The sequence below is a fragment of the Ovis aries genome, chromosome 12 (genome assembly GCF_016772045.2).
Source record: "Ovis aries strain OAR_USU_Benz2616 breed Rambouillet chromosome 12, ARS-UI_Ramb_v3.0, whole genome shotgun sequence".
Lineage (NCBI taxonomy): Eukaryota > Metazoa > Chordata > Mammalia > Artiodactyla > Bovidae > Ovis > Ovis aries.
Genome location: NC_056065.1, coordinates 15,568,795 through 15,640,883, shown reverse-complemented (window position 1 = coordinate 15,640,883; position 72,089 = coordinate 15,568,795). Strand labels below are relative to the sequence as shown.

The window sequence follows — 72,089 nt, the reverse complement described above, 5'->3', positions numbered from 1 at the left end:
GGCAATGTTCTGAAAATGAAAGTTTGCTTCATTTTGGATGCTGACAGCTGAAGGCTAGGGAAGGTGCAGACACCTATCCAAAGGTTGAGCTCCTCCCCACCCCACACAAGTGGGCAAGAGCTTCTATAGATGGAGGGGGCTACATGCAGAAACAGCACAGTCAGCTCTGACAGTCATCTTGAAGTTGATCTTGTGGAGATCTGATCAGTGTCATCTTGTCTTGTTTTAGGTACAGTTCAGAGTCAGTTTGCTCTCACTTCTTTGAGACCAGTTCTTGGAATTGTGTGAAATGGAGCAAATTGTGTCATAGTTTAGACTTGGTCATCATACAGTTAGCTTCTTCTACCTGGTGGTGGTCTCAGTTTCTATAAGACAGCTCACAGGATATGGCACAGAATATTATCTATAGCCCCTGAGAAGGAACTAAAAGAAATGCAAAAAAGCAAAATGGCTGTCTGAGGAGGCTTTACAAATAGCTGTGAAAGGAAGAGAAGTGAAAAGCAAAGGAGGGAAAGAGATATAAGCATCTGAATGCAGAGTTCCAAAGAATAGTAAGGAGAAATAAGAAAGCCTTCCTCAGTGATCAATGCAAAGAAATACAGGAAAACAACAGAATGGGAAAGACTAAAGATATCTTCAGAAAATCAGAGATACCAAGGAAACATTTCATGCAAAGATGGGCACGATAAAGGAGAGAAATGGTATGGACCTAACAGAAGCAGAAGATATTAAGAAGACGTAGCAAGAATACACAGAAGAACTGTACAAAAAAGATCTTCATGACCCAGATAATCACGATGGTGTGATCACTCACCTAGAGCCAGACATCCTGGAATGTAAAGTCAAGTGGGCCTTAGAAAGCATCGTTAAGAACAAAGCTAGCAGAGGTGATGGAATTCCAGTTGAGCTATTTCAAATCCTGAAAGATGATGCTGTGAAAGTGCTGCACTCAATATGCCAGCACATTTGGAAAACTCAGCAGTAGCCACAGGACTGGAAAAGGGCAGTTTTCATTCCAATCCCAAAGAAAAGCAATGCCAAAGAATGCTCAAACTACCACACAATTGCACTCATCTCACACACTAGTAAAGTAATGCTCAAAATTCTCCAAGCCAGGCTTCAGCAATACATGAACCATGAACTTCCAGATGTTCAAGCTGGTTTTAGGAAAGGCAGAGGAACCAGAGAGCAAATTGCCAACATCTGCTGGATCATGGAAAAAGCAAGAGAGTTCCAGAAAAACATCTATTTCTGCTTTATTGACTATGTCAAAGCCTTTGACTGTGTGGATCACAATAAACTTGTGGAAAATTCTGAAAGAGATGGGAATACCAGACCACCTAACCTGCCTCTTGAGAAACCTATATGCAGGTCAGGAAGGAACAGTTAGAACTGGACATAGAACAACAGACTGGTTCCAAATAGGAAAAGGCGTACATCAAGGCTGTATATTGTCACCCTGCTTATTTAACTTATATTCAGAGTACATCATGAGAAACACTGGGCTGGAAGAAGCACAAGCTGAAATCAAGATTGCCTGGAGAAATATCAGTAACCTCAGATATGCAGATGACACCACCCTTATGGCAGAAAGTGAAGAGGAGCTAAAAAGCCTCTTGATGAAAGTGAAAGAGGAGAGTGAAAAAGTTGGCTTAAAGCTCAACACTCAGAAAACTAAGATCCTGGCATCCGATCCTCTCACTTAATGGGAAATAGATGGGGAAAACAGTGGAAACAATGGCTGACTTTATTTTGGGGGGCTCCAAAATCACTGCAGATGGTGACTGCAGCCATGAAATTAAAAGATGTTTACTCCTTGGAAGGAAAGTTATGACCAACCTAGATAGCATATTCAAAAGCAGAGACATTACTTTGCCAACAAAGGTCCGTCTAGTCAAGGCTATGGTTTTTCCTGTGGTCGTGTATGGATGTGAGAGTTGGACTGTGAAGAAGGCTGAGTGCCGCAGAATTGATGCTTTTGAACTGTGGTGTTGGAGAAGACTTGAAAGTCCCTTGGACTGCAAGGAGATCCAGCCAGTCCGTTCTAAAGGAGATCATCCCTGGGTGTTCTTTGGAGGGACTGATGTTGAAGCTGAAACTCCAATACTTTGGCCACCTCATGTGAAGAGCTGACTCATTTGAAAAGACTGTGATGCTGGGAAAGATTGAGGGCAGGAGGAAAAAGGAATGACAGGATGAGATGGTTAGATGGCATCACTGACTCGATGGACATGAGTTTGTGTAAACTCCAGGAATTGGTGATGGACAGGGCGGCCTAGCGTGGTGCAATTCATGAGGTCACAGAGTCACATACGACTGAGTGACTGAACTGAAGTGAACTGAATTTGCTTATTGTCTAAAGTATGATTGTTTTGTCCTGTTTAATTGCTTCTCTTCGTTTCTGCATTTTATCACTTCCCTGAATAATCTTGTTTTTTGGCTAAAGTTTTTCCACAGGCAAAAGGCAGACAGAGGACATAACAGGGTGAGCAAGGACCATAGAGTCCTGCTCCATTTCAATATCACCATATACTCAATTACCAAATCTGTAACATGGAAGCTGTTTCTTATCTGTCTGTTCTTTACTCATCATGTGTAGTTAATATTCTTAATAAGGACTAAGTTTGAGAACATAGACTCTGGAACTATCAAAATTCAAATCACAGTTTTGCCATTAGCTCTATGGCTCTGGGATATTTATTTAGAATCCCTGTGCCTTAGTTCCCACATTTTAAGTTTGCTAGTTTCAGTAATGATATTGTCTCTCTAAATTCATTCTTAGCCATTATCACCCTGAATTAGCTAGGTTTCCACTGTTTCCATTTAAATATTAAAATTTCTAAATTTCTTTTTTACTTTTATTGAGGTAACATTGGTTTAAAGCATAATATATTTCATATTTGCAACATTATATTTTGACTTCTGTATAGTTTTACTTCTGCAGCCTTTCAGCATGCTCACCATCAGATACACAAGGCAACCCTATTGTTTTACTTCACTCTATTACCTCATTGTAAAATTAATCTTTGTAAAACACCATGCTGATTATATTTGTTTTTCCCTTAAAATGTCAGAAGAGAGGGTCAAAAATCATGAAATCATATATAGGCAAATTTATATTCTGCATTCATAGAGAGAATTTCCTCTCATCAAACAGTTGTGATGGTGGTCAAACCTAGAGTAGATCCAGGATGTAAATCTAGGACTTCCGAATCCACAGCCAAGATTTGTAAAATTTGCTTCATTTATTAAGTCTAATGTGCTTTTGTGTGTGTGTGAAGTTGCTTCAATCATGTCCAGCTCTTTGTGACCCTATGAACTGCAGCCCACAGAATTCTGTCCATGGAATTCTCCAAGCAAGAACTCCATGCCATTCTCCATGGCAAGTGAACTAGGTTGCCACGTCCTCCTCCAAGGTATCTTCCCATTCCAGGGATTGAACCCATGTCTCTTATGTCTCCTGCATTGGCAGGAGTGCCAATGGCTAGCTAGTGCCACCTGGGAAGTCCCATAATGTCCCTTTATACAGCATTTACAATCTCTTTTTCTGAGAAATTTAAAGAATTTAAAGTAAAGAGCTTTACTGTTTAGTAATAAACTTAAAATATTTGCTGACAACGTACTTCCCTTTATCCCCCTGTAGTAGATTAGTTATTTATAGTAAATCATGCATAATATATATATATTTTTTAATCCTGAGCTACAGTAATAGTCAAAGCTATGGTTTTTCCAGTAGTCATGTATGGATGTCAGAGTTGGACTACAACGAAAACTGAGCGCCGAAGAATTGATGCTTTTGAACTGTGGTGTTGGAGAAGACATTTGAGAGTCCCTTGGACTGTAAGGAGATCCAACCAGTCCATCCTAAAGGAAATCAGTCCTGAATATTCATTGAAAGGACTGATGCTGAAGCTGACACTCCAATACTCTGGCCACCTGATTTGAAGAGCTGACTCATTTGAAAAGAGCCTGATGCTAGGAAAGATTGAAGGCAGGAGGAGAAGGGGACAACAGAGGATGAGATGGTTGGAAGGCATCACTGACTCAGTGGACACCAGTTTGAGTAAACTCCAGGAGTTGGCTATGGACAGGGAGGCCTGGTGTGCTGCAATCCATGGGGTCACAAAGAGTCAGACACAACTGAATGACTGAACTGAACTGAACAGAACATTAATCCATATAGACCTGTAGAATCAATATGCCCTAAGATGAAACTGGACTTCCCTGGTGGCTCAGGTGGTAAAGAATCTGCCTGCAATGCAGGACACCTGGATTCGATCCCTGGGTTGGGAAGATCGTCTGGAGAAGGGAATGGCAACCCACTCCAGTATTCTTGCCTGGATAAATCCCATGGAAAGAAGAGCCTGGAGGGCAGCACGGTACAGCACAAGATGAAACTACAGTTTATCCTAGGACATACAACATGTTTTTATGCACTGATGTTTTATGTTCAATCCACAGAGTATGTTTTGCTTTTAGTTTTATATCAGCCTGAGGCTTAGTGTTTGTGCCTTTTCAAAATTTTGCCTCTACCTTTTAAAAAAATAATTATTTTAATTATATTGGATTGAAAGTGGAATGAAGCACTTGAATCACTTGATTATTTGAAATAAAACTGATGTGATTAAATTGGACTTCTTAAACTAATAGTAACTTTTAAATAAACAACTGGAAGACACAGTGTATTCGTTTTCCTTCTATGATATTGGGAATGATACCTGAAAGCATCTTTTTTGAGTGTCCATTGAGACACAGCATGAAATTTTTAAAATGAGAAATAAGTAAGCCATAAAAATTCTTTGGAACTCAATTTTATAATTGCTTTTACTTCACTATAGTTCACGTAGCTTCCTGTTTTTTTCAGACAATAGATAGATGAGAACTGTGTATGTTATTTATAATTGGAATTGAGATGAATTTACCTCCTACTGTTCATTGTCAGTATTGTATCCAAAAGCAGTGGGAGGAAATCTACCTTCTACTAATATTCAATTTGCAAACATTCGTATCCTTATATCAGCAGGAAACTCGCTCCACAAATTACAGAAACAGATGCATATCACCAGGCAAGAAGAGGTTTACTCCTTTAAGATGCTGTGAGAAGCTGGTATTTTATCAACTAAGCACATCATCTTCACCTCAACATAAAAATGCATTTCATTAAGTATAATCTTTCTGGAAATTTTAGCAAACGAATTGTATCAGACCTGAAAATCTATAATCTCTGAGTGAGCTTAAAATTAGATAATGAAAAAAAAATGCAATGATAGATAATGAAGAAAATCTTACACCTGAAAAATTTGATCTTAGAAAGACATTCACAGGTGATATAGATAGCATTATTATTTCCAGCTTGCTTATTCATGCAATTATTCAATATAAGAATTTGGGAAAGTACTAAAGTTAAATATGCTACAGATATTGATTCTATCATTAATGACACAAAAATTTTAAGTTGAAGGATGATATATATAGAATATTTTGAGGAGTAAGTAATATTATTTGGAGGAACTTTGAGTTCCCTGATCATAAAAGACAGTAGCTTATATATATATTCTTGATTTTTTTTTTTTTAAGAATGTACAGTTTTGTTTTACTTTATATTGGTGTCTTCTACTTTTAGAAGCTACCTATTTGGACAGAGAGCTTGACAAGGAAATAAGGCAATTTTGAATTCTAGACTCGTGCCTATCACTGACTCACCTTTGTGCATTTTATTTTTCTCATATTTTGGATTAATTCTTCAGGCATTAATATCTATACTACTTTCCACTTTCAATTTTAGTGAGCCAGCCATTAATGAATGCTCTGAGCTGGTATTGCATTTCTACTTTTTGACAAAATAGTCATTGAATTTTCAAGAATCAGTAAACTATAAAATTTTCTGTGAACTTAAAAATTTTGCCAAACTTTCTATATTATATAAAATGTAGCAATCATTTGTCTTCTAATTAGCCATAGACTGAAATTTAAATTTATGTTGTCCAAGAAAATATCTTATTCCAGCCCTAGAATGTATAAACTTGATGCTAATTTTCATGAGTTAATTCAATATTATACAAATTTTCTTACTTTTTTCCAAGTAAAATGTAACCAATGAAGTGTTGTAACTGTCACACTTTTTCATTTTCTTCTTGCTAAATGTGCTTGTTAATTCATTAATTTTAAACTTTTCCATTTTAATAGATTTGTGAGCAAATTCTGGAGAACTATTTTCACCAAAGTTGTTGGCCATAAAAAAAAAAAAATTAATTGACATTTCAATGAATGACTTCAGTGAAATTCATTTGCAAAAATGCTGCAAGTGATGAGAACTTTTATGCAGTATAAAAATTTAAATGTTTTATCATGGGAATGATATAAAGTAAGTTAGGATTCTTTAGTTGGAACTGCAGATTATGAGAAGTAACACTTATCTTGATTTTTTCTGATCTTCTCACTCCCCATAGAAATGCTGGACAATTTCTGCTAGATTTTTGAGGGATCTACTCAGGTTTAGCAATGACAAATGACACAAACTTATAACATTAAAAAAGAATATTCTGGAAGAGTTTGAGTAGGTTAGGTGTTAGCTCTTCTCAAAACTTTTGGTAGAATTCAGCTGTGAAGCCGTCTGAACCTGGGCTTTTGTTTGCTGGAAGATTTCTGATTACAGTTTCAATTTCTGTGCTTGTGATGGGTCTGTTAAGATTTTCTATTTCTTCCTGGTTCAGTTTTGGAAAGTTGTACTTTTCTAAGAATTTGTCCATTTCTTCCACATTGTCCATTTTATTGGCATATAATTGCTGATAGTAGTCTCTTATGATCCTATGTATTTCTGTGTTGTCTGTTGTGATCTCTCCATTTTCATGAATCGCCAGTCTATGTCTGATGCAGGATACAGCATGCTTGGGGCTGGTGCACGAGGATGACCCAGAGGGATGTTGTGGGGAGATAGGTGGGAGGGGGATTCATGTTTGGGATAGCATGTACACCCGTGGTGGATTCATGTCAATGTATGGCAAAACCAATACAGTATTGTAAAGTAAAGTAAGTAAAAATAAAAATTTAAAAAAAAATAAATGAAAAGACAGCCTTCTGAATGGGAGAAAATAATAGCAAATGAAGCAACTGACAAAGAACTAATCTCAAAAATATACAAGCAACTTATGCAGCTCTACTCCAGAAAAATAAACGACCCAATCAAAAAATGGGCCAAAGAACTAAATAGACATTTCTCCAAAGACGACGTACGGATGGCTAACAAACACATGAGAAGATGCTCAACATCACTCATTATTAGAGAAATGCAAATCAAAACCACAATGAGGTACCACTTCACACCAGTCAGAATGGCTGCGATCCAAAAATCTGCAAGCAATAAATGCTGGAGAGGGTGTGGAGAAAAGGGAACCCTCCTACACTGTTGGTGGGAATGCAAACTAGTACAGCCACTATGGAGAACAGTGTGGAGATTCCTTAAAAAATTGCAAATAGAACTGCCTTATGACCCAGCAATCCCACTTCTGGGCATACACACCGAGGAAACCAGAATTGAAAGAGACACATGTACCCCAATGTTCATCGCAGCACTGTTTATAATAGCCAGGACATGGAAACAACCTAGATGTCCATCAGCAGATGAATGGATAAGAAAGCTGTGGTACATATACACAATGGAGTATTACTCAGCCGTTAAAAAGAATTCATTTGAATCAGTTCTGATGAGATGGATGAAACTGGAGCCAATTATACAGAGTGAAGTAAGTCAGAAAGAAAAACACCAATACAGTATACTAACACATATATATGGAATTTAGGAAGATGGCAATGACGACCCTGTATCCAAGTCAGGAAAAAAGACACAGATGTGTATAACGGACTTTTGGTCTCAGAGGGAGAGGGAGAGGGTGGGATGATTTGGGAGAATGGGAATTCTAACATGTATACTATCATGTAAGAATTGAATCGCCAGTCCATGTCTGACGTACGGTGCAGCATGCTTGGGGTTGGTGCATGGGGATGACCCAGAGAGATGTTGTGGGGAGGGAGGTGGGAGGGGGGGTCATGTTTGGGAACGCATGTAAGAATTAAAGATTTTAAAATTAAATAAATAAATAAATAAAAATTAAAAAAAATAAATAAAAAAGAATAAAAAGCAATATGCATTTTTGCTAGTAGTTCAGCTCTACTCACATTAATTTCATGATACTTGTGAAATCAGTAAAAACTAAAATAAGATGTTAGAAGTTGAATTTGAAGTAAGAAGAAGATGAAAGAACTTTTTAAAATCATATTTAAGTACTTATATGGATCCTCTTCACATTTTTCCAGAAATATCCTTTATTTAATATTCACCCTGTGATATTTATCTTAATGCTGTATAATATATATAAAATATATGAGAAAACCATATATTTATATATTTATTTTTCACATTTGCTCATGATATCATAAATTAACAAACATTATTTTTAACATGAACTAATCATTTCTCAAAACACTCAATATAATACTGTGTCCTCAATATACTAATAAATAAAGCTGAAGAACTAGCAAAAGGCCTCAATTTCATTCCATTCTCTTTGGAATATACAGGTGTACTCTGTTCTTCAGACATTTTGTGACAGAGAAACACATAAAATCAGAATTGAAGTGTTTTCTTGAAGAAGACAATTCTAATTTGATATGAATTAGTTCATTGAAGATGTAGGATATCAAAACTAATATTAAGAAGCAAAGATTATCATGGGGATAAAAGAAAAGTCTAGAAAAGCCAATTTCAGAGTTTTCACAAAAATAACTCAAGAATTCTAAGTAAAACAATAAGAAAAAAAACAAAAGTTCATTGAATTTTAATTTAACTTAGCCAATTTGTTTCATGTATGCAATGATTAATGTCAGAAAATTGTTATACATAATGTGATAATTTAATGTTAAATATGTTATGTTGTTCATAGCATACAAAATCAAGGTATGGTGAAATAGCTATCACTGTCTGAAATAGATTATGGTAATAAAGGAACTGAAAAATTTTAAAAAGACAATCATATGTATACATATAACCCATTAAGGAACCTAGAGAATAAAAAAATTGTAAATGCTAAAAAAAAAAAAAAATTGTAAATGAAAGTGCTTAAAACTTTAGGGGAATATAAAGCCTTTTACTAATATTCAAAAGAAATAGACCAGTTAGACCTAATTGATATCTATAGGACCTTTCACCCCAAAACAATGAATTTCACCTTTTTCTCAAGTGCTCATGGAACCTTCTCCAGGATAGATCACATCCTGGGCCATAAATCTATGCTTGATAAATTCAAAAAAATCGAAATCACTCCAAGCATCTTTTCTGACCATAATGCACTAAGATTAGATCTTAATTACAGGAGAAAAACTATTAAAAACTCCAACATATGGAGACTGAACAACACGCTTCTGAATAACCAACAAATCACAGAAGAAATAAAAAAAGAAATCAAAATATGCATAGAAATGAATGAAAATGAAAACACAACAACCCAAAACCTGTGGGACACTATATGAGCAGTGCTAAGAGGAAAGTTCTTAGCAATACAGGCATACCTCAAGAAACAAGAAAAAAGTCAAATAAGTAACTTAATTCTACACCTAAAGCAAATAAAAAAGGAAGAAATGGAGAACCCCAGAGTTAGTAGAAGGAAAGAAATCTTAAAAATTAGGGCAGAAATAAATGCAAAAGAAACAAAAGAGACCATAGCAAAAATCAACAAAGCCAAAAGCTGGTTCTTTGAAAGGATAAATAAAATTGACAAACCATTAGCCAGACTCATCAAGAAACAAAGAGAAAAATCAAATCAATAAAATTAGAAATGAAAATGGAGAGATCATAACAGACAACACAGAAATACAAAGGATCATAAGAGACTACTATCAGCAATTATATGCCAATAAAAAGGACAATGTGGAAGAAATGGACAAATTCTTAGATAAGTACAACTTTCAAAACTGAACCAGGAAGAAATAGGAAATCTTAACAGACACATCACAAGCACGGAAATTGAAACTGTAATCAGAAATCTTCCAGCAAACAAAAGCCCAGGTTCAGACGGCTTCACAGCTGAATTCTACCAAAAATTTAGAGAAGAGCTAACACCTATCCTACTCAAACTCTTCCAGAAAATTGCAGAGGAAGGTAAACTTCCAAACTCATTCTATGAGGCCACCATCACCCTAATACCAAAACCTGACAAAGATGCCACAAAAAAAGAAAACTACAGGCCAACATCACTGATGAACACAGATGCAAAAATCCTCAACAAAATTCTAGCAATCAGAATCCAACAACACATTAAAAAGATCATACACCATGACCAAGTGGGCTTTATCCCAGGGATGCAAGGATTCTTCAATATCCACAAATCAATCAATGTAATTCACCACATTAACAAATTGAAAAATAAAAACCATATGATTATCTCCATAAATGCAGAGAAGGCCTTTGACAAAATTCAACATCCATTTATGATAAAAATTCTCCAGAAAGCAGGAATAGAAGGAACATACCTCAACATAATAAAAGCTGTATATGACAAACCCACAGCAAACATTATCCTCAATGGTGAAAATTTGAAAGCATTTCCCCTAAAGTCAAGAACAAGACAAGGGTGCCCACTTTCACCGCTACTGTTCAATATAGTTCTGGAAGTTTTGGCCACAGCAATCAGAGCAGAAAAAGAAATAAAAGGAATCCAAATTGGAAAAGAAGAAGTACAACTCTCACTGTTTGCAGATGACATGATCCTCTACATAGAAAATCCTAAAGACTCTACCAGAAAATTACTAGAGCTAATCAATGAATATAGTAACGTTGCAGGATATAAAATCAACACTCAGAAATCCCTTGCATTCCTATACACTAATAATGAGAAAGTAGAAAAAGAAATTAAGGAAACAATTCCATTCACCATTGCAACGAAAAGAATAAAATACTTAGGAATATATCTCCCTAAAGAAACTAAAGACCTATATATCAAAAACTGTAAAACACTGATGAAAGAAATCAAAAAGGACACTAATAGATGGAGAAATATACCATGTTCATGGATCGGAAGAATCAATATAGTGAAAATTAGTATACTACCCAAAGCAATCTACAGATTCAATGCAATCCCTGTCAAGCTACCAATGGTATTTTTCACAGAACTAGAACAAATAATTTCAAGATTTGTATGGAAATACCAAAAACCTCGAATAGCCAAAGCAATCTTGAGAAAGAAGAATGGAACTGGAGGAATCAACTTTCCTGACTTCAGGCTCTTCTACAAAGCCACAGTCATCAAGACAGTATGGTACTGGCACAAAGACAGACATATAGATCAATGGAACAAAATAGAAAGCCCAGAGATAAATCCACACACCTATGGACATCTTATCTTCGACAAAGGAGGCAAGAATATACAATGGTGTAAAGACAATCTCTTTAACAAGTGGTGCTGGGAAAACTGGTCAACCACTTGTAAAAGAATGAAACTAGATCACTTTCTAACACCACACACAAAAATAAACTCAAAATGGATTGAAGATCTAAATGTAAGACCAGAAACTATAAAACTCCTAGAGGAGAACATAGGCAAAACAATCTCTGACATAAATCACAGCAGGATCCTCTATGATCCACCTCCCAGAATACTGGAAATAAAAGCAAAAATAAACAAATGGGATCTAATTAAAATTAAAAGCTTCTGCACAACAAAGGAAACTATAAGCAAGGTGAAAAGACAGCCTTCTGAATGGGAGAAAATAATAGCAAATGAAGCAACTGACAAACAACTAATCTCAAAAATATACAAGCGACTTCTGCAGCTCAACTCCAGAAAAATAAACGACCGAATCAAAAAATGGGCCAAAGAACTAAATAGGCATTTCTCCAAAGAAGACATCCGGATGGTTAAAAAACACATGAAAAGATGCTCAGCATCACTCATTATCAGAGAAATGCAAATCAAGAACACAATGAGGTATCATTTCACACCAGTCAGAATGGCTGCGATCCAAAGTCTGCAAGCAATAAATGCTGGAGAGGATGTGGAGAAAAGGGAACCCTCTTACACTGTTGCTGGGAATGCAAACTAGTACAGCCTCTATGGAAAAACGTGTGGAGATTCCTTAAAAGATTGCAAATAGAACTGCCTTATGACCCAGCAATCCCACTGCTGGGCATACACACTGAGGAAACCAGAATTGAAGAGACACATGTGCCCCAATGTTCATTGCAGCACTGTTTATAATAGCCAGGACATGGAAACAACCTAGATGTCCATCAGTAGATGAATGGATAAGAAAGTGTGGTACATATACACAATGGAGTATTACTCAGCCATTAAAAAGAATACATTTGAATCAGTTCTAATGAGATGGATGAAACTGGAGCCAATTATACAGAGTGAATTAAGCCAGAAAGAAAAACACCAATACAGTATACTGACACATATATATGGAATTTAGAAAGATGGTAATGATGACCCTGTATGTGAGACAGCAAAAGAGACACAGATATATAGAATGGACTTTTGGACTCTGAGGCAGAGGGAGAGGGTGGGATGATTTGGGAGAATGGCATTGAAACATGTATACTATCATGTGAGAAACGAAGTGCCAGTCTATGTTCAATACAGAATACAGGATGCTTGGGGCTGGTGCATGGGGATGATCCAGAGGGATGATATGGGGTGGGAGGTGGGAGGGAGTTTCAGGATTGGAAGCTCGTGTACACCCATGGTGGATTCATGTCAATGTATGGCAAAACCAATACAGTATTGTTAAGTAAAATAAAGTAAAAATAAAATTAAAAAAGAAAGAAATATTGAAATATTTTGTACATTTAAGAAACAATTCCACATGAAATTAAAATTACAGTAATAAGCAGATGACATTCCAAGAAACAATGTGTGAACCAATGACAAAGATAGATAGTTATTATCCAAAATATATGATATTTTTCACAAATAAAAAGGATACAAATAATATTTTCCATATCATATTTCAGATGACTTGAAAATAATTAGAAAAATTTAGGAAAGTTAAGATACCTAGTTAATATAAGTATGAATAGACTCAACATTACTAGTAATCAGGGAAATGCAAAAAAGTATGGAAAGAGAGAGGAAATGAAGCAAATGCCTTTATTAGGATCCATAAATGGATAAAAATGGAGTGATTTGGTATTCACAGGCTAAGGTCAGATTATTTATATCAAAAGAACACTAATCATCTATTGTGTATATAGTAGTGTGTATGTGTCAATCCCATTGTCCCAATTTACCCCTCTAGCCCTTTCCCTCTTGGTAACCATACATTTCTTATTTCTACATCTGTAACCCTATTTCTGTTTTGTAAATAAGTTCATTTGTACTTTTTCTTTTTAGATAACACATATAAGCGATATCATTGATATTTATATTTCTTTGACTTACTTTACTCAGTTTGTTAATCTCTAGGTCAGTACATCCATGTCACTGGAAATGGTATTATTTAAGTCATTTTTTACAGTTTAGGAGTATTTGCAGTGTATTTATGTCTTCGTTATCCAGTTTTTCTATGTCCTGGCTATTGTAAATAGTGCTGTAATGAACATGAAGATGCATGTATCTTTTGAAATTGTGGCTTTTCTCTCAAACGTATGCCCAGGAATGAGATCCATGGATCATATTTGCTAAGGATCCTCATGGAAAAACAGACTGGTTCCAACTAGGAAAAGGAGTACATCAAGGCTGTATATTGTCACCCTGCTATTTAACTTATATGCAGAGTATATCATGAGAAATGCTGGGCTGGAAGTAGCACAAGCTGGAATCAAGATTGCTGGGAGAAATGTCAATAACCTCAGATATGCAGATGACACCACCCTTATGGCAGAAAGTGAAGAGGAATTAAAAAGCCTCTTGATGAAAGTGAAAGAGGAGAGTGAAAAGGTTGGCTTAAAGCTCAACATTCAGAAAACGAAGATCATGGCATCTGGTCCCATCACTTCATGGGAAATAGCTGGGGAAACAGTGGAAACAGTGTCACACTTTATTTTTGGGGGCTCCAGAATCACTGTAGATGGGTGACTGCAGCCATGAAATTAAAAGATGCTTACTCCTTGGAAGAAAAGTTATGACCAAACTAGATAGCATATTCAAAAGCAGAGACATTACTTTGACGACCAAGGTCCATCTAGTTAAGGCTATGGTTTTTCCAGTAGTCATGTATGGATGTGAGAGTTGGACTGTGAAGGTTGAGCGCTGAAGAATTGATGCTTTTGAACTGTGGTGTTGGAGAAGACTCTTGAGAGTCCCTTGGACTGCAAGGAGATCCAACCAGTCCATTCTAAAGGAGATCAGTCCTGGGTGTTCATTGGAAGGACTGATGCTAAAGCTGAAACTCCAGTACTTTGGCCACCTCATGAGAAGAGTTGACTCATTGGAAAAGACTCTGATGCTGGGAGGGATTGGGGGCGGAGGAGAAGGGGACGACAGAGGATGAGATGGCTGGATGGCATCACAGACACTCGATGGACGTGAGTCTGAATGAACTCCTGGAGTTAGTGATGGACAGGGAGGTCTGGCGTGTGGCAATTCATGGGGTTGCAAAGAGTCAGACATGACTGAGCAACTGAACTGAAGGATCCTCATACTGTCCTCTACAGTGCCTGTACCAATTCCCACAAACAGTGTGGAGGGTTCCCCTTTCTTCCCACCCTCTTCAGTATTTACGGTCTGTAGATTATTTTGATGAGGGCTATTCTGAACTGCATGAGGTGATACCTCACTGCAGTTTTGATTTGTGTTCTCTAATAATCAGTGATATCAAACATCTTTTCACAGTGAACTCCCTAAATACTCTGTAATGAACTATATTGGGAAAAAATCTAAAAAAAGAGTGAACACCCATACAATGTATTATTGATTCACTCTGCTGTATGGCAGAAACTAACACAACATTGTATATCAAATATACTCTAATACAAATTAATTAAAAATAAAAAAATTAAAGGGAAAAAAATTATTTGGGGGGAAATTGACATCTTAAAATGATTATTCCAACCAATAAATGCAATTTACTTTTCCAAAAAAGTAAATCAAAAGAGCAGGGTCTTATCTACAAGAAGAGTCAGGGGGAGGCAGGGAAAACTGTTGATGAAAAGGGCTATTGGCAAACTCTTGCCAGAAGCTTACACTTGCTGTGATTCTGCAGGCTGCTATCTAGGGCAGGCACTTCCCTGAGGAGCTGGTGTCAGTTTAAGGTCACTGCAGTCTGCTTGTCCCAACATTATGTATGCTGATGCAGCAATTCCAAGAGTAGCTTAATAGCTAACCTCTTCACAGCTTGGATAGTACATTACAGCTAATTTCAGTCATATATAAACAAATATTTTTATTTGGCAAGATATTAAATATCTTGGAGAGATATTAAATTAGGCTGAGAGATATTACCATACACTTTCTGTTGAGATAATGAAGTTAATGGATAAGGAATGAAAATTCAATTCAGATAGAGAAGGGAAAGTAGAGTATTATGAAATTATGCACACAGGACAGAGTCACTAGCCACAATGGTGTTCATTGGAAAGGTGATAATGATAAGTAGGGAATATAACTTTAGGAATAAGAGAAATGTTATTAGGGTAGCTAATTTTCAAAAATTTCCATTTTATCTTAATTTAATAAGCTCTGTAACATCTAGAATTTTGCAAATTTCATTTAATTAATGATATTTCATAGACTCAGATGACTATAAATTATTTTCACAACTCTATTGTTATTAGTGAGTGATGAGACTGTATATTATAATCCAAGACAGCTAAATCGATCAATACATTTCCTGCTACAGGATACCTTTATATATACAATTTTAACCATAGATCAGCAAAATAAACTGAGTGTAAATACTGGTTTCTACTTAGAAATCAGAGCATGAAAGCAGCACATCACTGAAAGCATACATGAAGATCAGATTTTAAGGTCAAATTCCACACAGAAATTAGGGTCAATAAGAAAGCTCCTGATGATATATTAAAATATGAATATATATTCATATATAAATATGTGTATCCAAATATATGGACTATGAATACATACAGATATGTACTTAATGCTAAGGCATTATTTTCATAATAAATCATGAGAAATGATAATGAAATCACTTTACATGAACATAGTATTTTTATGTTGCATATATTTATAAAGCCATTTCATGTAGAATATTCCTTCCCAGTAGACTAACCAAAAATTTAACAATTGCTTTTTATTATGCTGGATTTAAGCCAAATTTAGCTAACAATAGTAAGAAAAAATGTGGGCTACATAGCACACAAAAGTATGAAATATGTCAATTAAAGTGAAATTATAGGCTACATAGTACACAGAATCATAGGATATATATATACACACATGTATATATATTCTTTTCTTACTTGAGGTAAAAGTTAAAGGAAGTTTGGGACAATTGTAAAGCTTATGTCCAATCCCCTTTTATTCTCATAATATTGGTAGACATCATGAATTTAATTTTTATTGTTCCCTTTGGTACTTCATTGCAGACATGAATACATTATCAACTTTGGACAAAGTACCATCGGTAGCATGACTTAATTCACTCTATAAATCTTTCTCACTGTCCTCATTTCTTTGTCTACTATCAGCTTTGTGAAGGAATCAAAAGTTTCACATATTTTGTTTTGCTTTTAGGTTCATTAACTTCATTAACAGTCTCACCATGTTTATATTGCATTCATCTTCTGAAGAGATAGGCCAGTTCTTAGGACTTTTTCACATTTTGGATTTTTTAATTGATCTTGTTATTTTTTATTTATTAAATACTTATTTATTATTTATTTGGCTGTATTGGATCTTAGTGGCAGCCTGAAGACCTTCATTATTTTTGTTGCAGCACATGGATCTTCAGTTGCAGCATGCGAACTCTTAGTTGTGGCTTGTGGGATCTAGTTCCTCACCAGGGATTAAACCCAGGCCCGCTACTTTGGGAACACTGAGTCTTAACCACTGAACCACCAGGGAAGTCCCTATCTGATTGTTTTTAGGAAGCTGTTTATATTCAGGTTGGATATCCTTGGTAAGTTCCTGTGTAGGTGAGATACTGTATTATATATATTACATCACATCAGGCATTGGGACACACAGGATGTTTCAGCCCCAGTCATTAATGATACTTGGTTAAGGCAGTTACTGCCAAATCATTTTCGAATACATAGAGTCCTCTCTCTCTCTCCTCACTGATTCCAAATATTGCTATTAATCCATAAAATGATATTTTAACATCTAACAAATTTTCTATTTGTCAATAATCCTTTACTATATAATGGCTTTAACATTTATTAATGACTCGATTCTATAATTACATAGAAATTGCACAATCTTGCAATCTTTTAATTTCATTATCTTTTTTCTATTAGCTGGTTGCTATTCTTCTCATAGAAGAGTTTTTCTTTATTAACTGGAGAGGAACTAAATATCCAACAGAAAAAAGAGGGTAAATGCTAGACTATTGTTCTTTACATTTGCTTAAATTTGCTAATGGCTTCTTTATATAACAGAGACATAGTTTTTAGATTTGAAATACAAAATTGACCAAAAGTTTCTTTATTTTTCCTTGTCAGAATATGTTTTACATTGTGTGGTTTCACAAATTTATGGAAAATTATTTGATAATCTCTCCCATGGCAACCACATGAGAAATTACTGTTTAGTCTTATCAGCTGAACCCAGGTAACCCCACAGAATCTTCCTCAGCAGAGGAGTCACAGAAGCCCTTGGATCAACCAGAATTGGTACATCAAACAGAACTGGTATAACAATAGTGATCCACTGCTCCTACAATATAAAAGCAGAGCCTTAGTATCAGAAGGTTTTTGTTGTGATCACCATTGTGTTACCAGTTGTATGACTTGGAGTATGTCACATAAAAATGTGCTAGGGTTAATTTCATATTTGTGTATTAAAATGATGAAATTACATACCTCATAGGGATGCTGGTAAAAATGCAAGGTATATGTGCACGATTCTCAGTTTCATGCTGAGACTCTAAAGGAAAGTTGCTTTAAACACAGTTTGGGAGTATTGACTAAGTGTTTCCTTGGTGGCACAGCAGTAAAGAATCAGCTTGTAATGCAAGAGACTTGGGTTCAATCCCAGGGTTGAGAAGATTTAATGGAATAGGAAATGGCAATCAACTCTAGTATGGTTGAGTGTATACATACCCTGGGCTTCCCTGGTGGCTCAGATGGTAAAGAATCTACCTTCAGTGCAGGAGACCTGGGTCAGGACAATCCAATGGAGAAGGAATGGTCACCCACTCCAGCACTCTTGTCTGGAGAATGCCTTGGACAGAGAGTCTGGTGGGTTACAGACCATGAGGCTGCAGAGTTGGACATGACTGAGGGACTAACACACACACACATGCATACATACTCTAAGACACTGTGATTAAACTGTGGGGTATGTCATTATCAGAAATGCAAATATAGTCACATCAGTCAGTCAGTTCAGTCACACAGTCATGTCTGACTCTTTGAGACTCCATGGAATGCAGCACACCAGGCCTCTCTGTCCATCACCAACCCCCAGAGCTTACTCAATCTCATGTTCATTAAGTCAGTGATGCCACACAACCATCTCATTCTCTGTTGTCCCCTTCTCCCACCTTCAATCTTTCCCAGCATCAGTATCTTTTCCAAGGGTCAGTTATTTGCATCAGGTGGCCAAAGTATTGGAGTTTCAGCTTAAGCATCAGTCCTTCCATGGAATATTCAGAACTGATTTCCTATAGGATGGACTGGTTGGATCTCCTTGCAGTCCAAGGGACTCTCAAGAGTCTTCTCCAACACCACAGTTCAAAAGCATCAATTCTTCAGTGCTCAGCTTTCTTCACAGTCCAACTCTCACATCCTTACATGACCACTGGAAAAACCATAGCCTTGACTAGACAGACCTTTGTGGGTAAAGTAATGTCTCTGCTTTTGAATATGCTATCTAAGTTGGTCATAACTTTTTCTCCAAGGAGCAAGTGTCTTTTAATTTCATGGCTGAAAACAGTCTCCATCTCCAGTAATTTTGGACCCTCCAAAAAGAAAGTCTCTCATTGTTTCCATTGTTTCCCCATCTATTTGCCAAAGAGTGATGGGACCAGATGCCATGCTCTTAGTTTTCTGAATGTTGAGTTTGAATCCAACTTTTTCACTCTCCTCTTTCACTTTCAACAAGAGACTCTTTTGTTCTTCTTCTCCTTCTGCCATAAGGGTGGTGTCATCTTCATATCTGAGGTTAGTGATATTTCTCCTGGCAATCTTGACTCCAGCTTGTGCTTCATCCAGCCTGGCATTTCACATAATGTATTCTGCATTTAAGTTAAATAAGCAGGGTGACAATATACAGCCTTGACATACTCATTTTCCTGTTTGGAACCAGTCTGTTGTTCCATGTCCAGTTCTAACTGTTGCTTCCTGACCTGCATACAGGTTTCTCAAGAGGCAGGGCAGGTGATCTGGTATTTTCATCTCTTTCAGAATTTTCCACAGTTTATTGTGATCCACATAGTCAAAGGCTTGGCATAGTCAATAAAGCAGAAGTAGATGTTTTTCTGGAACTCTCTTGCTTTTTCAATGATCCATCAGATGTTGACAATTTAATCTCTGGTTTCTCTGCCTTTTCTAAATCCAGCTTGAACATCTGCAAGTTCACCATTCACATACTGTTGAAGCCTGGCTTGGAGAATTTTGAGCATTATTTTGGAGCGTGTGAGATGAGTGCAATTGTGTGATAGTTTGAGCATTCTTTGACGTTATTTTTCTTTGGGATTGGAATGAAAATTGACCTTTTCCAGTCCTGTGGCCACTGCTGAGTTTTCAAAATTTGCTGGCATATTGCATGCAGAACTTTAACAGCATTATTTTTTAACATTGGAGGATATGGCTGGGGCTGGAACATGGGAGATGGAGTGCTGCTGTTTGTGCATCAGAGTATGAATCCATACTGCCAATCTCAGGTTGCTGGGGGCACTCTGTGCTCCCATAAATTTCCCACAGGAGCGTTTAGCTAGGCATATACCTGTAAGGATGAGGAAAATGTGAGAAGACTTGACAGCAACAAGATTTTGGAAGACACCAAGAGGAAAAAAAAAAAAAAAAAGGATGTCTACAAGATGATGGAGTAGAAGAACATGCACTCATCTTCCGTGAGAACTCCAAAATTACAACTCATTGTTGAACAACTATTGACAGGAGAATGTAGGATCACCCACACAAAAAAATGCTGCACATTCAAGGGCAAAGGAGAAGCCTCAATAAGATGGTAGGTGGGGCAAAATCACATTTAGAATCAAACCACATACCCACCAGAGATGTTCTGAGGACTCTTACACACTTTGTGTATACCAGGACCCAGAGACCTCACAGAGACGGAGCCAGAACTGTGTTTGAGTGTCTCCTCTGGAGGTACTGATCTGTAGTGGCCTGCTGCAGTGGCAGGTCCTCTGAGTGCAGCAGACCTGGGTATGGCATAAACCCTCTTGGAGGAGGTTGCCATAAACCCCACCATAGAGCCACCAGAACTTACACAGGACCGGGGAAACACTCTTGGAGGACACAAACAAAACCTTGTGTGCACCAGGACCCAAGAGAAAGGAGCAGTGACCCCACAAGAGACTGACCCAGATTTGCCCACTAGTGTCTAGGAGTCTCCAGTGAAGGTGTGGGTTGGCAGTGGCCTCCTGCAGGGTCAGGGGCACTAAGGGCAGCAGTGGGTGCCTGGGACAGTTTGAAGGAGGTCACCATTATCCTCATTACCTCCACATATATTCACAGTAATATATGTACAAGAACATTGATAATAGCACTATTCATGACACTCAAAAACTGTAATTAAACAAATGTCAAGAATACTAGAATAAAAAATTAGATCATGATATATTCAATAGTCATCTTTTAGGATTTTAGATAGCTCCACTTAAAATAGTGGAAACAGTGACATTTTCTTCTCTTGGGGTCCAAAATCACTGTGTGCAGTGACTGCAGCCATGAAATTAAAAGAAGCTTGCTCCTTGGAAGGAAAGCTATGACAAACCTAGACAGCATATTAAAAACAGTAACATAACTTTGCCAGCAAAGCACCATAAAATTGATTCTATTGATCTGTGTTGCCAGAGAAGACTCTTAAGAGTCTCTTGAATAGCAAGAAGATCAAACCAGTCCATCCTAAAAGAAATCAACCCTGAATATTCATTGAAAGGAATGATTCTGGAGTTCCAATATTTTGACTATATGATGCAAAGTGCTGACTCATTGGAAAAGACTGTGATGCTGGGGAAGATTGAAAGTAAAAGAAGGGGTTGGCAGAGAATAAGACAGTTGAATGGCATCATCCTCAACACAATGGACATGAGTTTGAGCAAACACCAGGAGATAGCAACACCAAGAGTACTTCCATCCATGGAGTCACAGAATCAGACACAACTTTGAATGAGCAAAAACACAATATTCACTAATAGAATATTATTATTATATAAAACAAAAATAAGCTGCACATAATTTTACGACAAGCTAACAAATAGATTAGAGAAAAAAGGCCAAGACACAGAAGAATATATACTATGTGACCCCTTTCATACAAATTTTAAAAACAGTGATGATTTATCTGTGATGTTAGAAGGTTTCCCTTTGGGAACCAGTGACTAGAAGGAATCTTTGAGTTAGAATTATGCTTAGAGTTACTCTGCTTCTTAAAATTAACCATAGGTCTGTTCACTTTTTTAAAAAATTGTTGAGCTCTACAAACATTGTATTTTTTGTGATTATATTGTAATTTTTTAATGTTAAAAACTTTATTTAAAACATCTAATAGTGTTTCACGCAGAAGATATTGGGTAAATGTTTTTTTCCTTTCTTATTTTCTTATAAATAACGAGGCTTTGCATGACAAACTGAGAAAATCTCTTCAGCCAAAACTTTCCCACTTTCTAGGAACACAACTGGTTTCACATTCCTCTACTGTTGTGTTTAAAAAGCAAAACATAATTTATTGATATACTCTATTCTAGAAGGACTGTCTACGAATACATCTTGTGAATAATGTTCAAGTATAGACCACTCTCTTTACAACATAGAAATGATATTTCAAAGTCCAAGAGGAATTACATAGAAATTATTCTTTCTATTACCAACTAGAAATGAGATATCCAACCTGTAACAGATTGCTTTGGAAATTTCTAATGATGTTGTATTGTCAAGTTTTAAGAAATATGTTGTGTTTTCAGCTTTTAAAATGTTTAAATTGCAATGGTCCATCTCAGCATTACATGGTTAAAATCAAGAATGATATAGAAAAATTACCTGTATTTATTTTCAGTAAAATTTTTAAATTTTATTTGCCAATTTATGTAACATAGAGGAATTTACATAAAAGATGCATGTAAATCATTTAACTCATCCCAAAAAATGCATATGCATACACTGAATAACTGATTTCCTCCATTTTTGTACATATATATGATGAAAACATTTAGAATAAAAACTTGGACTTTAGTAAATCTAAATAATAAAGTTATAAGTGCTCACATATTTAATGTATACATATGTTTTGCATTATTCAAAGAAATCAAAATCTGTTGATATTTTAATTCCAGTTCAGGTTGACCTACATAATATCAACATAATTTGGTTTAAAAATGGCTTTTAAAAAATTCTGGCAAAACAAATAAACATTACTGTTTTCACTGAACTGATTTAGTATTGAATTGAATTAATTTTTAAAAAGATCTGCAATGACTATAGGCAATATGCAAAATTATATTTTATGGCAACAGGTTTATTTAAGTTTTTAAGTAACTAGTGATGATAGATGGAGAAGGAAATGGCGGCCCACTCCAGTGTTCTTGCCTAGAGAATCCCAGGGACGGGAGGGCCTGGTGGGCTGCCGTCTGTGAGGTCACGCAGAGTCGGACACGACTGAAGTGACGCAGCAGCAGCAGCAGCAGCGATGATAGAAGTTATGATAAGGAAAAATATAGGAGTTTGAAAATATCCACTTGTATTATCTCAATTAGGATATGTGTATGGATAAATAATTTTATCACATAAATATATAATATATTGTATAAATTAATAAATTAAAAGACCCACATTGCAATGCAGAAAGTACAGGCAGATGTTTTACCAATTTAAAAAATATATAATCATTTATTTTTGGCTGTGTTTTGTCTTTGTTGCTATGTGCAAGCTTTTCTCTAGTAGCGGTGAGCGGGGACTCCACTCTGTTTGTGGTGTGAGGGCCTCTCATTGCTTTGGCTTCCTTTGTTGCAGAGCATAGCCTAGAGAGTTTGGGTGTCAGTAGTGGACGCGCATAGACTCAGCAGTCGTGGTTCCTAAGCTCTAGAGCACAGGCTTGGTAGTTGTGGTGCATGGGCTTAATTGCCCAGCAGTATGTGGGATATTCCTGGACCAGGGATTGAACCTGTGTCTCCTGCATTGACAGGTGCATTCTTTACCACTGAGCCACAGTGGGGGTGCCCCATAATACCACATTTTATAGGATACAATAAATCAATTGGTGCAAACTTACATTAAATAACAATTGAAAAGTGACATCTCTTGGAGTTATATATTTTGTTTTACAAGGCATTAGCAATTTTAATTACAAATATTTGATGTTGACCCAATTTTACACTAATCCCCATGATATTTAGCTTATGAATTGGCAGTGTGTATCCTTTTATGCTGTTTTAATGTCACATGCGATTTAACCATGTGTAAAACTTGGTCCCTCTTGGCACCATAAATTAGACTATTAGTGAGAAAAATGTTCTTAATTCCTTCAGAATTTCTGCTCTCCCATGTTTGCCAATCAAAAATGCTCAATTTTAAATATTTATCAATGTGAAAACCATACGTTATAAATGATCTCTGAGAGAGACTAGATAAAATGTTAAGTAGTAAAATATTTAATGGTAATAAATGAGAAGTGGTAACAGCTGTCCTTCAAACTAAGATACAATATTCCTGGACCCTCTTAATTTTCATGAATCAGCAAGGAAAAAAAAAATAAAACATAGTATTCATTATAGAGTTACTCAGTTCCACTAGGGGCCCTTCCTCCTTTCTTTTCTTTGCCCTCTTTGTTTTCTTTTTCATCTCAATCTTCTTATGTTTCTTCATCTTCCTATGTTTCTTCTATTTCTTCTATTTCTACTTCTTTTCTTTTCCTCCTCATCCTCTTTATTATTTTTCCCCTTTTTTCCAAGTAATGGCATTAACAAACAGCAAGAGTAAAACAAAACTAACTTAAAAATGAACTATGTTTATAAATGCATTATTGTATATCTTAATAACAATTCATGTATTAAAGTATTTTGTAGGTGTTTCTAAATTAGTTGAATAATTATTAATCAAATAACTGCTTTTGTAAGATATATAATTCTGTTATAATGTTGCAAGTAGCTAAAAAACAGAAATGAAGATTCAAGTAAAGTGAACATCACATAAAATATAAACAACACAAAGCTGTTTTATTTAAAAAATTAAAGGAATCATTATATAAAACCTAATGCTATTGATATACAATAATGAACATTATGAGATTACTCTTCTGCTTTTGTTAATATTATTTGAAAGTCTTCAATTCACATAACTAATTTCAGAATTAGCTTTAATGGTAGTATTAATATTTTATATGCAATACCGGGTGTGTTCTCAGTTGTGTCCAACTCTTTAGGACTCCATGGACTTTGGCCTGCCAGGTCCTCTATTCATGGGATTTCCTAGACAAGAATACTGAAGTGGGTTGCCATTTCCTACCCAGAGGATCCTCCTAACCCAGGGATCAAACCTGTGTTTCTTGCATCTCCTGCATTGGTAAGTGGAATTTTTACCACTAGTGCCACCTGGGAAAACCATTTTATATATGATAAATCATAAATATGATTCAGTTAGACTTAAATGATGTTCATTGCAGAAGATAAATCAAAGAAATGCTCCTTAAATTTTTGAGACATATAGTCCTCTAAAATTTGTTGAAAAATTGAATTTTGTCTAGGAAATGAAAATGCATTCATTGTACGTGCAGGTTATATTTTATCTGCCATACCTAACACTGTTAAAAATGAATCTTTCTTGACTGAATTGTTGCCTCATATCTACTTTTGACCTCTGTAGGAAGTATGTTGTTTTGGGTACTGATTCCTTGCTGACCACAAGTTACTAAAATGTAGTCAATTAATTCAGCTCCATTCAGTTGCTCAGGCGTGTCTGACTCTTTGCCACACCATAGACAGCAGTATACCAGGCATCCTTGTCCATCACCAAATCTGGAGCTTGCTCAAACTCATGTCCATTAATACAGCCCATGGAATTCTCCTGGCCAGAATATGGAGTGGGTAGCCTTTTCCTTCCCAGGAGATCTTCCCAACCCAGGGATTGAACCCCTGTCTCCACATTGTAGATGGATTCTTTACCATCTGAGTCACAAGGGAAGCCCAAGAATACTGGAGTGGGTAGCCTATCCCTTCTCCAGCGCATCTTCCCAACTCAGAAATTGAACTAAGGTCTTCTGCATTGCTGGTGGATTATTTATCAATTGAGCTATCAGGGAAGCCCATTAATTAATTAGTTTATGCCAAATTATTAAACATTAATTTAATAAACAAGATTATATATATATTTACTATACTCTACTATGCTACATATTTATCACTGAGTTTAATTTGATTTATAAGTGTTTAAATTCAATTAATTTGTCTCTTTCCACTGTAATGATATAATGGCCTATTACCAGGCCTTGAGTATCTGAGTTGTATCTGATATTGCATGAGAATATCTTTTAAGCATATATGCAAAAAAAGAAAAAAAGTATTGATATGATTAGAAAAAAAACAAACAAAAAAAACAAAGATACTCTACAGCTAAAAAGCTAATATATTGTCAGAGGATAACAAAAGTATTGAACAACATAACAAAATTTTAAAAAGAGATTTTCTTTAAAATATATATGATAAACTAAAGAAATCCTCCCAACTAGATGGGATCATCAGTTCAGTTCAGTCGCTCAGTCGTGTCCGACTCTTTGCGACCCCATGAATCACAGCAAGCCAGGCCTCCCTGTCCATCACCATCTCACGGGGTTCACTCAGACTCACGTCCATTGAGTTTGTGATGCCATCCAGCCATCTCATCCTCGGTGGTCCCCTTCTCCTCCTGCCCCCAATCCCTCCCAACATCAGAGTCTTTTCCAATGAGTCAACTCTTCGCATGAGGTGGCCAAAGTACTGGAGCTTCAGCTTTAGCCTCATTCCTTCCAAGGAAATCCCAGGGTTGGTCTCCTTCAGAATGGACTGGTTGGATCTCCTTGCAGTCCAAGGGACTCTCGAGAGTCTTCTCCAACACCACAATTCAAAACCATCAATTTTTCGGCGCTCAGCCTTCTTCACAGTCCATAGAATTTATTAAAGAACCGTTAGAAATGGAAAGTGAGAAAAGGGCACAAATTAAAATTTAAATTTTCACAAAACTTGTAGATAAATATTTAACCTCACTTATCATAAAAAATAAAGGTAACTGATCTCCTTTTGCCTATGTAAGTTTTTAAAAGATAAAAATTTAAGGGAAAAGAAAGGGTTTAGGATTAGAACTATCACAGATTTTCAGTGGCTGTGAAAAATGATACAAACGCTCTAGAAAATTTTTTAATTCAGCAAAGAACTATATTAGTTTAAGCTGCTTTAAAAAAAGAGGCATATTTTGGTTCAGAGAACTAAAAAGAGATACAAAATTCTATGACTATAACAAAATAGAAATACATATTTTTTCACATAGTTTGAACACAGGCAATGGTATGGCAGGTTCAGTTCAGTTCAGGTCAGTCGCTCAGTCGTGTCTGACTCTTTGCGACCCCATGAATTGCAGCACGCCAGGCCTCCTTGCCCATCACCAACTCCCGGAGTTCAATCAGATTCACGTCCATTGAGTCGGTGATGCCATCCAGCCATCTCATCCTCTGTCGTCCCCTTCTCTTCTGCCCCCAATCCCTCCCAGCATCAGGGTCTTTTCCAATGAGTCAACTCTTTGCATGAGGTGGCCAAAGTATTGGAGTTTCAGCTTCAGCATCAGTCCTTCCAATGAACACTCAGGACTGATCTCCTTTAGGATGGACTGGTTGGATCTCCAGTGGAAAAACCATAGCCTTGACTAGACGGACCTTTGTTGGCAAAGTAATATCTCTGCTTTTCAATATGCTGCCTAGGTTGGTCATAACTTTCCTTTCAAGGAGTAAGTGTCGGCAGGTGGTCACTTCCAATTCATGAGACTATGCAGTGATTGATGTTCTTTCCTTTTTTATATCTTTGCCACCATCTCCAAGAGTATTATTGTTATCACACTGAATAACATGGTTTACCACTACATCTGTACAACAAGAAGAGGAAAAGAGATTGCATGCCTACTGTGCTAAGGCCAAGATCTAGTCAAAGTCATTATAATTTCCAACTATATCCAATTGCTACAAACTTAGACACAAATATAGGTATCTGAAGGTAGCATGGGTCAAATATTTCTCTAAGTAGCTTACTAGTTAGCACAACAACTTTAGAATTAGTGATAGTTTCTTGCTTTCAAGCAATTGTGTGTGAAAGTTACCACATCCAAAGGCCTTTTCTGGTCATAGTTCTTAAACTTATGGATTTTTCTCCTATATTTAATGTTGCCTATGTTCTGCTCAAGGAGAAGGCAATGGAAACCCACTTCAGTACTCTTGCCTGGAAAATCCCATGGATAGAGGAGCCCGGTAGGCTGCAGTCCATGGGGTCGCTAAGAGTCAGACACGACTGAGCGACTTCACTTTCACCTTTCACTTTCATGCATTGGAGAAGGAAATGGCAACCCACTCCAGTGCTCTTGCCTGGAGAATACCCGGGATGGGGGAGCCTGGTGAGCTTCCATCCATGGGGTCGCACAGAGCTGGATACGACTGAAGTGACTTAGCGGCAGCAGCATGTTCTGCTCAATTTTCTCTGTCATTGTCAATTAAATAATAATTAATTCCATGCCATCTGAACACTTATTTTGATCCATGCAGCTGGGCTGACAACCATTGTATACATAAATAAAAATAATGCAATGCATTTCAAGATTCTGGGTGATAGTTCTCCTACTTTTGGTTTCAACAAATGTCCTGCTTTTAGCAGTAGGCAAACAATTGTGTTTTTCTTATAATGAATTTTCAAATTCTGTGTTTTCACAAAATTGTTATTTTATGTTGCAGTCAGAACTTTTTTTTAAAGCAGAAGTCTATTTCTTTCCAATTATGTCTGCAAACTGGCATTCTGACTGCTTCCTATAGAGTTACAGTCTCCGTAGACTGCAATTTGCTTTCCAAGTTATCACAGGTGGCAATTACATCAACTTTATTCAATGATGTAAGAAAGATCATAAGTCATCAAGTCTGTGTTCATTATTTCCTTGCTATCCAATGCCAAATAGCAAGCTACTGACATATATTTTAAGTTTTGTTTTAGCAACACTCCAATTTCACAATTCCATTAATACTTTGCGTATTATATAGGTGAAAGGCTAAGCTGGTATAACAAAGATACCACAAAATAGAGTTATTTACATAATAAAGATTTAATTATGTTTTCACCAAGGTCTCATGCAAATCTGGTGATAGCTGTAGTAGCCACTGGATCCACAGCAAGCAATAGCCCTGTAATAATGTCCTTCATCCCATCATGCCTCTTCTATCTCTGGTTTCACTAAGATTGTTGTCATTATTCAGACAATGAAAAAAAACCAAATACATGATCCAAGCAATGCACTTGGCAATATACTCAAGAAGCAAAAGGATAGAAACAATAACAACAACAACAACAAAATGAAATCAAATAAGTAAATGGGGTCTCAGTAGCAGTATGACTAATGACATACAATCACTATTAAAGCTCATAACTTACTACGGGGGAGATATTTATTAGTGACTGTATATTCATATGCCCCTCAATATTTCTTAGCATCTTTACAGAAATGTTTGCCTATGGGAACAATTATGACCAATAGGAAAATTAGAAATCATTCTGCTTCATCCATGGAGAAACATTTAGAGGACTATACTTGAAACTGTAATTTGCTTTGGTTCTGGTGTATTGGACCTGAGATGACAAAGTAGCAAAAAAAAAAAAAAAAAAATCCAAGTGGTCCTGATTACTGAGTCATCACATGACTTATTCATGTCATGGACAGTCATCAGAAATATACCAGAGTTTGTAGGTGGTTCAGATAATACAGAATCTGCCTGCAAAGGAGGAGACCCAGATTCAATCCTTGGGTCAGAAGATCGATCTGTGGGTTGTGAAGGATTCACATTTTTGTCATGATAAATTAGCCTGATAAATCTGTGCTGATTTATAATGTCTTTTTGGAGTTTTGTATATAATCCTCTTTTTCTATGGTTTTTCTTTGTGTTTTGCCTTTGATTGGACTGATGTTTTATCTTAACTTTTTTCCTGTATACTGCTGAATATTTGCATTTATTTTTAAAGGTTATGATAAGAATTTCACATGAATAGAATATTGAACCTAGTAAAATCTAAAGTATAAATAAATCATTATTTTAATTGTCTTCCTGAACATTTTTGGAGTACTTTAAAATATTTTAATTCTAGTGAATTTTCTACAGATTGTAATTTAGTCTTCTCATATTAGTTATATTTTAATACTTGTTATTTTTATGGTTTTTTATGCAGTTAATGATTATGCAATTTTTAAATTTCCCTAAATTTTTCTTTGGTTATAATTGATTCTTGCCTATCAGTCCATCCTTTCTGGTATTACATTCCTTCTTCTTGAAGTACAGTCTTTAATTATCTGATAGTTAAGGTCATTTGATAATAAACTCTATCTAGCCTTTCTTTTTTTCCCTGAATATATTTATATTACAACCTCATCCTAAAATAAAATTCCCTGAGGTTAAACCTTTAGGTTAAAAGATATTTTCTATCATCATTAAACTTACTTTTCTTTCTGTTTGCCCTATATTTCTTCATCTCTTATTAGTTTCATTTTTTAATATAAAATTTCCATATTTCTGGATCTTTTAAAGATATTTACTTTATCTTTGATCTTCTGCAGTTTCACTGGTTTTTGTGAACTTTTATTTATTTTGCTTGTATTTACTGAGTTTTTCTCAAATCAAAATGAAAATATATGACCAAGCTTTATACTTTGATCATTATTCCCATTACCATTTGACACCATTTTCCTTTCCCTGGGATTCTGATTGGATGTGTAGTATAAATATTTTCTCTATTCTCTGTGTATCAACATTTCTATCACATCTTTCTTCTGTAGATCTTATGAGATCTCAGATCATTTCTGAGTCATTTCTTCCTATACATGATCTTTCAGGTGTTTCTTGTCTACTATTCTCTTTCCCCATTTGGTTTTTTAATTCAGTTTCATTATGTATGCATATGTTGAGAAGTTTTATTTGATTATTTTCTCCTATGCCTGATGAACTTTATAGTCTATTTTTCCTATGCTTCCTATTTTATCCCAACATATACATTCAACTGATCTTCAACAAGAGTGTCAGTTCAGTCAGTCAGTTCAGTTGCTCAGTCATGTCCAACTCTTTGTGACCCCATGGATCACAGGATGCCAGGCCTCTCTATCCATCACCATCTCCTGGAATTCACTCAAATTCACATACATCGAGTCGGTGATGCCATCCAGCCATCTCATCCTCGGTCGTCCCCTTCTCCTCCTGCCCCTAATCCCTCCCAACATCAGAGTCTTTTCCAATGAGTCAACTCTTCACATGAGGTGGCCAAAGTACTGGAGTTTCAGCTTTCGCATCATTCCTTCCAAAGAACACCCAGGACCGATCTCCTTCAGAATGGATTGGTTGGATCTCCTTGCAGTCCAAGGGACTCTCAAGAGTCTTCTCCAACACCATAGTTCAAAAGCATCAATTCTTCGGTGCTCAGCTTTCTTCACAGTCCAACTCTCACATCCATACATAACCACTGGAAAAACCATAGTCTTGACTAGATGGACCTTTGTTGGCAAAGTAATGTCTCTGCACAAGAGTGTCAGTCAAGGTGCATACAATGTGAAAATTGTAGTCTCTTCAATAAATGGTGCTGGGAAAACTGGATTACCATATGCAGAAGAATGAAATTGGATTTTTGTCTCATGCCGTATACATAAACCAACATAAGATAGATGAGCATTTTAAGCATAAGATTTGAAATTATAATACTAGAATGAAACATTGGATAGATATAGTCATCTTTTCCATGCAAACTATTTTTCCTCATTTTTGTTATAGTCTACTTAGTGCTGAACATGTTTCCATTTTTATTTTACTTTGTAGGGAAAGGCATTTTTCTTCTCTTTAGAAAATCTTTATAAACAATTGAATGTTTGCCATAAAATTGAGGACAAAATTTTGAAAGAGTGGAAATCCATTTTAAAGAGTTAGCAAATACAGGTTGTGCTGAAATATTTTAACAATAATTCAACTATTGCAAGTATGATTGATGCTCCAGTTTTAGTTGCATAGCTTTTTGTTTTAAAGTGTTTAGTGACTATATATTATGACCATATATCATACATTGTGGGATTAATTGTAAGTAACATTAAAAAAGTCTTGGTTCAAATTCTCCACTCAAAGGATTTGAAAAATTAGGACATAGACATTAGTAATCATATGACACAATAAAAATGAGCAGCATAATTTGACAAAAATAAATAGGAAAAATTTGAAATATAGGCTAAATTAGTGAGTTCATATGGACAAAAAAAAAGACTTACCTTCTAGAGAAATGTAAATAGACACAAAAATAAACAAGTGGGACCTAATTAAACTTAAAGTTTTTGCACAGCAAAGGAAATTATAAATAATTGAAAAGCAGCCCTCAAAATGGGAAAAAGTTATAGCAAATGAAACAACTGACAATAATTAATTTCCAAACTATACAAGTATTACGTGTGACTCAATACCAATGAAACAAACAACCCAATCAAAAAGTGGGAAAGTGTTCACTTCATCAACACATGTACTAAAATTGAAATAATACAGAGAAGATTACCATGGCCCCAGCACAAGAATGACAAACGAATTTGCAAAGTGTTCCATAATTAAAAAAAAAAAAAAGTGGCAAAGTGACTTAAATAGATACTTATCCAAAGAATACATACAGATAGCTAATAAACACATAAAAAGATGTTCAATGTTGCTCGTTATTAGGGAAATGCAAATCAAAACTACAATAAGGTATCCCTTCACACTAGTCAGAATGGCCATCATCAAAAATGTCTACAAACAATAAAGGCTGGAGATAGTGTAGAGAAAAGGGAACCCTCTTGCAATGTTGGTGGGAATGTAAATTGACATAGCCACTGTGGAAAACAGTAGGGAGATCCCTTAAAAAACTAGGAATAAAACCACCATAGGACCCAGCAATCCCATTATTAGGCATATACCATTAGGAAACCAAAATTGAAAAAGACAGATGTACTACAAAATTCATTGCAGCACTATTTACCATAGCTAGGACATGGGAGCAACCTAGATGACCATCAACAGATGAATGGATAAAGAAATGCTGGTACATATATGCAATGGAATATTAAACTTGGTCACAAAAAGGAATGAATTTGAGTCAGTTCTAATTAGGTAGATGGACCTAGAGTCTATTATACGAGTGAAGTAAATCAGAAAGAGAAAAACAATATCATATACTAATGTTACTAATGCATATACATGGAATTGAGAAAGATGGTACTGATAAAATTATTTGCAGGGCAGCAAAGGATACACAGACTTAAGGACACAGTGTGGAGGAGGGAGGAAGGAGAGGGTGGCATCTATGAAGAGAGTAACATGGAAACACACATTACCATATTTAAGACAAATAGCCAATGGGAATTTGCTATTTGACTCAGTGAACTCAAACCAGGGCTCTGTAACAACCTAGAGGGGTGGGATGGGGAGGGAGGTTCCTGAGGGAGGGGCCATATGTATACCTATGGTTGATTTATGTTGATGTTTGGCAGAAACCAACACAATACTGTAAAGAAATTATCCTTCAGTTAAAAATAAATGTTAAAAAAAGAAAAAGAAAAAGAAAAAAAGCAAGGAAACAACATCAGTCCTGTGTGCTTTGGAATTCAGGTGTGATTTAAACAAGTGTTGGACAAAGGAGAAAATGAACTGCTTTGAGTTAGAAAAGGCTGGAAATGAAATAAACCAAAAAAAAAAAAATGTTGGATTTGTATGAGGATAAATAATAGTAAAATCTAATGAATCAGGGAAGAATGCTGACTATGAAGACAGAGCCATACATGACCTTGAGCAAATGCGCAATAGTTGTAAAAAACAAGGAACAATTAAATTAAACATGTGTCAACTGAGTGACTGTTTTGTGCCAAACATTTTACTAGGTTCAGAGTTTAGATTGATGAATGAAAAAATCCATACTCTCCAAGGGGTAGAAATCTAAACCATGAGCTAAAGAAGTAAATCACCAATTACCAAACAGCAGGATAAATGCTTACACAAATTCAGTAGTTGCTTAGGAGCCATAGAAGAAAGTGCATACCTCCACAAATAGGCTTAAGTATATATGATTGTTATTTCTATTAATGTTAATTCATTGTGCTACAGTCAGCATTCAATAATAATTTTTCTAAGGCTTTTGGTATTTGGAGCTTACATTACTTAGGGTAACAGAATACCTCAGAATATTTGGCATTACAGTAAGCGTTTAGTGTATCCCAAAGATGTAAATGATTTTAAAGAAGAGATACCTGAAAAAAAAGGGGGTTGGAGAACAAAAGAAGGAGAAAGAAAAATAAGAGCATATGTAGTGTACTCAACAGAGTATAAAATGTAGCTAAAATAAATAGGACAATGATATTTATGCCATACTGCTATTCTGTAATAACTCATAATATTTACTGATAAATTAAATCATTTATCCATGCATACACATGCACAGATTGTACATATGTATATCTGTATATGTGCATGCATGTACCCACGGTGACACTCATACATATGTAATACTCCATTCATTCATTAGTCTGTTATCAATTTACTGATACATTCAAACATTTATTCATAGAACTTGTGTTATATTAGGAGTTTTATATATATTAAAGAAGGCTGAGGACCGAAGAATTGATGTTTTCAAACTGTGGTGTTGGAGAAGACTCTTGAGAGTCCCTTGGACTGCAAAGCAACCAAATCAGTCAATCCTAAAGGGTATCAACCCTGAATATTCATTGGAAGGACTGATACCATAGCTCCAATACTTTGACCACCTGATGTAAAGAGCCGACTCATTGGAAAAGACCCTGATGCTGAGAAATATTGGAGGCAGGAGGAGAAGGGGACAACAGAGGATGTGATGGTTGGATGGCATCACTGATTCAATGGGCATGAGTTTGAGCAAACCCTGAGAGATGGTGAAAGATAGGGAAGCCTGGCTGCAGTCCATGGGGTTACAAAGAGTTGGATGCAACCTAGCAACTGAACAGCAACAATGAGCTTTCTTTATTTTTCCTATTTTAATTTTAATAAGGTATGAATGTATTGACCTTAACAAAAGAGTTAGTTATTTTACCAACAAAAGTCATTTATTCTGGAATAGGAGAGAATTGCAATTTGGGACAAGCAAACTATGGTGAACTATGGTAACAAGTTCTGAGAACAGAGGAAAGGGGCTTGCTTTGCAGCAGTCCCCAACCTTATTAGCATCAGGGACAACTTTTCCATGAACTGGAGTTGAGGATGGCTTCAGGATGATATAAGAGCATTACATTTATTGTGCTCTTTATTTCTATTATTTTTACATCAGCTCCACCTCACATCATCAGTCATTAGATACTGGAGGTTGGGGACTCCTGCTTTATAGGACAAAGGAAAAAAATGAGGATGGCTGTGATTGCTCATTGGCCACAAATGCTTGGAATCTTGTTGCAGTGCATACATGCTCACTCAGTTGTGTCCAACATTTTGTGACACCATGGACTGTAACCCACCAGTCTCCTCTGTCCATGGAAATTTCCAGGCCAGAATACTGCAGTGAATAGCCATTTCCTACTCCAGAGGTTATTCCCGACACAGGGATTGAACCTAAATTTCCTATGTCTCCTGCAATAGCAGACAGATTCTTTACCACTGCACCACCTGGGAAGTACTATTATTACAGGGGGCAGAAAGAAATCTTTCTACTGGGGTATGTAAGCTGTGGTGAGTGATGCATGCATAGCGGCTCTTGTTTCTTTTATTCATTTTCAAAATGACTGGAAAAAATTGTATATATTCAGGTTGTGTAATTTTACTAAGGTGTACATTGTGATGATTTGATATATATATGTATATATATATGTGTATATATATATATATATAAGTTTTTTATTCATCAGTTGATGGACACTTACTTTAATTTTTTACATCTTGACACTTGTGAATAATGATACAAGGAAGGTGGAGCACAGATAGCAGTTCAAGATACGGATTTTATTTCCTTCTGATGTATACCCAAATGTGGGATTGCTCAATCATATGGTTCTTCTATTTTAATTTTTGAGGAACCTCCATTTTCCATAATGGCTATGCCAATTTTCACTGGCATTGATAGTGTATCAGGGTTCAATTTTCTTTCCATCCTCACCAAAACTTGTTATTACTTGTCTTTCTGATAATCATTTCAACTCATTGTGGTTTTGATTTGTATTTCCTAGGTTATCAGTGATGTTTTTGTCTACCTGTTGGCCTTTTGGATGTCTTCTGAGGAAACTTGCCTATTCAGGTCCTTTGCCCAATTTAAATATTGACTTATTCTTTCTTTTTGCTATTGAGTTGTATGCAATATTTATGCATTTTGGATATTAGCCCCTTATCATATATAAGGTTTGTAAATATGTTCTCCTATTCTGGAAGTTCTTGCATTTTGTTGATTTTCTTCTTTGCTATATTATGGAATAAGGGTAACACAGGCCTTATAAAATGAGTGAAAAAAATCCCACCTCATTATTTTGGGGGAAGAATTTAAGAAAGATTGACTTTAGTTATTTAAATGTTTGATAAAATTACTTATGAAACCATTTTGTCCTTGACTTTTCTTCATTGGGAGATTTTTAATTCATATTTTAATCTCATTCCTTATTTGCAGGTTCATATTTTATATTTCTTAAGGATTCAGTCTTGGTAAGCAGTATGTTTCAAGGATTATATTGATTTCTCTATATTATTTAATTTTTCACTTATGCTTCTTCATAGTAGTCTTGACCCTTTGTATTTCTATGAAATCATTGTAATGTTTCTTTATATATATATATATACACTTTTTTATTTTTTATTTTTTTAATTTTTAATTTTTTAAATTTTTATTATTATTATTATTTTTTTACTTTACAGTACTGTTTGGTTTTGCCATACATCAGCATGAATCTTCCACAGGTGTACATAAGTTCCCACTCCCCCTCCTACCTCCCTCCCCATACCATCCCTCTGGGTTATCCCAGTACTTTTATTTAAATCATTCTCCCTCTTTTTTCCTTAGTCAAGATAAAAGTTTATAAATTGTGCTTATATATTTAAAAAACAGTTTTTAGTTGTGTTGTTCTCTTCTACTGTTTTCTAAATTTTTGTTTAATTTACTTGTATTCATTTTAAAATTTTTCTTTAGTCTGCTATGAACTCAATTTGTTCTTATTCTAGTTCCTTAAATTATAAAATTAGATGTTTGAGAGCTGTTTCTTTCTTTGTTTCTTAATGTATACATTTATCTCTATAAACTTCCCTCTTTCTACTGCTTTTGCTGCATTCCACGTTTCCATATTTTGTATTTCCAGTTTTGTTTGTCCCAAGATAGTTTTTTGATTTTCCTTTTGGTTCTCTTGTGATCCATTGCTTGTTCAGAAATGTGTTGTTTAATTTCCACTTAATTAGGATTTTTCCAATATTCTGTTTTTCATCATTTTTAAATTTTATAACATTGTAGCTATAAAGAATGCTTTATATAATGTCAATTTTCTTAAATTTGTAAGACTTGTTTTGTATCTTAATTTATGACCTATTCTGCAGAATGTTTTATGTGCTCTAGAGAAGAATATGTATTCTGTTGCTGTTTTGAACATGTTTGTTAGTCTATCATATCATTCAGTGATGGTTTTCTCATTGGTTTTCTGTCTGAATGATCTCTACACTAATAAAAGTGGAATAATCAATCCCTCTTCTGTTGTTTTCTTTCTATTTCTCCCTTCAGTTCTATCAATATTTGTTCATGTAGCTCAGTGATAATGTTCTGTTATCTTGATAATTTGACTGCTTTATCATTATACTGTGATTTATTTGTCTCTTGTGACCCATGGAAGTCAGTCTACTTGTGGAAAGTTATTGTATATAAGTATAGCCACCACTGTTCTGTTTCTATTTGCATGGCACACTTTTATCTATTACTTCAGTTTCAACCTGAGTGTGTCCTTAAGATTAAAGTGATTCTCTTGTAGGGAACATATTGTTGCATCTTGTTATTTTTAGCCTTTCAATTAGTCTGTGTCTTTCAAATGTGGAATTCAATCCATTTACATTTAACGTGATTATTGATAGGTATTGATATGAAATTACTATTTTCATTGTATTGTTTCTTTTTTGACAACTTTAAAGTACCTTTCTTACTTTCTTCTTATCTGTTGTCTTCCTTTGTAATTTATTGATTTTTTAAAAAAGGATACACATTGATTCTTTACTTTTTTGAATCTATTAAGTGTTCTTACTTTGCAGTTTTTGAAGAGATTAACACAAAATATCTTATAGCTACAGTAGTCCACATTAAGTTGATATAAACAAAATTTCAACTATGTATGAAAACTGTACACATTTATCCCTCCTCTAAATTTATACTACTGATGTCACAATTTGCATCATTCAATATTGTGCGTGCAGTTTTACAAATATTGCCTAATTTATTCTTTTATCTCTTTGTAGTGATATCTATTGAAATTGTCACTTAACAGAATGCAAACATATTAAGTATATTTCTAATTTCACTCATCTATTGTGTTGATTTTCACTATGGCTCCAAAATCCATTCTGTGACTTATTCAGTAATTCTTTTTTTTTTTTTAAGTTTAGTGTAAAATAGTATAAACTACATTTTTAATGTCTTTCTAGCATACCTGTTTTATTACAGTCACTTATTATTCACGAAACAATATACCCTTTAGGTATGCTGCTGCTGCTGCTAAGTCACTTCAATCTTGTCTGACTCTGTGCAACCCCATAGATGGCAGCCCACCTAACTCCTGCCTCCCTGGGATTCCCCAGGCAAGTCGTACAGGACTGAGCAACTTCACTTTCACTTTTCACTTTCATGCATGGGATTAGGAAATAGCAACCCACTCCAGTGTTCTTGCCTGGAGAATCCCAGGGACAGAGGAGCCTGGTGGGCTGCTGTCTATGGGGTCACACAGAGTCGGACATGACTGAAGTGACTTAGAAGCAGCAGCAGCAATTTTAATAAGATGAATTCATATTTTAAAAAGATTTGAAATTTAAAAATGGTTAAAATTAATTTAAAATGAATTTTATTTTCTAGTACGGATATATTACCTTATGCTGTGGGTAAGGAGGTGTACAAACTCGGATATAAGCCTCCCTCTGTGCTCGCCTTGGATGTTAATTATGAGGTTTCTTGTTTTTTCAAAAAAAACTTTTGTATAGCTGTTAGTATAACTTTACGAAGATTGGTTAACCAGTATATATGTCTGTTTAACTGCAAATTTTCACTAAAAAAATCTACAGATTTCCACTAAAGGTGAAGAGAATAGGGAGTTTACCCCTGACAACTTCTTAAATTTGATGAGTATGTCCTTTCTTACAGGACTATGGTAGATTACATTTTTTTCCCTTACTCCTCCATTCATATAATCTTTTATTGTCCTCTAGGCTCTTTGGCTTGTTTTGCCAGTGGAATATGATAATGACATACATTTTACCTGATAAAACACTTTGAATATGCCTGCATGATTTTATTTGCCTTCTTGCATCACCAACCCCCGGAGTTCACTCAGACTCATGTCCATCGAGTCAGTGATGTCATCCATCCATCTCATCCTCTGTCATCCCCTTCTTCTCTGGCCCCCGTTCCCTCCCAGCATCAGAGTTTTTTCCAATGAGTCAACTCTTCGCATGAGGTGGCCAAAGTACTGGAATTTAAGCATCATTCCTTCCAAAGAAATCCCAGGTATACCTAAATAACAGAGAAGGCAATGGCTCCCCACTCCAGTACTCTCGCCTGGAATTTTTGTCATGATGTTTCATAATAATCACTTAGAAAATTTCATAGATTTCAGCAACAAATCTTTATTTTTTGCTCATACATCTGTGAGTTAACTGTGTTTATGATAAGACTCAGACTGACGCTGAGTGGTTCCTTGAGATACACTGCTCATACACTGGAGTGGGTTGCTATTTCCTAATCCCATGCATGAAAGTGAAAAGTGAAAGTGAAGTTGCTCAGTCCTGTACGACTCCTAGCGACCCCATGGACTGTAGCCTACCAGGCTCCCCCGTCCATGGGATTTTCCAGGTAAGAGTACTGGAGTGGGTTGCTATTGCCTTCTCCATTATTAAAATTCAGTTCAGTTCAGTTCATTTCAGTCGCTCAGTCGTGTCCGACTCTTTGCGAGCCCATGAATCATAGCACACCAGGCCTCCCTGTCCATCAACAACACCCCTGCGAATGCAAGAGATGTAAGAGATGCGGGTTTGATCCCTGGTTGGGGAAGATCCCCTGGAGAAGGGCATGACAAACTGCTCCAGTCTTCTTGCCTGGAGAATCCCATGGACAGGGGAGACTGGCAGGCTATGGTCCACAGGGTCACAAAGAGTTGGACACGACTGAAGCAAGTTAGCATAACATATATGCCTAGAAAATTAATGGAAGGACATTTATTGAAATGCTAAGTGTAGGCAACTCTGATTTGTGGGATGACACATGATGATGTCAGTATTTTTCTGTATTTTGATATATAAGCCAGGGTTTTCCAGAACCAATAGGATGTGTGTGTGTGTGTGTATGTGTGTGTATATATATATATATATATATATATATATCTTTTTAAAAATTGGTTATGTGGTTGTGGAGGCTGTTAAGTACAAAATCTACTGGAGACTCGAAGAGTTCCAGTCCAAAGTCTTGAAAATATAAATACAAATTTTAATATATTATTCTTATCTTCAGATGGAGGACCAGTCTTGAAATGCATTAAAACGAAAGGGAAATGACAAATAATAACTTATTGGTCGTATGTAGATAGCAGATATGCTTTGTTTGACCTCACAATTTTGAATCACAGAGTGCTTTCAGGATGACTAATGGTCAACATATAAATCAAAAGATTTTTAAGTAGAAACCCAGAAAACTTGCTTGTCTTGAAAAATTCATGTGTCACCAAATGGAAGCAATGAACTCCCTGCTTTAGATTGTCAAGCTCAGTTTTATTTGCCATGGTCTGCCCTGCTCCTTAACAACTGTCAGCATCCAGGTCAGTGTCACTTGCCCCTTATCTTGCTTGTACTGTTTCTTTCCTCCTACTTCATTGATTTAGGTTAAATGATTATTTTTTGGAGGCATACCTTGCATTACTTGAGAAACATAGAATTTTAAGGGTATTAGAATGAATTCCTTTTGGAAGAATAAAAGTTTATGATTTTTTACTGGATTTGCTGTCATATTTTCTGAGACTAAAGATGCCTCTTTTAACTTTGAAAATTTTCTCTGCATCTACTTGAAATGTTTTGTTATTTATAATACTTGTGTTGAGTATCAACAGTCTTTCAGCTCCTTGACTGAACCATTAATAGCAGTCAGTATCACCTGAAATGATAAATTAAAACCAGAACATCAAGATGCTCTTTAATGTCAAGGCTCATTTAATATAGTTGATCACTATGAATGCAAACAATGCACAATTAAAAAGAGATCCCATCCATATAATGTATATCAAGTATTTTAATTGTCTTCATTAGAGATGCATGAAAAAGTCAAGATGTGTTTTGGTTGTGGAAAGTAATGATCCAAGATAAAAATATATCAACATGGGAGAAAAATAAGACATTAAACTATTGCTGATTTGTCACCTGGAATTAGAAGCATCTTTCCATGACATAAAATTGTCAAACCTTTGAATCAATTATTAAATGTGCAGATGATTAAAGTACAGGCTGGTCAAAGAAATCCAATTAATAGTGTAGATTCTTCTCAGAAGTCAGCTGCTACTTTACATATATTGTGAGCAACTTAAAATGCTGCACACCAAGAGAAAGCTTCATGAAAAGAAAATTGCAGACAGTAAGGCATCATAAAACAAACCATGTCCATTAAAACTTGTTTCAAACTGGGTAGTACTTTTAATACTGGATTTTTCAATCTCTGCACTACTGATATTTTGTTCCAGGTAAGTGTTCTTCATGTGTTTGTTTTGAGAAGCTGCCCTATTCATTGTAGTATGTTTAGTAGCAGGAGTGATTTAAGCAATTGATTGCCAGTAGCATTTCTCTATTTGTGACAACTAAAAGTGTATTTCTATACTGCAAATCTCCACTAAAAGGCAAGATCAGGTCTAGCTGAGAAACAGAATTTAATGTTATGTTTTCTTACATAGTAGAACACATATCCTATGAGTATTCAAAGTGGCATTGAATGCACACATGCACAACATATTTTACTAAAGAAAAATTATATCAAAAGGAATTACTTCCTTAACATTTAAAGTAGTAGAACATGAAGCACAAGGTACACATCTGAAAGTATAATACTAGCGTTAGTAAAATCTATTTACCCAATTTTATTGTATAATGACTTGTGAAAGTTGCCGGGAGTCAGCATGAGGAATCCCACCCGTGACAAGGTCTTGCGGAAGGAAGCCTGACAAAACGCAAGGACGTGATCGGCTTCAGGGATTCCCCCTGGAAATTCCTGAGCATCCACCCCCAAAGACCATAATCTGCCTGCTTTACTGTGTTATGCTTTCCACCTACTCTTCCGTCATTAACAGGGGACTGTCCCCCCACCACCTTTCTCTGGAAAAAATTAGAGCTTTTAGATAATATATCTCCTGGGCATAATACGAGTGTTTCAATTCAAAAACCCCTCTGATGTCTTTTTAGCCTGCCTACAGGACTCGTACAGCTGCGCATGTTATTGTTTGAGGCCTCCTGACTGCCGGAGGCACAGGAAGCTTAAAACATCCTAGGAATGTAGGGACTTCCAAGGAGTCAAAATCATTAGAATAGGACTGATTAAAGGTTGCATTTGTTGAGCCAATACTTGCTGCCAAATTTTCATATCTTTTATTTTTAGATATAGTTGGTATATAGAAAAACAGGTAGTAGACCTGGTATTAGCAACATTAGATCTTTGAGTTAAGTACTTTCTTTGTTATAACCCACTGCACCTTTGTTCTACAGGAATGTAACTTTATTTAATACTTTGAGGGTGATGCAGAGTAAAGAAAAAACACTTCTAGGGAAAAGGAGTTTTCTGGTTGATAGACAATTATCCAGGAAGAGAGCCATAAAAATGTTAACGAGCCTCTTGGCCAGAAGATAATGTAAACCACCTGAGACATTTTGTATATGGGAGGGTATGCAAAAAGAAAGCCTTGTCTCAATGAGGGTCAGGACTGCTGCCCCTGCATTACTCTGCATATTCCATTATGTACAACTTGGGGTATATAAGCTGATTTTGAAAAATAGTTTTTGAGGTCTTGCACTGATGCTGGGCTTCCCCATGTCGTTCTTTTCTTTTTCTGGCTGAATTCCCATCTGGAGCGGGGAGGTTCACCATGTCTACTTACTTGTCCCAGCTGCTAAGATCTGTAAGAGAGAGAGCCCAAGACGGGGCACCCTCCGATATTCAAACGGACACCAGTGGCCTAACGTAGATGGTGCAAAACCTTGTCTGGAGTTTTATTGGTTTTCCCTGTAAGCCAAGTTATTCAGCCTCCTTTTCTCCACCTAAATTTTCCTACTACACTATTTCTTCCTAATCTAATCTTATATTAATAAATAAATAAGTCTTTCCTCGCCAACTCCGTCCCCGCTTTGAATTCCCTGGATCCACCGAGGCTGGACCCTGGCAGAAAGTCTTGCTGTGAACTGTGCTAGATAATCAGGATGTTTAAGAATAATTAAAAAAGAAAAAAAAAAAGAGAAAAGAAATAAGTGATATTGAACAAGTGTTAATTTCAATGTACGTTTGAATGCAAATGATTGCTGAGATGGGAACCAACATTTTCTTTTTATTTATTTATTTATTTTGCCTTCACCGAGTTTCTATTGCTGCACATGAGCTTTCTCTGGTTCTGGTGAGTGGGGGCTACTTTTTCTTGCAATGTGAGGACTTTCCATTGTGGTGGCTTCTCTTGTTGTGGAGCACAAACTGTAGTGCACACAGGCTCAGTAGCTGAGCCTTAGTAAGTGGTGCACCAGCTTAGTTTCTCTGAGGCATGTGGAATCTTCCCCTTCATTGGCAGGTCGATCTTATACACTATAGCACCAGGGAAGTCCCCAGTGTTTTCTGTACATATGGAGAATGACCAAACCGTAATCATTCATGATGGAAACTAGGATTAGACATTAGCATTACCCAATGTCTGAAAGGATTTTTTTTTCTTTTATATATATGTTCAACTCAGGAATTTTGATTTAGAAATGTTTACTGAACACCTAGATGAAACCCCAAATTACCTCTAGAATCTGTGAAAATATGTGGCTTCCATTTATAAGAATTTGCAAGCTGAAGCAGTATTAGAGATTTGAGTTTCAGTTGCCACCAGGAAGTAGAAAGAACAGTTTGTAATAAAACTTGGTAACAAAGTGTTTATTTACTATTGATTTTGGTTTGGAGAATTCCAGAAGAATAGAAACAGATAAGAATAGTTCTAGGATAAATCAAGAAAGAGAAGCATAGAAATTTGCAAATAAACATGCAAATAAATTGATAATAAAGGAATCAATAACATGACAAAAATTTATGGCTAAGGAAATTTGATGGTCTGAAAATATCAAATGGAAATAGAGTGTGGTTTCATTGAAACTGCAGGCTACATTTACAAGTTGTGTAGGAAGGTCAGGGCAGAAAGCCCTCCCAGTTCTGTGAATATTGATGTTCATCATCATATTTTTGTGTAGAAATTAGGAGAAAAGCTTAAATTCAAACAACACAAAGAACAACTTAAAGTCAGAGTCAATAGTTTCTCTAGAAAATCAGAACCAGTAGGATGTATATATCGACCTGTGTGCATAAGAGAGAGACAGAGGTTTTAAGCAGTTGACTCACGCAATTGCATGACTGGCAAATCCCAAATCTGCAAGTCAGACCAGTACACTGGAGAGTCAAAAAAGACTTAATGTCACAATCTTGAGTCTAAAGTCTGGCTGATGGCACAATTTCTTCTTTATATGAGAAACTTCATCTTAAGACCTTCAACTGATAGGAGACCCACATCATGGAAGCAAATCTGCTTTATTTAAAGTTTGCTGATTTAAATATTAATTATATTCAAAATGTATGTCACAGGAAAATCTATACGGGGTTTGACAAAACGTGACACCATAGTTTAACCAAGTTGACATGCACAATTAAAATTAACCACCATAAAATATCCAATCATTAAAATATCAATGATTATAATGAAAGGGAAATGGTTTATATTATACTGGTAAATACAGAAGCAATACAGATAATGTACACAACCTGATATTTATGTGAACTGTTTCTTTTAAAAAGTTTTCATGACAGAAATGAATGGGATGTTTTCTCTCTTATAATATCTTTGAATTTCCTGAAATTTCTAAATTTAAAAAAAAAAAAGAATGTTCATTACTTTTTAGAGAAAGATAAATATTAGATTTAAAATATGCTCAAATATAATAAATCAAGGGGATAAAAGATACATGTCCTATATTTAAAGCATTTAAAAGCAGCCTCCAGTTAAAAATAAACAAATTTAAAACTTAAAAAAATAAAGCAGCACTGTTCAGCTCACCTTCTTTGGGCTTTTCTTCCTCAGTGTTGTGGATTGAATTGTGCTAATCCCATTTCTTAGGTTGAAGCTCCAACCCCGAGAATCTCACATGTGACTGCATTTGGAAATAAGCTCTTTGAAAAGGTCATTAAATTGAAATTTTGTCATTGAAGTTGATCCCAATCCAATCTGACTGGTGTCCTTATAAGAAGAGGAAATAAGGGATGTATCCTATGAAGACATAGGGAGAGGATAACCGAGGAGGGCCAAGAAGAGAGGCACAAGAAACCAATCTTGCCATCTCCTTAATCTTGAATTTCCAGCTTCAGGAACTATGACACAAATATTTTTATTGTTTAAGCCATATGATCTGTGGTACTTTATTTGGTAGCCCTAGCAAAGTAACACACCAATATTCAATATGAACCCTGCAAGATTCATACTACATTATACTGCTCTTTGTTTCACAGATAGTGTGAGCACTCCAGTTGCCTCCTTGCTTTTTTTTAAAATCAGAATTGTTTACCTTAAACTGTTAGATTTATAGTGTTTGGAAATTAAACTATGAAAATGCTTTGAAAGGAAATACCAGCCAGCCCACATGCCCCATACAAGTTGTCTTCCCCTAGCATTTGCTCCAGTAATATTTTGTGTATGATTTCTCTGAAAGAACAGCGCTGCTATGGTAGGATTTATGATTTCTGTACAGTACTGTGTGGATTGATAGATTGTTCAGCCAGGTGTGCTGCAGTATTTTCTTTGCTTTCACAGGCAAATTTAACCACACTGTTAGCTACTCTTCATAGTTCAACTTAGCTTCCTAACAATGGAATATACTCTCTTTGATATATGAGCTCTTTGAGGAGCAATTTGTAAAGCACTGTGTCCTCACTTTTGCAAACTTTTTTCTTTTAGAAAGAAAAATGTTACTCTAGATATATTGAATGACTTTGGGGAAATCATAAAAGTGATCTGTGAGGAATGACATCATGAGTCACTCTTTCACCTTAACTTAGAGTTATGAAAAACATTCTCAATCAAGGTTCTAATAAAACCTGTTCTATATACATCCATGGATGTTAAAAAATTTGTATTGGCATTGGCCCCTGAAGTGCTTTACACTCAGTACTGTATTTTGAGTCAAAATAATGCGATTTCAGAAATACAAGTAAGTTTGAGAGTAACGATGTAGCTGGAAAAGGGTCACTCTAAGACTCGCTGCTGGAGTTCTTATCTAACTTACAGTCTATCCTCTAAGCAGAGAGCACATATATATTTTGAAGGAGTTTCTGAGCAAGTTTACCTAACTTCATCACACAATCAAATAAATCTCATTCTTTTTCTGTGTGTTTTTACTTTTGTTTTTAGCCTTTACAGACTTGAAAAAAAGTGAAATAAAACAGCATCTTTTCAAATAATTATCTCCTTTTTTATTCTTTAAAGCATTTCTTTTAAATTGAGATATAAATTTAGATCTGTAAAATGTACAGATCTAAAGTATACAGTTTAATGAGTTTTGATGAATGTGAGCACATTCTCAGTTCAGTTCAGTTCAGTTCAGTTCAGTCCCTCAGTCATGTCTGACTATTTGCGACCCCATGAATCGCAGCATGCCAGGCCTCCCTGTCCATCACCAACTCCCGGAGTTCACTCAGATTCACATCCATCGAGTTTGTGATGCCATCCAGCAACCTCATCCTCGGTCATCCGCTTCTCCTCCTGCCCCCAATCCCTCCCAGCATCAGAGTCTTTTCCAATGAGTCAGCTCTTCACATGAGGTGGCCAAAGTACTGGAGTTTCAGCTTTAGCATCACTCCTTCCAAAAGAAATCCCAGGGCTGATCTCCTTCAGAATGGACTTGTTGGATCTCCTTGCAGTCCAAGGGACTCTCAAGAGTCTTATCCAACACCACAGTTCAAAAGCATCAATTTTTAAGCGCTGAGCTTTCTTCACAGTCTAACTCTCATTTTAATTTCATGTCTGCAATCACCGTCTACAGTGATTTTGGAGCCCCCCAAAATAAAGTCTGACACTGTTTCCACTGTTTCCCCATCTACTTCCCATGAAGTGATGGGACCAGATGCCATGATCTTTGTTTTCTGAATGTTGAGCTTTAAGCCAACATTTTCACTCTCCTCCTTCACTTTCATCAAGAGGTTTTTTAGTTCCTCTTCACTTTCTGCCATAAGGGTGGTGTCATCTGCATATCTGAGGTTATTGATATTTCTCCCAGCAATCTTGATTCCAGCTTGTGCTTCTTCCAGCTCAGGTTTTCTCATGATGTACTCTGCATATAAGTTAAATAAGCAGGGTGAAAATATACAGCCTTGACGTACTCCTTTTCCTATTTGGAAACAGTCTGTTGTTGCATGTCCAGTTCTAACTGTTGGCTTCCTGACATGCATACAGACTTCTCAAGAGGCAGGTTAGGTGGTCTGGTATTCTCATCTCTTTCAGAATTTTCCACAGTTGATTGTGATCCACACAGTCAAAGGCTTTGACATAGTCAATAAAGCAGAAGTAGATGTTTTTCTGGAACTCTCTTGCTTTTTCCATGATCCAGCAGATGTTGGCAATTTGATCTCTGATTCCTCTGCCTTTTCTAAAACCAACTTGAACATCAGGAAGTTCACAGTTCACGTATTGCTGAAGCCTGGCTTGGAGAATTTTGAGCATTACACTACTAGCGTGTGAGATAAGTGCAATTGTGCGGTCGTTTGAGCATTCTTTGGCATTGCCTTTCTTTGGGATTGGAATGAAAACTGACCTCTTACAGTCCTATTGCCACTGCTGAGTTTTCCATATTTGCTGGTGTATTGAGTACAGCCCTTTCATAGATAGCATCATCTTTCAGGATTTGAACACACTCTAATCAGGATTAAAAAAGTATTTTGAACACTCCTGAAAGTGCCCGCAGATCTCCTTCCATTCACTTTCTTTCCACCATTGCTGTTCTGATTTTTATTGCTATAGCTTCATTTGCTATTCTTGAATTTCATATAAATGGAATTATGCAGTATAAACCTCTTTATATCTGACTTACTTTCTGCTGAACAATTATTAAAAGCAAAGCATTTGATTTGTAAAACTTGAAAGCATAAAACAAGGTAATTGCAAAGTTTTTTTTTAATATATCTATGTTGTTTCCTACTATATATATATATATATATATATGTGTGTGTATATATATATATATATATATATATATATATGTGGTTTCCTACTATATATAGTTGAAACTGTAACAACATGTATAGCTTTAGGTTAATTGAGTGAGATATTTGTATGGGAGAAAGAGCTGAAATTGAAAAAAGAACCGAGGTCTCAGCCCTATGCTAACTGGCTAGCAATTTCTACCTCATCTTCACATGTCAGAGTTTGAATAATCTAGGGCTGCTTTTCTTTCTACACTTTCTCTAACAGTGATTTGTAATATCTCATTGATGTCTTCATTAAAATTAAAACTTCAATATATAAGCACCTCTAATGCCTCCACCTGTGTTTATCTCAAATCTAAACCAAAATCATAGTCTCCAAATCCCCAAATAACCCCTCCTAGAGTGTTTACAGCTGGATAAATGTTAGCTCAAACTACAATCTAAAAAAACATTTAGGATTTCTTCTGGATCACTCATTTCCACAGCTCACCATCAGCAGTGCTATCAGTTCAACCTTCAAAGTGTTGACTAAAAAAGATGCACAGCTTCAGAGTCGTGAGTTAAGTTTAATTTGGTGCAAAATGAGGACTGCAGCCCTGGAGACAGCTCCTCAGATACCTCTGAGAGACTACTGCAAAGGGGCAGTCAGAGAAGGTCAATATATAAGATTTTGGTGAAGGGGGAGTTCAATGCAATTAAGTGCTTACTTTACAAAAAGTTTTCTCCTAGTCATGTTGAGCTGATGTTACCATGAAGGGATATAGTGATTTTCTGGCTATGAAGGGATGCAAGGATTGGGATCATGAAATCAGTTCCTGAAAATATCTAATTATCTAAAGACCTGTTCCACCAGATTCCCTGGAGCAGAGGGCCTCACTCCACGCTGAACTCCCTCAGGGGATGTTGAAAGTCAAGACACACACCAGCACAAGGTTCAATCTCTGCAGAGATAGACAGCAAATGCCCTTGTTGCTGTTTTGTTCAGTCACTGGTAAATGCTCTTGGCAAGTGGCAATTTCTAGTTGACAGGCAAGTGCCAATTTGTAGTTGACAAAGGTACGAACAGAAAATATCTTGTACAATTTCTTCTTGTACAACCTGGTCCTAGTCACTATTATCTGTTGCCCTGGATTATTGCAATAACCTTCTGATTATATTCTCTTGCCTTTGGCCTTTTTTATGTCTCTAGTTTGCTCTACACGTGGCCAGTGTGAACTTTTAAAAACCACTTAAATTATAAGATTGTTCTTTTCCAAACCCTGCAGTGACTACTCAAATCACTTAGAGAAAAAAAATCTTCAAGAACAAAGAAGACCAGTAGAAGAAAACCCAAACCCTTCCCCACCACCATTTTTCTGATGTCACTTCCTGATTCTGATCTCCCTGAATCCATTGCTGGGGAACTGTCCTCCTTGAATTGGCCAGATACACTTTTGATTTAGTTTGTTTGCACTAATTTATTACAGAAGCCTTCCCAGACCACTCTGCAAAACAAACCCTCCTCAATCATTCTTTTTTATTTCTGTCATTTGGTTTATATTTTCTGACTTCATTTGTCACCATATTACCTACTAATAGCCTACTTATTTATAAATCTGAAAAATAGCAGCTCTCTGAAGGAAGCCATTGTCATGTGTGTGTATGAATATATAATAAAAATGAATATTTGAATAAAATAAATATACACTACAATGGTTAATTTATTACATTTTATTTTTGTTTCAGTTGTATCTTAAATGAATCAAATAGGTAGTTTCAAAAAATTGCCTTTCTAATATGTCACACAGAATAAAAAGTAATTGTGACTTTCAAGAACGTTGTTTGATCAAACTGAAATGCATTGAGAAAATAATTGAAGTATTTCTTTCTTCCTGGGTGGTGTGGAAATCTGACTCCTGAAATATAACTATCAAAATCTGTTGATTAGATGAAGCTCAGGTTATCGATTAAGGAAAAATACCAACTTACAAAACTTTGGAGGTGTCTACAGGAGTAAGAGTTGGGGAGGAGGTCAGAATTTATTAAGGATTGTAAGTCTGACTAACACAACTATACTCCAAAAAAAAAAAAAAGAAAAGAAAAAAGAATTGTAAATTTGGAATAAGATGGTTTCAAATTGTGGGAGCTTGATAAGGACTGAGAGAATTACATAGACTAGTCCTGACTTTGTGGAAGTAGCTAGGAAAGAATTTTGAAAAAAGTATTCAAATAACCTGGGAATGTAAATTGTTTGTTGAAGCTTTCCAATAAGGAGCTGATATTTTTCCAAGAACTTCCTAATGAACCATGGAACCATTACTCAACAGAACAGTTCTGTAAGAGTAAAGAAATACTAGTAATGAAAATGGAATTGCAAAATTATGTTAATGTAGACATTAAGGCATGATTTAGATGTCCAGTGTCCAGTCTGAGAGTGGGCTAGGCAGTTTTGAGGCATTAGTTGTGTTTGTATAAGTCAAGCTCACAATGTAATGTTTTAATCTAATTATAGGAATGTTACCTGGTTAACTGGATTATTACTTTTTTAAACAGTTCAACTATCCTTTTTCTGTACTTCTAAATCCCTGGGAGTTTTTCTTCATATTCTCAAACTAGTCTTATTTTACATTAAATTGTGTCTATTTTCCAAGCTGGCAGATGTAGTCTATTGTTTAAAAGAAATCTGATGTTTTATAGTATGATAAATATTTTTGAATCAACAAAAAAAATTTATAAAACAATTATCCATTTATTTTTGACAATATATCAAAATATGCTTTCTATTTTATTTTATAACATTTCTCAATACATATTCATCTGTCAGTGAATGTGCTATATTTATATAAAGTTAATATAAGGGTATTGGAATAATTATCTATGAAGTTGAGACAAATTTTAAGAGGACTTTTAAAACATATATTTGTTTTCTATTTTTTAATTTGTCTATGTGGGAAAAACAAGATGCTCTATGAAATCAAAACTGCTGTCTCCCTTCTGCCTGTAATCCTTCTCCTGTGTTCATCAATGTTAAGGGTTTCCAACTCTTTGCAACCCCATGGACTGTAGCCGACCAGGCTCCCCTGTCCACAGGACTCTCAGGGCAAGAATACTGGAGTGGGCAGCCATGCCCTCCTCCGTGGGATCTTCCCAACCCAGGCACTGAACCCGCATCTCTTACATCTCCTACACTGGCAGGCAGGTTCTTTACCAATAATGCCACCTGGGAAGCCCCTAATCCTTCTCCAAGTTTGTAGAAAATTTTATTATCTTTGACATCTTGGAAGAGGAAGAGTTAAACCAACTTTAAAATGTTTCCTATGCTCTTGAATCATTAAGGGAAAGAATTTTATTTCCTTCAGATCCAGTGGTACCTCTGATGTTTTTTAAGTGAAAGCTTGGTGCTATAATCACCTATGGTATTTGAACTGGAGAACCACTTAATCTCTCTGGAATTTAAAGCAAATAAAATTCAATTCCCTCTGATTTTATAGTAAGAAAAGCAAGTTCTCCCTGCTTTACTGGCTTTGTAATTGCAAAATCAAATAGATTTATAAAAAGTTTTTTTATCTCATTAAAATATTCCCAAATATTTATCCCTCTTCTCTCTCATGCAGATTGCACCTCATACAAGACAATCTCCACATGTCTATTCTTTAGCATTTGGTCTGTTTCACTGTGTCTTAATTTCATCCACTTGTTTCTCCAATACCAAAATGTTTTGTTGACTGAATATATCTGATTCTCCAAGATATTTCAGAAAGCTGCTTACTTGGTGAGAATCAACTCTATACAAGAGTGTTGTGCTGTGCCCTGTTGTGTCAGAGACTTTGTGATCCCATGGACTGTAGCGGGCTAGGCTCCTCTGCCCTGGAATTTTTCAGGCAAGAAAACTGGAGTGGGTTGCCATTTCCTCTTCCAGGGGAGATTCCCGACTCCAGGAACAAATGTGTGTCTCCTGGTTTTATCACTGTGCCATTTGGAAATCCCCTATACAGTAGTATTGGGAGATAAACAGTGAGAAGCACTAACTGCTGTGCTAATAGCCATCAGTTTTCCCATTAGGATGCTGCATTTTGTTTTTACTTTGTAGGTAATTCTTTATTCTTTACTACCATCCCAAGATCTATTTTTATTTTCAAAATATCAGTTCCATATTTCTTCCTTAGTTGAAGGATTACAGGTGTCCCAGTTTCACAAAGTTATGCAATTATAGCGCAGAATCCATTTACTTCCTAGTAATTGGAGTACAGCCATCACGGTGGGAATAAAAGCAAGGCTTACAGATCAGAGTATAGAACACAATCCTATCACACAGCTTGTGTAAAAAGGGTAGAAAGTGATTTGGCCTGGGTGACACTCTACATTCAATGTAGAATTTTAATTGCAGTTTGTCTTGCAATAGAAGAGCATGTTCTGAATACTTTTGAATAGAACTAATTTTGAAAGCAAATTAAGTTTCCACATTATGATTTAAATTGATACAGCTGATGTTTCATGCCAGAAAAGGGCAATCTGCAGGTAATATTGTGTGGTTAGCTAGTACACATACTTACTGAAATCACAGGCAATATTGAAATCAATTCAATTTCATTGTGAAATTTTCCTGTTATAATCTGACAACAAACAAAACACAAATAATGTACTGCCTGACCTATTTTATATTCTTACAGCATGGTACTTCATTTTAATGATGAAGGATGTACCTTCTTCTCTGGTTAATACCACTACCATGATCCCAGGTCTAACAGTCCCACATTGCAATTAATTATTTTTCTTAAGAATGTGCAGTTATTTATAACTCATCTCTTCAACAGAAGAAGTTGTTTCTTGTTTGTGATGAATGCTATGTTCAAACAAAGACTATCATTTTTGTGGTGGTCATTCATTTAAATACATATCATTCTAAAATTCACAGAGATAACCAACCAAACACTTTATAATTTCCTCCTCAAAATTTTCTCCTCAAGATTACTTCCTAAATGTAGGATGGTTACAGGTCCCTACACAAATAGTTTACCCACCAGCTGTGGCATCAGTTTTCCACCTACCAAATTCTTAGATCTCTATTTTCATTTCTTTCCTCCTAACCCCTAAGGTGGGCTTCTTTGGTGACTCAGTAGTAAATTACTGCTTGCAATGCAGGACATGCAAGTTTGATCCATGGGTCACAAATTTTCTCTGGAGAAGGAAATGGCAATTCACTCTAATATTCTTGCCTGGGAAATTTCATGGACAGAGGAGTCTAGGGGTCTAACAGCCCATGGGGTCACGAAACATTGGAGGTGACTTGGAGACAAATCAACAGCAATCTCTAAAGTAATTCAGATTCATATATATAAATGTGTAAACCATAGAGTCAGTTACTCACTTAGCTCAGTCATCAGTACTCTGGTTATGATCTACCTGATTCATTTCCATAATTCTTTTTAAGCATTTTTAGGTCAATTATACAAGCAATGATCCACTTATTCATTTAGGGCTTGGCTGGTGGCACAGATCATAAAGAATCTTCCAGCAATGCAGGACACCTGGGTTCAATTCCTGAGTCAGGATGATCCCCTGGAGAAGGGAATGGCTACCCACTCCAGTATTCTTGCCTGGAGAATTCCATGGACAAAAGACCCTGGTGGACTCTAGCCCATGGGGTCACAAAGACTTGGATACAACTGAGCGACTATCACTTCCACTTATTTCCCTTCACTAATTCATTCTAGTGCCTATGAGATTTCTAGCCTGCTACTATTTCTAATGTTTCTAACCTCTGATTGTTTTGTTCAACTGGTCCACATCACTTGAAAAACAAACTCTTAACTGCAGTCAATCCTCTACTTGTCTCACCAATCTAAATGGCCAGATTGTATTTATCAATATATACAAATTTATTGATCTTTTTTCTTATGCCTGCCTTATTTCATTCCTGTATATCCACTGGAAATTACTGTATAGCAACTGATGCTCTTATAAATAATTTCTGGATCCACAATATAAAGACATGCCTCTTAATTCTGTTGTTTCCTCTTTCATGACATAAAATTATCTGCATCTTCTTGTCTTTGCAAAAAGATTTCTTAATGAGAAACTGTTTCATAAAATATCACTCTTTTCATCCTTATCATTTTTATTATCTTGACTGGAAATTTTTCATTGCATAAAATGCCACTGACTAAAACTATACAAAATATTCCCAGGGAATGAGGTACAATAATTTTTTAGAAAGAATGAAAACCAATTTATCCTGAATTATGATACAAGCAAATTAACTTTTAATGTATCATTGTGTTCAAATGCATATATATTACACACACAAGTTGGTTTCCAAATTATACTAATTATCTTTGTTTCAAATGAAATGAAGTTGAAAATGAGAGTTTAAAGGGGAAACAGATATCTCAAATGCCTACTTTGATTAACTGAATGTCATCTTTGCCTATGTGGAATCAAAATAATGATCAATTTAATAAATTAACTTAAGCAATCATTTAATAGAGGGCAATTCATTTCAAACAGGTTCTTATCATCATGTAGTTGTTATAACTGCCAGATTATTTATTGAAATAGTCACAAAAGATTTGTCTATAATAAAAAACACATATATTTCAATTGTTTGAAGAGTATGATTTCAACTGTATGAATATATTTGAGTACTACACCATAACACACTCCTTTATATTTCATCTGAACATTAATCCCATGCCCTTCTCCAAGTTAATTCAAAGGATGGCTTATAAACTCATAATAAACATAGAATTGCTAAGTCTACTGCAGATAATTTAGTGCAAAAAAATAAATTGGCAGTTGATATCTATCTCCCTTAATTCAGTCTTGCCCTTTGTCACATTTTAGAAATCAATCAATTATAATAATTGACATTGAATGTCTTGACAATTATAGTTTTTCTTTCAGATTAAGCTTTTACTTTTAGGCAGAGTACTAGGATATATCCATATTACTTGTAAAAGGAAAGAAAAGTACTTCAAACACAACAAAAGAGATAATAATAATTCTTATTTTTTTAATAAAAGAAAATACTGTATACATTTTAGAACTTAAATTTTATCTCCAAGATATTTAGATATGGTTGTTGTGAATGGCTGCATTATAATACTGATCTCCTAAGTGATGTAGATGGGGAAACAGTAGAAACAGTGTCAGACTTTATTTTGGGGGGCTCCAAAATCACTGCAGATGGTGACTGTAGCCATAAAATTAAAAAACGCTTACTCTTTGGAAGAAAAGTTATGGCCAACCTAGATAGCATATTGAAAAGCAGAGACATTACTTTGCAAACAAAGGTCTGTCTAGTCAAGGCTATGGTTTTTCCAGTGGTTATGTATGGATGCGAGAGTTGGACTGTGAAGAAAGCTGAGCACCAAAGAATTAATGCTTTTGAACTGTGGTGTTGGAGAAGACTCTTGAGGGTTCCTTGGACTGCAAGGAGATTGAGAGAGTCATTTCCTAGGCAGGTTGATAAGAAGTCTAGGGGTCCCCAAGGAGAGAGGGTTCTGGAATTCTCAAAGAGAAAGGACAAACTTTTTTCCTTCTCTACATTCCTTAGGATTATCTAATAACAATATATTCTGCCTGAGGACAGTCTCTGGATTAAACCTTCTGGCTAATTCTGTAAATTATGGGAGTATACCTGCTGTTTACAAGGATTATATAATAATAATGTACTCTGCCTGAGGACAGTCTCTGGATTAAGCCTTCTGGCTAATTCTGTTATCTTAAAATGTACATTATGGGAGTAGGTCTGGTGAGGCCTTTACAACCTCCAGACATTCTTTGGATTTATTGGAGAGTATATAACATCATTGCTAACACTAACAAGCGGGTACTCTTTCTACCCCCTTCTGATGCCTATGTGAGAAGCTTTCTCTATCTCCTTTATACTTTAATAAAACTTTATTACACAAAAGCTCTGAGCAATCAAGCCTTGTCTCTGGTCCTGGATTAAATTCTTCTCCTCCAGGGGCCAACAACAACCATTCAGAGATTCAACCAGTCCATTCTAAAGGAGACCAGCCCTGGGATTTCTTTGGAAGGAATGATGCTAAAGCTGAAACTCCAGTACTTTGGCCACCTCATGCAAAGAGTTGACTCACTGGAAAACACTTTGATGCTGGGAGGGTTTGGGGGCAGGAGGAGAAGGGGACGACAGAGGATGAGATGGCTGGATGGCATGCATCACCGACCTGATGGACATGAATTTGAGTGAACTCTGGGAGTTGGTGATGGACAGGGAGGCCTGGTGAGCTGCAATTCATAGGGTCGCAAAGAGTCGTACATGACTGAGTGACTGAACTGAACTGAAGTGAACTAAAGTGATGTAAAACATGTATGAGATTCCTGAGCTCAACTCCAATTTTATGAATAATTAAATAGATGGGGAAACAGTAGAAACAGTGTCAGACTTTATTTTTTTGGACTCCAAAATCACTGCAGATGGTGAGTACAGCCATGAAATTAAAAGACGCTTACTCCTTGGAAGAAAAGTTATGACCAACCTAGATAGCATATTGAAAAGCAGAGACATTAGTTTGCCAACAAAGGTCTGTCTAGTCAAGGCTATGGTTTTTCCTGTGGTCATGTATGGATGTGAGAGTTGGACTGTGAAGAAGGCTGAGTGCCGAAGAACTGATGCATTTGAACTGTGGTGTTGGTGAAGACTCTTGAGAGTCCCTTGGACTGCATGGAGATCGAACCAGTCCATTCTGAAAGAGATCAGCCCTGGGATTTCTTTGGAAGGAATGGTGCTAAAGCTGAAGCTCCAGTACTTTGGCCACCTCATGTGAAGAGTTGACTCATTGGAAAAGACTGATGCTGAGAGGGATTGGGGGCAGGAGGAGAAGGGGACGACAGAGGATGAGATGGCTGGATGGCATCACGGACTCGATGGACGTGAGTCTGTGTGAACTCTGGGAGATGGTGATGGACAGGGAGGCCTGGCGTGCTGTGATTCATGGAGTCACAAAGAGTCGGACACAACTGAGCGACTTAATTGAACTGAACAGATACATTAATTTGATAAAATCTCCTTGCCTGCATGTTTTTTCCCAAATGTCCTAATATCTCAACAGACAGATATGTGTTGCTCATTATAATTCTTTAATTCTACACATTATTAGAAATAGAGAAGAAGCAACTATACCAAGAGAGAAGTAAATCATCTTAATTCATTATATGAAGTTAGTAAAATTTCAATATCAAAATTAGACAAACATTCTACAAGAAGAGAACTATAGACCCAAATATTCATAAATATATGACTATATATAGAAATAAAGCAAAATACTAGTAAATATTAGTAAATTAAATATAGCAATATAATAGAGAACAATAAATTATGACCAACTTGGGTTTCCGAGGATAAAAATACATTTCAAACTTTAAAAAGCAAATCATAAAATCTCTTATATTATTTACAGGTTAAAAATATATGCTCATTTTGGTAGATGTAGAGAAAGCAATTAAAGTTAAGACAATTTCTAATGAAGTGCTATTAACATTTAACAAACTAGAATTAGAAAATATAGAGTATGTTTGTGGATAAATGATGTCTTTTAAAAAAATCATTAAATTTATATTTAAAGGTAAAATAGCCAAAAAAAATAAGATCGTGGCCTTCGGTCCCATCATTTCATGGCAAATAGATGGGGAAAAAATGGAAATAGTAACAGACTTTTTAAATTCACTGTCGATGGTGACTGCAGCCTTGCAGTTAAAAGACACTTGCTCCTTGGAAGAAAAGTTTTGACAAACCCCTAGAAAGCGTATTAAAAAGCAGAGCCATTACTTTGCTGACAAAGATCCATTTAGTTAAAAACTATGGTTTTTCCAGTAGCTATGTATGGATGTGAGAGTTGGAGCATAAAAAAAGCTGAGCTCCGAAGAACTGATGCTTTTGAACTGTGGTGTTGGAGAAGACTCTTGAAAGTCCCTTGGACTGCAAGGATATCAAGTCAGTCGATCCTAAAGGAAATCAACCCTGAATACTCATTGGAAGGACTGATGCCGAAGTTGAAGCTCCAATACTTTGGTCACCTGATGGGAAGAATTGACTTGTTGGGAAAGACCCTGGTGCTGGGAAAGATTGAAGGCAGGTGGAGAAGGAGGCGACAGAGAATGAGATGGTTGATGGCATCACTGACTCAATGGGCATGAATTTGACAAGCTCTGGTAGATGATGTAGGACAAGGAAGCTTGGTGGTGCTGCAGTCCATGGAGTTGTAAGCATTGGACACAACTGAGCAACTGAAAAACAACAAAGATCCAAGATCAAGAACAAATGAGATGTCCATTCTCACTACATTGTGTCATCATTATACCACTACACAAGCACAGATTGTTGTATTTTGTTGAGGATGTGGGCAATAGAAACTCTTATTCACCACTAATGTGGATCTAAATTGATGCAACTCTTTTGTAAAAGAGTTAATAAAAGTATTTCTCTGGGCTTGAGAAACTTATTTTAAAATATATTTGGCAATAGAAAGAGCTAAGAATAGCTAAGGGTCACTAAACATTTTTTTTTTAAATGTTATCTTAAAATCTTTTCTTTAAAGTCTGTTCGGTGCTGAAGATTGATTTTTGACAAAAGTGCCACAGTAATTCAAAGGGAAAAGGATAATCAATAAGTATAGGTAAAGTACAAATTAATGAGACAGAATATAGGCCAGGTACACTGATATAAGGAGAAATAACATGAGGTTGAAAGGCATTACAAAAAGAATGGACAGGACAAACTTTTCAATAAGGGGAACCAGAGCATTAGTGTACATACATTAAAAAAAAAAACACAACTACTTTTGTCTTTTTACTTTATCTCCAAAACTATATATAAATTCCAAATTGAATAAAGACTAACATATAAAAAACTACATATAATTACATAATGTAATATTGGAAGATATCTTTATTATGTCAAGAAAAGAAAAAAATGTTTCAGTAAGACTGAAAAGAAATGATGGAAATTATATAGAAAATGGATTCTCTTTATTTATCTTATAGATTATTACTTATAGATTTTCTCAGGAATGGAAGCAAACCAACATACAACAGAGTGGGATATATATTTCCATTGCAATTGACAAAAGCAAAACTCAATGAAGCTAATATCCCTGACACATATAAGACCATTACAATCAGTAAGAAAATGTATACTTTAACAGAAGAATATGCACAAGATTTAACAGGAACTTCACAAAATATAAAACTCAAATGGTAAGTGAACATTTGAAAATGGATAAACTTTGTGACTATACATGATAATAAAACTATGACAATTCTTTTTAAAATATAAATTTATTTATTTTAATTAGAGGCTAGTTACATTACAATATTGTAGTGGTTTTGCCATACATTGACATGAATCAGCCATGGGTGTACATGTGTTCCCCATCTTGAACCCCCATTGTGTATGTTATCACCCTAATGTATTTTATTTTTCATTGAAGCATAATTGCTTTATTAGTTTGCACTGTACAACACTAATTTTGTGTTAGTTTCTGCCATACAACAAAGTGAATTGGTTATGTTTTTCAGTCACCCAGTCATGTCTGACTCTTTGTGACCCCATGGACTACAACACACCAGGCTTTCCTGTCCCTCACCATTTCCCGGAGTTTGCCCAAGTTCATGTCCATTACATCGGTGATGCCATCCAATAATTTCATCTTCTGTCATCCCCTTCTTCTGCCTTCAATCTTTCCAAATATCAGGGTCTTTTCCAATGAGTCAGTTCTTCACATCAGGTGGCCAAAATTTTGGAGCTTCAGTTTCAGCATCAGGCCTTCCATTGAATATTCAGGACTGAGTTCCTTGAGGATGGACTGGTTTGACACCTCCTTGCTGTCCAAGACGCTCAAGAGTTTCTCCAACACCACATTTCAAAAGCATCAATTCTTCCACACTCAGCCTTCTTTATGGTCCACATCTCACATCCATGCATAACTACTGGAAAAACCATAGCTTTGACTAGATGGACCTTTGTTGGCAAAATAATGTCTCTGCTTTGTAATATGCTGTCTAGGTTGGTCACATCTTTTCTTCCAAGGAGCAAGCCTCTTTCAATTTCCTGACTGCAGTCACCATCTGCAGTGATTTTGGAGCCCCCCAAAGTAAAGTCTCTCTCTGTTTCCATTATTTCCCCATCTATTTGCCATGAAGTGATGGGACTGGATGTTTTTTGTTTGTTGTCTTTGTTTTTTGAATGTTGAGTTTTAAACAACCTTTTTTACTCTCCTCTTTTACCTTCATCAAACGACTCTTTAGCTCTTCTTCACTTACTGCCATAAGGGTTCTGTCATCTGCACATCTAAGATTAGTGATATTTCTCACAGCAATCTTGATTTCAGCTTGTGCTTCATCCAGCTCAGCATTTCACATGATGTACTCTGAATATAAGTTAAATAAGCAGGTTGACAATATATATCCTTGATGTATTCCTTTCCCCAATTTGGAAACCGGCAGTTGTTCCATGCCCAGTCCTATCTGTTGCTTCTTGACCTGCATACAGATTTCTCAGAGCCACGTCAGGTGGTCTGGTATTCCCATCTCTTCAAGAATAATAGCTTGGTTAGACTTTAATGAAGTCAATCCCAGGTAATATCCAAGTATATATTTTATATAGCTTATTATAACACAATGTGCACAACTGTGGGAACGCATGTAAGAATTAAAGATTTTAAAATTTAAAAAATAAAAAACTAAAAAAAAAATAAAGATAAATAAAAATGAAAAAAAAATAAAAAAAAATAAAAACCAATAACATGAAACTAAAAAAAAAAAAAAAAAGTAAAAATCACAATGGTGATTATTGCTAGACAGGACAGGGGATGTTATGAAGAAATTGTCCAAAGGGTGAAGGTCAGTTCTAAGATATTCTAATTGTAACCTTGTAGAAGATTGCATGGCTTTCAAATTGTATTATTTAATTTGAAAATATATATTGATAGTCTGCCCACAAATCTATTATATATTTAAGACTTCATCCTTTAAGATTTAACAATGATAAGACAAAAATATGAACCAGTCATTGTTAATAAATTTTCCTTCTGTGATTATAATATGAATCAGAACTTTTATACATTATACTCATGCAAGAACAAGAGATGGAAGAATCAGGGAGGTCTTCTTTCATGAGAACCTTGTTCGCAAAGGAGTAGAATGGCCCTTAAACTAAGGAAGTGATTAAATTCACAGTAGGAGGACATTTCATGAACAGAGAGCCTAGCACATGTCAAGCATGGTAAACTCTGTACATTGAACCAAGTACAAGAGATTCAGAAGTATCTGTAAAAGCTATTAATGAAAAATGACTTGCTTTAGCATCTACTTCCCCCACCTTATACCTAGAAAGATGTCATTCTTCCTAAAGATTAGGATAGGGCTCAAAACTCCGTATCTATGTTCCATCTGCTGAAAAGGAAAAAACAGGATGATGTGTGTTTTATAATTACTTGAAGTAATTAAGCTAACTGGCTAATTGAGAAGTAGGGGAAAGATCTAGGGTTTTGGAGGGACAAAATAAAAATCTTTAACAGAATGTTTGGGAAAGTTACCTTAGTTTATGTATGAATTTTGGACCATTTTCCAGAGGCTGGGACCCATGCTTGCATAAGAGAGCCACTGATGGAGAAATGACAATGTGATAATAAATACAAATTCACTATGGAGATTGCTTGGATAGGTATGTTAAGCATATTTGCAATACAAATATCCCAGAACCAGATCCCATGATGGAGACCAATGCTTAATAGAAATTTACTCCTGAGCAGAAACAGCAAAGGTAAATGGGTCATTCTCCCCTTGCATTGTTTCCACTTATATCAGAAGGGATAATATGATCTCATGAAATATTTAAGAGCAGTCCCCTTAATTAGTGAAAATAAATTCCCTTTCAACTTGTGATTCAGAGTGGAAAAATATGAAATCTACTTTGGAGAAATAACTAAATGTAATATTTCTTACAACTGAACTCTATAAACAGTACTTTGTAAGAACATAGTTGCTAACCTTTAAAGAATGATATTCTAGTGGGGTTGAATTCATGCAAAATAGTTACAATATGACATGAATGCTATGATAGAGATAGCAGCAATGTAATGTGAAAATTTAGAAGAGCAATTGATTAAATTGCTTGAAGGATTGAGAAAGAGTGAAAGAGAGGATCTGCTAGAGAGAAAATTAAGAAGAATATGTAGAAAAAAATTCAAGAGATGGAGAAAACTGACCCCTGACTGAGTCCACATAGGTACATGAAAGGCCATGAAATATCTTTAAATCATGAGCATTATTTTGACAGGGAGTTCAAGCTTCAATAAGTTGAAAGAAGAAAGAAAGAGTGTAATTCAATTATTGGTAAATGTAAACTCCACAGGTAGATAATATGGATTCATTAAACTCACATTGATTTAAAAAACAGGATACTGTACTACTTTATAAAACATTTCAATAAATTATTTCTTAACTAAGTAGGTATTATTATGATGTTATCATAGACATTTTCCATATTATGAAAATGTGTGTAAAATAAAAAATAAAGCTTTATCAAACATATTCAGTGATTTATCTGTCTTAGCTTGAGGTGTTCTAAACAAATTATCATAGGCAGACTGCTTTATAACACAATTATTTCTCATGATTCTGAAGACCGGGGAATATAAGATCATAATGCCAGTAGATTTATTTCCTGGTTTCTAGATGTCCATCTTCTTGATGTACACTCACATTTCTTCTTTTTCAAGCTGAAATATTTGGCAGAGATATTTAAAAGTACTTGAAATGCAAATGTCCAGAGAATTACTGTAACTTTCAAGACTACAGAAATCTCTCTATGCCTGCCACCTTTATAAATGCATAGAGATTACCCATTTTCTTTTATTTGAATGTCTGTGTTGCAGCCTATTACTACTGTTTGTTTTCTTTGTTGTCAAGTATCTAATTCTACAAACAGTTCAGTTATACACTCAGCTCTTGGTGAATTTGTGAGGTGATTCTTGATTTTGCCTAAAATAAATAATGCTGTTATGTCAAACCTAAGGACCTGTGAGTTTCTCTAGGTTATATACCTGGGGTTAAGGTTGCTTTATCATAAATTATCCACATTTTAACCCTACTACAAAACACTGGTGTTAGTCATTCATTTGTGTCTGACTCTTTGCTACTCCATGGATTGTAGCCTGCCAGGCTCCTCTGTCCATGGGATTTCTCAGGCATTGCCATTTCCTTTCCTAGAGGATCTTCCTGACCCAGTGATCTGACCTAACCTCCTGCATTGTAGGCAGATTCTTTACCTTCTGAGCCACCAGGCAAACATCAGATTGCTTGCTAAAATTCTTCCTTCCTTACATTTTGCATTCTTCAACACTTTAAGGGAAAAAAAAAAAATCCCTGTCCATGCATGTTCATTATACCCATTTCTTTGCCGGTGTCATGGAACTGTTTGCAGGTGATAATCTTTTCTTTGTTGATGACAATCGCCTATAAAGAGTTTATTTTTCATCGTGCTTTGCAATTTGATTGTTTTGTCTGTCCTAGGCACAGAGGCACTTGACTCCAAGCTGTGGGTTGAGTTCAGGTCTCTGATAAGTAACTCTCAGATCTGAGAGAACATCTTCTCATAAGTCAAGAAAACAATCCAAGCACATAAGTGTTTTTGAAGCCTTTATTTGTTTCACATCCATAAAGATTAAATTGACCCAAACAAAAAATACGGTCAAGCACAAAGTTAAGAGGAAGTACATTCTGCCACCTTAAGGGCATGGTAAGTGTTTAGATGTATGATGCCTACTATTAAGTAGAAAACTAGAATCAGTAACCCAGTTAACCACATCTTGAACATAAGAAACAGGTAAGAACATAAGAAAAAACATAGAAAGCATTGCCATTTTTTCTAACCAAATGCTGTTTTTTTTAATAATTATAAATTTTTCATTCTTTTTTTAAAAAAGTCATGGCTATCACATTTCATAAATCCATCTGTTTATTGGACAATGAATTGGGAAGCATAACAAAGTCTTAAATGAAGCAAACATAAACATTTCTGTTCAGTTGAGCCAAAGAATATCTTTAGATGCTGGAAATTCAAATGGACACTTAGAAAACAAATTTATGCATATTAGACAAAAACAAAATTTAAGATACAAGGAAAATAAAGTCAAGTAACATTTTTCAACTTATAAATATTATATTTACAGGTCCTAAAAACATAAATATATTATTTTGACATGTATTGTTTTAACAATGATTATCATATTCCAGCTTAGATATATAAAATAAATTTTTAATAAAATTATCAAATACACTTTTGTAATCTTGTTAGTAAAGACTGGATACAAGAAAGGACTAGAAGAAGAACCTTAAATAGCACATTAAATTAAGTTTCTGGCAACTACATTCTTTTAAAGCCAAAGAATTATGTTTTACTTCTAGCAATGTTGTTTTTAATCTATGGGACTTTAATAAAAGTGTTGTGAATTCAAGAATATTCACAATTTAATCCATATTTTTGAAAACATATTTGATTATTACTAGAACATTTTGTTGTTGATACAGCAACTAGATCTCTCCTGTATACTATAAATATCTTTAAGAAAATATTTTCTGAGTATAAAAATAAATATCTTTCCATCTTTAATATGGTTTACCTAGTGGCTCAGATGGAAAAACTAAGTACCTTTGAAAATAAGTCACCTTAAAATATTCAGCCTTTGTAGTCTAAATACACATATATGCACAAATATATATATATATATATATGTATATACATATATATGTATATATCTTAGTCTATGTCCCAGCCAGCAATGTTGAAGAAACAAGTTGAATGGTTCTATGATGACCTATAGACCTTCTAGAACTAACACCCAAAAAAGATGTCTTTTTCATTATAGGGGGGCGGGAATGCAAAAGTAGGAATTCAATAGATACCTGGAGGAACAGGCAAATTTGGCCTTGGAGTACAAAACAAAGCAGGTCAAAGGCTAAAAGAGTTTTGCCAAGAGAATCAACTGCTATAGCAAACACCCACTTCCAAGAACGCAAGAGAAAACACTGCACATGGACATCACCAGATGGTAAACACAAAATAAGATTGATTATATTCTTTACAGCCAAAGATGGAGAAGTTCTATTGCTGCTGCTTGCTGCTGCTAAGTCGCTTCAGCCGTGTCCGACTCTGTGCGACCCCATAGACGGCAGCCCACCAGGCTCCCCCATCCCTGGGATTCTCTAGGCAAGAATACTGGAGTGGGTTGCCATTTCTTTCTCCAATGCATGAAAGTGAAAAGTCAAAGTAAAGTCGTTCAGTCATGTCCAACTCTTCGTGACCACATGGACTGCAGCCTACCAGGCTCCTCCGTCCATGGGCTTTTTTAGGCAAGAGTACTGGAGTGGGGAGCCAAGCTCTATAGAGTCATCAAAAACTAGACCGGGAGCTGACTCTGGCTCAGATCATGAACTTCTTATTGCCAAATTCAGATTTAAAATGAAAAAGTAAGGACAACCACTAGACCATTCAGGTATGACCTAAATCAAGTCCCTTATGATTATACAGTTGACCTGAAGAACAAATTCAAAGAATTAGATCTGATAGAGTGCCTGAAGTACTATAGACAGGTTCATGACATTGTACGGAGGCAGTGATCAAGACCATCCCCAAGAAAAAGAAATGCAAAGTGGCAAAATGGTTGTCTGAGGAGGACTTACAAATAGCTGAGAAAAGAGAAGCTAAAGGCAAAGGAGAAAAGGAAAGATATATCCATTTGAATGGAGAGTTCCAAAGAATAGCAAGGAGAGATAAGAAAGCCTTCCTCAGGGATCAATACAAAGAAATAGAGGAAAACAATAGAATGAGAAAGACTAGAAATCTCTTTGAGAAAATTAGAGATACCAAGGGAACATTTCATGCAAAGATGGGCTCAGTACAGGACAAAAATGGTATGGATTAGACAGAAGCAGAAGATATTAAGAAAGAGGTGGTAAGAATACGCAGAACTGAACAAAAAAGGTCTTCACGACCCAGATAATCACAACGGTGTGATCACTCACCTAGAGCCAGACTTCCTGGAATAGGAAGTCAAGTGGGCCTTAGGAAGCATCACTAGGAACAAAATTAGTGTAGGTGATGGAATTCCACTTGAGCTATTTCAAATTCTAAAAGATGATGCTATGAAAGTGCTGCGGTCAATATGCCAGCAAATTTGGAAAACTCAGCAGTGGCCTAGGACTGGAAAGATCAGTTTTCATTCCAATCCCAAAGAAAGGCAATACCAAAGAATGTTCAAACTCCCACACAGTTGTGCTCATCTCACAAGCTAGCACAGTAATGCTCAAAATTTTCCAAGGCAGGCTTCAACAGTACATGAACCGTGAATATCCAGATATTCAGGCTGGATTTAGAAAATGCAGAGGAACCAGAGATCAAATTGCCAACATCCATTGGATCATCAAAAAAGCAAGAGTTCCAGAAAAACATCTACTTCTGCTTTGTTGACTGCACCAAAGCCTTTGACTGTGTAGATCACAATAAACAGTGGAAAATTCTTAAAATGATGAGAGTACCAGATCATCTGACCTATGTCCTGAGTAATCTGTATGCAGGTCAAGAAACAAGTTAGACCTGTACATGAAACAGCAGATGAATTGCAAATCGGTAAAGGAGTACCTCAAGTTTGTATATTGTCACCCTGCTTGTTTAACTTACATGCAAAGTACGTCATGCGAAATGCTGGGCTGGATGAAGCACAAGCTAGAACAAAGATTGCTGGGGGAAATATCAATAACGTCAGATATGCAGATGACACCACCCTTAAGGCAGAAAGTGAAGAAGAACTAAAGAACCTCTTGATGAAAATGAAAGAGGTGAATGACAAAGTTGGCTTAAAACCCAGCATTCAGAAAACAAAGATCATGGCATCCAGTCCCATCACTTTATGGCAAATAGTTGGGGAAACAATGGAAACAGTGAGAGACTTTATTTTTTTTTGGGGGGGGGGGGGGGGCTCCAAAATCACTGCACTGAAAGACATCATTTAATCACTGCACTGAAATTAAAATTAAAAGATGCTTGCTCCTTGGAAGAAAAGCTGTGACCAACCTAGCCAGTATAATAAAAAACAGTGACATTACTTTGTCAGCAAAGGTCCATCTAGTCAAAGCTATGCTTTTTCCAGTAGTCATGTATGGATTTGAGAGCTGGACTATAAAAAGCTGAGCTCTGAAGAACTAATGCTTTTGAATTGTGGTGTTGGACAAGACTCTTGAGAGTCTGTTGGATTGCAAGGAGATCCATTCAGTCCATCCTAAAGGAAATCAGTCCTGAATATTTATTCATTGCAAGGACTGATGCTGAAGCTGAAAGTCCAATACTTTGGCAGACTGATGGGAAGAACTGACTCATTTGAAAGGACCTTGATGCTGGGAAAGATTGAAAGAAGGAGGAGAAAAGGACGACAGAGGATGAGATGATTGGATTGCATCACTGACTGGATGGACATGAGTTTGAGTAAGCTCAGGAGTTGGTGATGGACAGGGAAGCCTGGCTTGCTGAAGTCCATGGGGTGGCAAAGAGTCAGTCACGAGTGAGCTTCTGAACTGAGTGATACATATATCTGCATCAGAAAGAAAAATGAAGTATGTTCTATTTTGAACAATTTTCTATGAGCTTTGCAGAAAAAGCATAGTATACATGCAATTTTTAAACTAATAACATGCTCCGCAGAGTAGGATTAATCAAAAAGTCTCATTTTTTTATCAATCAAAAGATGGCATTTTGTATAAAATAGCTTTTAAATAAAAGAACCACAAGATCATTTCAAAACAATAAATTTGTAAAACAGAAAAAAAAAAACCCAGCAGCATCACATTAAAGAAGATGAAAACAAGAAACTAACTAAACACATAAATGTATATTTAGTAAAATTATTCTGTTTAGATATATTTTTAGAGTAAGATGATATATAGAGAACTAAGAAAGATTTAAATTATTACTCATTACCTTTTAGGTTCATGGCAAAATTGAGAAAAAAGTACAGAGATTTCCCATATACGCATTCCCTTCCATATGCATTTGTTGTTGTTTAGTCACTAAGTCCTATCTGATTCCTTTGCGACCCCATGGACTGTAGCCTACCAGCATTCTCTGTCCATGGGATTTCCCTGGCAATAATACTTGGAGTGGCTTGCCATTTCCTTACCCAGGAGCATGCATAATTTTCCCCATTATGAACATCCTCCTTCAGAGCGGTATATTTCTTACAATTAATGAACCTACACTGGTACTTTACAATCACCCAAAGTCCATAGCTGACATTGTGGTTCACTTTTTACCCTACTGCTCTCCACCTGGGTGCCCTTTCCCAATAAAATCTTTTCCTTTGTCAGCACATGTGTCTCCTCGGACAATTCATTTCGGGCCCTGGAAGAGGTCCACCTTCCTGCAACAAATGGCAACTCTGGCGGGGACTCTTCTTCGCTGAGACTGACATCCTGACCACATGGGGTACTCAGAGGCCAGCTTGCCTGCCAATGGACCAGACCCAGAGGCCACAACTGGGACCCTTTTGTCCCTGGTCTCCTCCTGACGCGGACAACTGGCCAGAGTGCCCCGACCAGTAAGGAACAAGAGAGTTTATTGACCTTTCTCCCCTTCGCTCTCTCTTTCCTCTCCTTAATCCTTCCTATCCTTCCCTGTTTTTCTAGTCCCCTGGTCCTGGATGCAGGAATCTGGTCGAAGGGCCCTCAGCCTGAGCTGAGGATTGGAGACTGATCACCTCCTCTTGACAGAGAACTCGAATTCTGGTTCTGGTCTGGTCTGATTTCTTGTAGGGCCGAGTTCCAGTCCTTCCTTCTCTGGAGGCCCAGGGAAAAGTCCCATAATGCCTGGGTATCTGTAGGTGGCAGGAGATGTCTGTAAGGCCACCCCTTTTGTACCCTCTCTCTCGCCTCTTCCCCCTTCTTCTTTCAACCTGGCTTCCTTTCCTCCCTTGAAATCTTTTATGTTAGTACTTAGATCTGAAGTTCTGTGTCTCTATAGGAGGTTTTCTGAGAGACTATATTCTTGTATTTAAGGGCTTCCCTGGTGATGCAGAGGTTAAAGCGTCTGCCTGCAATGTGGGAGACCTGGGTTCGATCCCTGAGTCAGGAAAATCCCCTGGAGAAGGAAATGGCAACCCACTCCAGTATCCTTGCCTGGAGAATCCCATGGATGGAGGAGCTTGGTGGGCTACAGTCCACGGGTCGCACAACTGAGCGACTTCACTTTCACTTTTTATATTGTACCCTCTATGAGTCTGGTAAATACATGATGATATGTATTCATCACTATGCTGTCATATAAAGTATTTTCACTATAATGCAAATTCTCTGTGCTCCACCTATACAATCCCTTACTACCCCTCCTGGCATCCAGTGATCTTTTTTTTTTGTTTCCATAGTTTTGCTTTATCCAGAATATCTTATAGTTGGAATCATACATGACCATTTCATGTTAGCATTCTTTCACTTGGTAATATGCATCAAAGATTCCTCCATGTATTTTTATGATTTCATAGCTCATTTCTTTCTAGTGTTGATTAATATGAGATGCTTGGATGGCATCACTGACTTAATAGACATGGGTTTGAGAAAACTCCAGGAGATAGCAAAAGATAGGAACGGTTGGCATGCTGCAGTCCATGGGGTCACAAAGAGTCAGACACAGCTCAGAGACTGAACAACAATATTCCATTGTCTGGAGATACTACACTAAATTCATTCAACCTACTGAAGGACATCTTGGTTGCCTTCAAATCTGGGCAATTAAATATAAAGTTGCTATAAACATCTGTGTGCAGGTTTTTGTGTAAACCTACATTTTCAGCTCGTTTGGGTAATTACCAAGGAGCACAATTTCTGGATCGCTTCTGGTAAGAGTATGCTTAGTTTTATAAGAAACTGCTCAACTGTTCTGGCCACTAGTGCATTCCACCAGTAAGGTACACCATCAGTTCCTGTTGCTCCACATTCTCTATAGTATTTGATGTAGTCAGTGTTCTGGAATTTGATCATCCTCAGAGCTCTGGGTTCCATATCCACAGGACCCTTTTCCAAATTTCTAGGTTATAATAAGTCCAAGTCACACCTCGGTTTTTCTCCTAACCATATCATGACTTATCTCTAGCAGTTACTCTTTCCTCATTATTTCAGTGTTACATTTTCAACTTTCAGTTGTCCGAAACCAAATAAACAATTCTTAACATTCCATTCTCTCTCTTAAAATGTCTAGTGTGTAACTGGATCTAGTGAAATAATTGAGAAAGAGAAAAACAAATATCCTGTATAAATTTGTCCATATGGAATCTTTAAAAAATGGTACATATTTGCAGGGCAAGAATAAAGATGCAAACATAGAGAATTAATTTGTGGACACTTGCGGCAGAAGGAGAGGGTGTAATGAATTAAAAAAATAGCATTGAAATACATGCATTACCATGTGTAAAATAGATAGCTAGTGGGAAGATGCTGCAAAACACAAGGAGCTCAGCCGGGAGCTCTGTGATGACCTAGAGGGATGCGTAGAAGGGAGACTCAAGACGAGAGCACATATCAATACTTATGGTTGATTTAATTTTTATATGGCAGAAACAAACACAACCTTGTAAAGCAATTATCCTCCAATTAAAAAAAAAATTGCATATCGTGGTTTCTGTTTTTTAAATGGACCTTGAATACTATAGTGTTTTGTCTTCCCAAGATTTCTCCAGGTCATAGAGTCTCAGAGTGAAAGGACTTAACTGAAACTTAAGCACTGTGGCTAAAGTACTCTTGCACCTAACAAGTAGTCTCTTCTGATTTGTTATATATGATTTTCTCAACATTATTAGTTTAAGGTATTCTGCAACTACAGGTAACATTTTTTGATTTGAGATAAATTGGATTCAAAATAAACAGAAATTTTGCCCAATATCATGTGTTACTAATCATTTTGAGAACACAAGCATTTGTAAATTAAAACAAAAAATAGAATATAAGTCAGAACAGCCAACGCAGCACCCAATTTCTACCAGCCATATTAGTATCCAACATGGGACAGTATTTACATAACAGGTTGACAAATAGTATTTTACACAGAAGGAAAATATTTTTTAACAAACCTCTCCCATTTTGCAATCTGATGATTTGATTATTTCATAATATTTTGGGCTTCTCTAGTGGCTTAGATGGTAAAGAATCCACCAGCAATGAAGAAGATCTGGGTTCGATCCTTGGGTCAGGAAGATCCCCTGGAGAAGAAAATGGCAACCTGCTCCAGTATTTTTGCCTGGAGAATCCCATGGGCAGAGGAGCTGGGCAGGCTACAGTCCATCAGGTCACAAAGAGTCGGACATGACTGACTAACACACTTTAATAATATTTTGCAAAGAATCAACACATAAACCAATAGATCCCAGGTTTGCTTGCTATAAGAATTCTAGAGAAAGTAGGTATATTCAAGTAAAATATTATATAGGTAAGAATTCTTTCACTTTTAAATATTATTGTGAGGTCTGTCAATGGCATGCTTTTAAAGGCATTTTACTGAACCACTTTTCTTCCATGATAATTCTCTAAGAAAAAGGAAAAGGTCCATTGCTAATCCTTTCTTTCTCTAATTCATAACTTTTTAAAGGTTTTGTTGGTTTTATATTGTTCTTGCTTTTTATAATTGCAAACATATGGGATTTGGGGTTTTTATACTTTCAGTGAATCATTATTCTTTTGTTCAATTATAGTCTGATAATTTAAATGAGGCTTATTTAAAATATTGCTTTAAATTGTTGATTTGGGTATCTTAGATAACCTTTATAGGACATTATATTGATTAGCCAAAAAGTTATTTCTGTTTTTTTCCATAAGATGTTACAGAAAAGCCTGAATGGACTCTTTGACTAACC

At 36.0% G+C, this 72,089-nt stretch overlaps 1 non-coding gene across 1 annotated transcript; it reads left to right on the top strand.

Annotated features, from left to right (window-relative positions):
* The first annotated feature begins 32,031 nt into the window (after positions 1 to 32,031).
* Positions 32,032 to 32,138, top strand: LOC114117409 (U6 spliceosomal RNA). Its single transcript, XR_003591109.1, has one exon. It is a non-coding gene; the product is annotated as a U6 spliceosomal RNA (small nuclear RNA).
* Positions 32,139 to 72,089: the final 39,951 nt, after the last annotated feature.